Genomic DNA, 69,904 nt, shown 5'->3' with positions numbered 1-69,904 from the left:
TCTTCCATCCCCTCAAGGCTCTGTCTTTTTGGCCAATGAGTCAATGCTCCATTTCTCAAGAGTAGTGCTTTTATAAATTTGGTGGGGGTGGGGGGTGGGGTTTTCTATATGGATTTTGGGGTGGTGGGTTTGGATGGGTTGGGGGGTTCAGACACTGGTGGTTTTGCTTCTTCTCTTGCTTCAGATCCTGAAACAAAGCAGAAGTGGTACGGATCTGGGTTCCACAAGCAGGAGAGATCTGGTGCTTCTCAGAACGACTGGAGGAGTTCTAAACTGGCCAAGACTGATGATTTCTCAGGCTCCAAGGCAATGCTGCTCCAGCAGAAGAATGCTTTACTGAGATCCAATTGCACTCTCTTCTCTGATGGACAGCAACAGCAGCAAATGCTTAGCTTTTCTTCTCCCAAATCAGAATCTTTCTTACTGGAGAAGACCTCTCCAAATGTCACATTGCCTTACTTTCACAACACATTATCTGCTTATAATAGAAATACAGGTATAACATAATATCCTGTATATCCTGTTTAACGTTGAATTCTTGTGGAGTACGAGGCAGTTTTAGGAATAAATTGAAAGTGATGGACATCTGTGGTTATCATTTTCCGAGTGAATAGGCTTGTGGTTACTTGCATGGAAACTTTGGTTTCATGAGGTGGGGTTTTTGTTTTTGGTTGGTTTTTGCTTGTGGGAATAAATGATTAGACCAGTTTTGCTAGAAAAAAGATGATGGGTTTGTTATTGGTCTTTGCGTTTTGATTCCGCAGTACTGCTGGAGGGTCTTTTCGTAGCATTGAGTCTTGTCAAAAGAAAAAAAAATGAAAAAACAAAGAAATAACTATCATCCCATCCCTAAATCTCTGGCTTCCTGTTTTCGGGCGGTGGGTTTTTGGTAATACTTCAGTATTGTTGACTAGTGGCCACAAAAAGAAGCAAAATTTATGGAAGCATGCAATAAGATGGGATAAATAAGAGCAACCAAAGGACCTATTCTTTGATTGGTCTGAATCCCCAAGTTTTCTTTTCTACTTTTTTCTTTCGAGCTTTTTAATCCTCTGTTCTACCATAGACAAGATTGTTCATGATTGTTGTAGGCTCTTTAAATGTTGCAGACAAATAATATTTGGGTATTCTGTCACTCTTCCTTTTTGCACTTCTTTTCTTTACCTTCTTCACACAGAAATGACCTTTTTTTCATTTACGGATAGCTATGTAAAGGTCCGAAAGTATGGCTTTTTAGTTTATTTTTCTTATTTTTTTATGCCTTTATATTTGTTAACCGGTTACTTAATTGTCTCCTGACTTGTTTTTCATGTTTCAGGATATAGCTCCGGGAGCTTGAATGGTAGTAGCGTGCATGGGGCTATAACAGGGGCCAGAGGCCTATTCACTCCATCCCAATGGATGGAGCTTGAACACCAGGCCTTGATCTACAAATACATTACAGCAAATGTGCCTATACCATCTAATCTGCTCATCCCCATCAGAAAGGCACTTGAATCTGCTGGCTTCTCTGGCTATTCAGGTGGACTTCTGAGACCCAATACCTGTAAGTATTAAAGCAAAATTTTTCTTGTCCATGTCCTCTCTTCCATGGTTAGTTCCTGATGTTCCATTGATGCAGTGATTTGTCAAACGCCAAAGCTAATGTTTTGGTTGAGCTAACATTTGATCTAGTTTTGTAACCAAAACTTGATAATGTCTTAAGTTAATCTATCCATTCGATCCCAAAAGTGAAATTTTGTAACCAAAAATAAAAAAAAAAAAAAAAATTGGTTAATTTTCTTGGTTGTGGTGGCAAATGGTGAGATAATATATTGATAGAATTTGGTGGTATTGGATTTGTCAGTGGGATGGGGAGCTTTCCATCTGGGATTTTCCAACAACGCTGATCCTGAGCCAGGGAGGTGTCGTCGGACGGATGGTAAGAAATGGCGGTGCTCAAGAGATGCAGTTGCCGACCAGAAGTATTGCGAGCGGCACATGAACAGAGGCCGCCATCGTTCAAGAAAGCCTGTGGAAGGCCAAACCGGCCATTCCGCTGCCGGAGCAACCACCGCCACCACCACCTCAAAGCTCATGCCTACTGTTTCCTCATCCTCCTCATCGGTGGCCCTGTCCGGCGGCGCTGCATCCAACAGCCTAGCCATTGCAAATCAACAGCTTCACAGCTTACAACCTCAACCTCCCGCTGCTGCATCTAATTCTTCTTCTGCTGCCACTGCCATCCATGTCAACAGGTTGGTGAATCTAGTTTTACACTCAGTGGTCCCCGAATCGTCTATCTCCTTTAGCATCAATTCTCTTCATTCCTAACATATCTAGCTAGTGCGCTAGTGAAGCATGTCTTTTATGATCTTGTAATTTGCTGACATATTTGGTCTTTAATTTCTGAGATTCTTTCTGAAAGATTGTTGCTTTACCGTTTACCGTTTTCAAAAGCACCTTTGCTAATCGGGCTTTTTAGTCCCAGCTGAATTTCATTTTCTAAATGGGTTGTCTTTTTTCTTCTTGTTCGTAAATCCTGATTAGTTTGTTTACGCGGGCAAAATATCGCTTTGCAGGATGTTTGTGAAAGAGAATGCTGGTGAGAGAATGCAAAGCACACCTGGTCTGTCATTGCTGTCTAAAGAAAACCACTTCTTGTCTCAGAAACAACAGCAGAACCCATTTGAAGAATCCTCTAGAGAGTTCGGCCTCATAACCTCTGATTCCTTCCTCAACTCTTCAACGAAAACCTCTTCTTCATTGATTAGCTGCAGAAATTTCGATTCTTCATCCCACGAGCTCACTGACCGAGTAACCGATTCCCAGCATTCCCTTCGCCAATTCATCAACGAGTGGCCCAAAAATCAATCGGATCATCGCTCATCTGTTTCTTGGTCTGACCTTGACACCCAATCAGACAGAACCCAGTTGTCAATTTCCATTCCCATGGCTTCCTCGGACTTCACGCCGTCCTCTTCCTCTCCTAACAATGAAAAACTTGTTACTCTCTCGCCTCTCAGACTGTCTCGTGGACTTGAATCGGTACCAATGAGTTTAGGAGTTGGGGATGAACAGAGCAACAATAGGCAAGCAAATTGGATTCCAATTTCTTGGGAAAATTCCTTGGGAGGTCCACTGGGAGAGGTTCTGAATCACACTAATAATAACAATGGCGGAGGAGAGTGTAAGAATCCTTCAGTGCTAAACCTGATGACAGAAGGCTGGGACAGTAGTCCACCATTAGGATCATCTCCTACTGGGGTTTTGCAGAAGACTGCGTTTGTGTCTCTGTCTAATAGCAGTGCAGGAAGCAGCCCACGAGCTGAGAACAACAAGACCCATGAAGGTGCTAGCCTATGCAATGATCTTCTTGGGTCCAATCTGGTGGCTTCTTCTTCGTTGCCTGCTTTGTAATCCGTTTTGAGTTTTTCTATGTGTACTGACAAAAATAGTCATAGAGTTTGGGAGCTTTAATTGGTATGTTATTTCTTTAATTTCATAAACAAACCCGAACACAAAAGTGGATTTGTGGGTGCATCTTTACTACTTTTGTGTTTCATTTTCTATGTGCATCCGTTGTCAAAATACGTTGTTGTAAGCTACAAAATTATGGTGGGGCAAAGTATGGTGTTCAAATTATCCAATGGTGGATGTTCTAGCAAAATTCTTTTTTTTTTTTCTTTACCGAAAGGAATTTTATTGATAGTTGTATCGAGATGGTTGGAGAGCTGGAAGGCTAGAAGTGGTTGCTCTTTAATGAAAGATTAAGGAGCTTATATGGTTACTCCGCACAATTGATCGTTTTTAGCTTTTTAGGTGTGCATAGCTGATTTTTTTTATGACGTTGGTTTCCAAACTGGGGACTTGGTTGTGCCGTAGAAGGAGACCCGGGAGATTGATACCCAGGGCTGAATCAATCAGGACCCCTGGGGTTAACTCGTAATGAAAGTCGGCTAGACCTGGGCTTGATCAAGTTCAAGCTCGGCCCATAAGTCTCCCTTTTAAATTTTTCCTAGAAAATTATTGTGGTTGATAGTTTAGCTTTTAAAAAAGATGGGCTGATACGTTGGACTTGGTGTTTTAAATCATGTGGGAAATCAGAATGAAACATAGTTTCATAATTAAAACGAGTACAGCTTCATGACTTTTGGATTATGGCGTTTGTGAGTCTCACATATCCTGGATTAGTGGATTTTCTCTTTTCTTTGAATAAGTACACACGCATAACATGAGAAATTTTTTTACCAAAATATAACGCGGATAGGAAATAAATGGGGCATTATCAGTATGCAGCAAAGTGCTGGAATATTTTGCTTCAAAGGTTTCTATGTGTGGATTAAACTATGTTAGGTCAAACGCCAGTAGGTTCATTGGTCTTGCAGTTTTTACAATGGTAAAGTAGATTATCGATTTCTTTTGGCATGATTTCCAAATAATCCAAGTTTTCCATGAAAAAATGCACGCGGCAGGAGCTAGGGGAAGTCTTAATTCTTCCGTGCAGAAAAAGCACAGCTTTTCTTACTCTCACCAAACCTACAACCAGGGATGACTCGGAAGATGGAAAAGGGATTTGATGTTTATTGATCGTCATTAATAAACTTGTGTGCAGTTTCATCATCAAATCAAATGAGGTTATACCCAACATTGGCTATGGCATTCATCAAACAATACCCCTTAATCAGTCAATTTTGTCCATCCGAATTCAAATGTCCATCCCTTCATAACTCATTTCACAACCTCATACTAACAAAGAAGCAGCATTTAATTACCCTTCCAACAGCCAGTTATAATACCAGTCCACTTGCAATTTTAATCTGTAAACATTGCATAACCAGATCACAACGTCATGAACAAATTTCCTACTAACATCTCAAACAAAATTGTTTTTCCTCAATCAAACATATGAGAAAACATGAAAATATTGGATTATGAACTGAAGCTTTACCCAGACAGGTTTGAAATGATATGGAGGTGTGCGTAACCCAAACCCACAGAAGCGTTTGTTCTATCGGATTTGGGCTTTAAACACCACATAAGTCACTTTAAGGAGTTGTCCAAGCACAAAGCACTATAGTAAAATGCTTCATGAATCATAAAATCAACTCCTATAAAATCTTACAAAATACACAAACCTCAGAACCACACAAAAGTTTGGCTCAAAAACAGAAAATCTCCATTCAAAGTTTTCTATTTTCTAGGAGTTAGGTAGTGAGCTAATAGCGTCAAAATTTTTCATCACATTCCTAAATTTTAGAGTAATTGAATCAATTACGTTGTTTCATTTCTATTTCACAGGAAGCATCATTATTCAACCAGCTTCAATTTTACATTCTTTGGCTTTAAAATCTTCAAACTCAATTGCCATTATAAATGAAAGAAACCAAATATTTCCTGAGAAACGATGGGATCTAACTAAATATGCATATATGTATGAATAATCAAGTTTTCACCAATCAAAAAACAAAAGCCATTGTTAAGCGAACTAAAAATAAACACATATTTCAGAAGTAAAAGAAAAGAAAAAAAAAAAAAGAGAGAAAAAAAAGAAAAAGAAAAAGAGAGATAAAAAGGAAAAAGAGAAATGAATGAAATATAAATGGGCGGTGCTCATATTCTATGGGTGTAAATGTGTCTGTCATGCCATGGCAATAGCATTCAGAACGAGGAATTTGTATAATCATCGCATCCGACACCATTCTACAGAGACCAGATATGTAAAGCAATACAAGGCAAATCCACAATAACTAATTCAATTTAACAGTGAATGATTCATGAAGCCCTCCAAAATTCAAAAACCCCCTGAGCTTTGGAGCAATACATGGAACGCCTTCATTTTCCCTTCCCCTTTCGGCCGCCGCCCAGATTTTTCTTGTGACCCAACTTCGCTGTCCACTACCATATATAACAAGCGAAGGAAGAATTCTAAACCCTACCCGCTAAATCACACACGAGGAACTTAGGGTCATAATCGTCAAAGCACCATTGACACGACGGATAAATCATTTGTCGTCTGGCTGAAAAATTTGACTGTCGCATGAAAGAAAATATCTTGGCTTGGCTTAGTTACCGCTTTTCAAATCCACTTGTCCGTAACCGTTGAGTGGCAACGGAGTGAACCCCTTTCTCCTTAATGAAAAAAAAAGGCACCTTTGTATTTCATATTCCATTTAAATTTTTATTTTTCTTGTTATATTTATAATTAATAAAGATATTTAATCAACATAGGGTTAAAAAAAAGAAGATATTTAATCAACATTAATTAATATAAATAAACCTTTAAAATAAAAAAAATTATACATAATTTTGTAAAGAAACAAAAAAAAAAAATTGTTATAAAACAAGGCTAAGTATAAAAAAAGAAATAAAAAATAAAAAATACTTGCAAAAATATCTTTTTTTTTTTAAGGGAATGTTTTCTAAATATATTAGATTGATTCCTCAAAATAATTATTTGATTAATGGTCTGACTGTTCCATACTTGATCGCTATGATTATTAGCACATCTTGAATCCGATTTATCATGTTATTCATTTAAAAAAAATTGTTTTTCTTATTCAAACTTTGAATTAGGCAACGTTTTAACAAATTTCCTATTAGATTTTCACAACAAATTTTATTTTCTATATTCCTACTTTGCAGTTTGCGCCATTTTTTTCCCCCAAATTGTTGAAAATCATAACGATGCGAGGATATGAAAATCGGCAACCTAACAATGGGTCCAATTTTCAAGGGTTTGAAAATCATAGCAGAAGTATCCGTATGTTTATTTTACAATTGTTTAGGTTTCTTTTTAAATATTTAAGTTTGTGTTTTTCATTACCAATATGTTTGACGAATGTTGAAGATATGCTACACGAGTTAGCTTCTATCAATCTCTTAAAATAAAAAACATATAAGGTGACGTAAAACCATATCTACTCAACTAATTTCCTTAAGCGTATATCTAATAACCTAGATAATTAATTTTCCATTAGCATCCATATATTTCTTACTTGAGTTTTTTTTTTTCTTATATATATATATTTGTAAGAGAGTTATTGAAACAATTGAAATATAAAGTTTACTATAAAATCTCATATTCTTACAAAACATGACACAAATCAAACAAAATCTTAAGAAATTATCAAAATGTTCATATGGTTATAACCTATAAGTTAAAATCAAATTAGATGAGTTGCAACTTGCAAAAGGCTTTTGAATTTAAAATCTTCTTATTTTAATTAACATATACGTTGGGATTGACATATAAGGGACATCATCTATGCATTCATATGGATTTTTCTTTTCTTTTTTATTTTATTTTATGGAATATTCATATGTAATTGAACATATAATATTGAACCAGATTCAAATTCAAAATACTTTTCAGAAAGTGACTGGCGGCCTTGTCACCAACGGCAGGAAGACTAAAACGCCCCAAAAAGCACGTATTTAATTGAATTATTTGAATTTACTTAATAATAAACTAAATAATAGAAGAACTGAAAATTTGAATAATATTCATCGGTCTATTTAGTACAAATTTGCATATTGAAAATTTTATAGAGCTCAAATATTTAAATCTGCATTGTATGTGTTTGTAAATATATACATGGACATAAACTCAGCTGGTTATATATTTTTCTAACCTCTGAAGCATCAAGGAAACTTGATAAATAATTTCCCAAAAAAAAAAAAAAAAAAAAAAAAAAAAAAACTTGATAAATGCTTTGGAGTGATGACCACCAAATTTTATAATCTTTTTCGGGAAGAGTTATTGCCACGGCTGAGAAAATTCCTGCCATGCGCATTTAATGTCTATTTGATTATAATTTCAGTTTCATCCTTAAGGTTAAAAGGTTAGATTTTAATGTGTTTTATTATTTTTTCTTTGTATCATATTCATTTTTCCTTATTAGATAGGATTTTTAGTCTAAAATTTTTTAATACCTACTTACTTTTTATTTTATGCATAATTACCTTTTTTTCCTTTAAACCAAATATATTTAATGAACAAATGTTCCCTAAAATAAACAAGAAATATCAAAATTAAAACAAAACATACCAAGAATTTGAGAAAAAAAAATACAGCAACAAATGTATCAACTATCAAGTAGTTTATTCCAAAAAAAAAAAAATGTATCAAGTAATTACGTTTTTATTAATTATTTTATGATAATCATCATTAAAAATAAATAGATAAATATGATAAACCATATAACATACTATATTTATGAGAATTCTCACATAAACTTAGAAGTAAATAAAAATAGCTATGTGCTCTAATCTAAAATGGGTTAATTAAAATTTTGATTGTTTTTAAATTAGATATAGTATAAATATATATAAAAAACAATAAAGTATATATTATGCATAGGTTAAAGACAAAAATGTAATACACATACATATTATGTTGTTAGTTAAAAGAAAAATTTTCTTCTAAGTAAATATTAAATTTTTCATAATCTAAAAAAATGTTAACTAACGAAACCGAAAAGTTTAGCTAAAAAAGATTCATAAACTATTAATAAGAAAATATAATACAAATATGTTATTCTTTTGTTTAATTATTTATTTTTGCTATTATTGTTATTATTATTTTGTAAAGGAAAGTTTCTTTAAAAATATTAGGTTTATCTAAAAATTTAAAAAAAAAAATTTTGAAAGGAAAAATTAATAATATAATATAGAAAAATATAAAATTGGAAAGTCAAGGGCTAATATATAAAATACTGTAAATTTTATAGTTTGGAAAGCCAGGGGACAAAACTGGAAATCAAATAAAATGAGGGTTTAAATACCCGTGGCAGGAGCCTTCTTACCCGTGGCAATTACACTTCCCATCTTTTCCGATAACCCAAACTAAACGGATTGGATGAAGATTAAAATGAGAAAGGTGGGCTTTTCCACTTTGACAGCCCTGGCTATCTTTAATAATTTAATTAATTAATTTATATTGGTTCGTGCCAATACACATCGGTTCTCTAATGCAGCCAATTTTAATTATTACCCTGCTTCCTTAATTTTATTCAATAGTATCGTTTGCATGCCAAGTCTCTAGATACAGAAAACAATAATCCAAATAAAAGTGGTTAAAATATTAATTGATGGAAATATTATTGTCAATGAAAAACGCTGCCTTTAACTGAAAGCAACGTTCATTTTGTATTATCTGGGAAAAGAGCAAGATTAGTATACTTATTACTTAAATGTATGGGAAAAAAAAAGAAAAAAAAAGAAAAATATGTGTATGTATATGTATGATATATGTGTAGAAGAATGTATAATGTATTTTAACTAGCTAGATATGATAGAGTATCACTTTTATTTTACTTTTTATATGGTTAGAATAATGATCTAACATTCTACACTACATTTCTAACCCAGCACGTTGCATCAGCCTATTGGGAAGGTTAGTGGTTAGGAGAGACGCATCACTACCTCCTTGACTTTCCTTTTTACTAAACAAAAAAGAAATATAAAAAAAAAAAATAAAGGATCTTGGCATGGAATTATATAAGACATATACAAATACGCAAATGATGGGGACATAACAACTTAAAACTATAACATCCATATGTTATTTATATTAATTTTTTCTGTTAATTACTTTCTATAAAAGTCTAGTTAAAAGAGAGTGATAAAAAATGTAAAGAAAAGCAGCAAGAAATAATTGTGTAATATAGCAACACACACCAGGTGAATTTTTGATAAACTTCCACCAAATATGTAATGTCGTTTATACTAAAATTAAGTTGATGATGCATATATTAGCCTTAATTATTAGGATAAACGTTTTCATCAAATGGTGATCAAAATATATAAGCTCACATCCTCCGTACAAGCAATCATGAGCTAACAAAATTAGAGAGTTTTGAGGGGGTCATTAAATTTAAATCGTTTCAAAAGCCCTTGAACTCTACCTACCAACCATAGAAAAAGAAGGGGGAAAAAAGGAAAATGAAGACAAGAGGAGTAAATATTATGTAAAAATCATAATAATAATAAAATTATAAGTTTGTTAGTTAGATGGCCCTTTGAACTTCATTGTGTATATTTTTGTTAGTTAGATGGCCCTTTGAACTTCATTGTGTACGTTTCCAATGACGTGAAACTGATAAGTAATTAGCAACATACCGATCTTTTCCTATTCAATATTTGTTTTGATGAATGAATTTATTAGTTTAGAAGGTGGCAACTAGGCTTTATATAGAGTTTTAAGTCTTTCAGAGCACATGATCCATCGGTAGCTATTTTCGAGTCCCAAAAGATGCACCGCAGGAGTCACAGTGAAGTGAGTAGCGTACCCTTTTCGTGGGAGTACAGACCCGGGGTATCCAAGCACAACTCACGTAATGGGCCGGGCCATCTGGATCATAAATATGAAATGGATCATTTCAACTTCCAGCTTCCTCCTCCTCCTCCTTATTCATCAGAGACTAGTGCGGAGAAGGATATTGATCATAATAATAATAAGCAAGCCAAGCTTTCGATGCGCTTATTATTTCAACTGCTTTCATTCAGATTGGGAAATTTTTTGAAGTTGGGTTGTACGGTCATCAAGGTGGAGGATGATCCGTTTGTAGCTGCCTACTTGAATTGCACGCAGAGTCCCTTCATAGCTGACTTTCCCAGCTGCAGTAATGGAAAAAGTAATTCTGGTTCCAGTAGTACGGGTGTAAAGAAGACCATGTTCACTCTCTCTTGTAAATACTCTTGTACTGTCGGACAAAACGACGTAGTAAAAATTTCTCAGCTTCCCAAATAGAGTGCCGGTATGTATAAAACCACTGAGACAGAAACTGGCTAGGATCGTCTTCTTGTCCTTATTTGCATGTTTGGTTTGTATGGTACTTTGTAAAATTCATTTTACTCGCAGTATATATCTACCAAAAAGAGGAATACATGTATATATGCATATATATATATATAGTTTAATCATGGTCAATTTAGTCGATATCAAATATACTGTTTATGTTGAATAATTAGTAAAAATTAATATTGGTTTCTCCAGTATCCCTGAAGCGGCCGGCAAGAGCAAAAGTCAAAGTCGCCAAAAAGCAGTGGAAATTAGTCCTTCTAGGACATAGTAGTCAATTAAGCACATCCACCACCTAAACTTTTGCCTACCCATAGAAATTTAGAATTATCTACTATTTTGGAATTCCAACCCCTTGATCAATAATAAAACATAATTAAATAGTAAGAAAAAATAATATTAGAATTACCAATATAATATTATTTGAAATGTTAATATACTATTGATTTATATTTAATTATATTAATTTTTTAATGGATTTATTTATTTATATCAACCTTTTAGTCGATAAAATAAAAACATGTTATCTCCTTACGTCATAATTGTAAGCATATTGACAAATTAGTTAGAAATTTTTTAGTTACATATAACAATAATACTAGGATAATCAAAATATTCATCAAATTTGATTACAAAATAATATAGCCCATAATGTAGTGATATATAATCTGTTTATATTTATTTAAAAAATTTAATTCATATTTACACGATCTTAATTTTTATCAATTATATTTTAATATATATTATTTAATAAATATTTTTTATTGATTAAATGGTTAACTAGCTAATTAGATAAACAATACTTCTACAAACGTGTTTATTTAATTTTTTTTTTTTTTGAATCTTTCTGGTTATAATATATAATTAGTTGAGATGTGGGTGTGTATACAACCTCAAATTCCTTTTTCAGTAAGGAATTTTCTAGTCATAGGGGAAGAATTGATGCTGTTCTTTTATAAAAGAATTAATTAATGCCACTTAATCGACATATTTTCTTATATATATATAATATCAAAATATGTGTCGAAGAACATAAATAGACGACAGCGGCATATAATGGTTTGACTGCTGGGTTTGCGCGATCCTATTCATATATGCGTGCGGTTTTAGTGGGTTATGACGTAAACTCTCACTTACTTTTTACTTTAATTTTTCACCAAGTATTTTTGCGTTGCAAGAAATATAGTAGGTTACCCTTGGGGCACTATCAGTGAAACAAATTGTGATATGCAACTTGCTTAGCCTCTTGCTTTCCATTAGATATTAAATTGTCCCTTCACTATTAGAAAATAATTTTAACCTTTTTTTTTTATTGGTAGTTTGTATCAAACCAAATCTCTACAACGCCTATTAGATATTACATGTAAAATCTAAAAAAAGAAATTCGTTAAACGATCCATCCTAGTCATGTGTTACGCGCATGTATCAATTTAAAATATTACATGTAGAATTTACTTATAGTAAGGCTACTCTTCAAAATACAACTGGTACACTGATTAAAATAATAATACAATTGGTACACGGAGTCTCTCATATTCTCATATATGTCTAATTGCGACTCATTCAAACTTCCACATTTGTCTTATCCCTTTGAAATACTTTCCCTTGTTACACTCCTATGACGTACAGTGGACCACTATTACCCAGTCTACCTTTCCCAACTTCATTGTCTTTTCCTAATCCCGTTAAAAGAAATCTAAAACCCACTTTCCCCTTCACGTTTTATTTGCTTGTTCCCATGGAATTTTCTCTGCCGATAAATATTAAAACTCATCATCAATCATATATGTATACGTATGTATGTATGAAAGAGCACCTATATATATATATATATATATAGCCTAATAAGTTACATATACTCTTTGAGCTTATTCTCATATTCTTTCTTTGTCCCCAGAACATAGAAAAGTATGATGAGCCAGAAAAACAAAGTTGGTACGCCAGGAAACATACCCTTCTCATGGGAAAACAAACCAGGGATTTCCAAGGTTCAGACACACAGATCAGAGCGCGTAGTGGAAGAAGATTTGATGGTAAAGCTACCACCCCCACCTTGCCCTTCGGGTGGTGGTGGGATTTGCGTCCATGATTTCCAAATCCCTCTTCCTCCTGTTACTTTTCAGCCACCTCTTCCAAGGAGTTCTTCAGCAAGAGGTCTTAGAAAGTATGAAGACCCTTTTCTTGCAGCTTATGAGGAGTGCACAAAAAGCACTAGGACTAGGAAGGTTAAGTCTCATAGATTGAGATTTGATATTAATATTAGGTCCAGGCTCAGGAGTTTGTTTGTCGTCTCTTGTAAGAGCCGTGCCAGTGTTCTGGATGATAGTTTGGTCAGGGTATCTGAACTTCCCTACGACCGAGAGAGAAATAATTAACAGGCTCAATTAATCCAAAATTGATTAATTGGGCCACTTTTTTTTTTAGTTGTGTCATTATGAGGCGATCTCGATGGATGGTAATAATTTCAGGATCTCTCCTACTTTTCTACTTATAATTAGGTTTCTGTTTATTCGATGTATACTCTATACCATGGATTTATAAAACAAGAAGAAGCTTGATCCTTTTTTGAGTATAAACATTTAGAATTTATGGGATTTTTGTATGGTTTATTCTTGTGCAAAGTGCTACACACCCTGTTCCCTCCATGATCATTGTACTGTAGCAGGTCAACGAGAGGCTCACCATCAAGCAGCTAGATATTTTGGTCCAATCGAGTGAATATTGTGTAAATATAAAGTGTATAGAACTGTCAAATATTGTATAATGTATAGCAGGGTAGATGGGTAGCAGTCCATATTACTTTTGCACTGGTATTGCTGCTAGCTGTATATGGTTTGAGCTTTGAACTGAATCTATTGCAGTTTTGGATTATCTTTTTAGCATTAGGAGCGATTCAAGCAAAGTTGTTTATGAAATTTTAAGCTTGATTTCCATTCAATCAGTGTGAATGATCTCCCAGCCAGATGACCCAGGACCACACAGGTGATAGGAACTGATCATGAATACTCAAAAACGCGTACGCCTGGATTAAGCGATATGAATTTATTAAAAGTGGAACTTTGAATAAGCAGCATTATCAGGATAATCATGGGTTTTCTGAATCAGTTTCCACCGCTGAAATGCTTTCTACTTAGGTTATTATGTTTAGATTAAAAACAATTAAAAATGGTGGAAAAGCATGGCCGTCCCACAAACTTCAAACGCCAAATGCTCTAGTGGTGCACATATGCCTTGACCATTTATATATATATATATATATATATGCATTGTTAATGAAATCCACTATCTTCAACGGTAATTCCAGAAAATAGGGTGTCAACGCCTTCATCCATACGTATGGGCACTTTCTCGAACCATAGGTCTGCATTTGCATATCCGTTTCACAAATTCATATAAAAGGTTTAGTCACTTTGTCATATAAACAGAGTCGTGCTTTTATTACCTCCCAAAAAAAAAACAGAGTGTGTATATTTTTGTTATTTTTTTTGTTAATATTAGAATATAGTTAAAAATGAAAACTATTGTAAACAATAGATTCCAATGATTATTGTCCACAGTTATCTTTTATGTTTGTATTCGCAAGTTTAATTTTACAGTGTGGACGTAGAAAACTCCTTTTTTTATTATTTTTATTTTGATATTTGCTATTGTGATTCTTTAAAAAACTTATTTCGTATATCTTTATTTCTCAATTTACAGTAAGCATCTCTTGTAAACTTTTTTTTTTTTTTTTTTTTTTGGGTAATAACATCTCTGGTAAACTTGAACGATTAAAAACGGTGCTTAATTAACAATTTCAAACCTCTACTTTATTTTTCATAAAATTAATTTGATAGTCATAGCATTAATTTGTAGGACCCAACTTGCAAAATCTACTCAGCAGGCATGAACTTATTTATCATAAGCATGTAACAAAAAAACCTAATCCTCTATCTATTCTATTTAATTTTACATAGTAAAATTTTTATTAGATACATAAACTTTAATTGATTGAGCTGATATAAACATGGTGTTACATTTCAATTACTTATTGACATGTGATTTATTTATTATTAAAATCTTACACAGAAAATGAACCATCCTATCCCGTATATTGATAAATGAAAAGGTGTGACCATATGACCATAAAATGCTTCTGAGCCTTAATTTAGCTTTGATGCAAAATGTTTCTTATAGTTTGTATTTTTTATTGAGATGTCTAGAGAGATATTTAACTTTTTGCAATGGTTTTGTTTATTTTACAAAGTTATCTTCTTTTATTATTATTTTTTCTTTATTATTGAACATAAGAGCACTTGCATGTGAAACTTTGAAAACGATTTTGTTTTTTATTACAAACATAAATCAACAACGCATAGTAACAAATCATAAAGTTTTTATTTTATTAGAAAAAAAGGTAAAGTTTTGATAATGTTTTTTTTTCTAAAATATTAAGGTACTAGAATTTTTCTAGACTGCTATATTAAACCCTAAGAAAATAATGAAAAATGAGAGCGAAGAAGTATTGTGTCCATGATTTTTAATCCAAACTCTTTCACTTCCATTCCTACACAATTTTTATGCTACATACATGAATCAAGAACACATAAATAAGATGAGATATAAACAAGAAGGAGATCAAATTAAATGTTTTTTTTTTCCCCCTTCATTTTGATGAATACAAATTAAATTCAAGTCGGTAAGTATACGTTGGACCGTATGACATAATATTTTTCTGATACATATGTATATATAATTCTTTTTATATGTTTCTCTCATGCTAGATGTTTTTGGTTGTCTTTTAATGGAGTTCGAAGTGTTTGGCCCATTTTTGATACTTTTAATAGAGTCTAAAGTGTTTTATCAAAATAAATATATATATATATATATAGAGTGAGATATATATAAAGTTCAAAGTGAGCTCATAAGGAAAACAAATGCCAGCTGAAATGATGCTAGATTTGAATTGTAGCATAAGTCGTTATTGTTGTCGGATATTATCAAAAATTAATTTTTATTTTTCTTAAAGCTTTATTATTGTGGAATGTTCCAATTAAAGCTTAATTTGCTAAGGCTTTGATTCTACAATAATCTACTAACAGCCATACTAAAGAAATAATCAGCTTCTATCATACGGAAGAAAAACTGTTTTGTAATTTATGTTTAACTTATATTAATAAAAATGTGATAAAGTGTAAAAGTTTCAGCAACTTATTAAATTAAATTATTATAAATTTTACAATTATTAAAATGGACAATGCTGTATATAAGTTGTTTTTTTTAAAAAATTAATAATTTATATATAGTTATATTATGATACTTTAAAAAATAAAAAACAATAAACAAATCTTTTTTTAAAATGCTTGTGCTTAAAATATATTTGGTCTCAATTTCAATTTTAAAAATAAAATACTTAACAACCAAAAAATTATTTGTTAATACATATATTACATTAAAGTAATTAATTCATATTATAATTTTTATTTTGGGGAATGGTTTTTTTAAGGAAAAGAGATAAATATAATTTGGTATTATATTGATTAATTAGGAGTACTTTAAAAATTTAAATTTATCTGTCTTAATTATAAAAAAATTGGTTTTTAAAAGTTATTTTAAAATTTAATTTTAAAAATTGCTTTGTAGCTGATAAACTTCTCAAACAATCAACCTCAGAAGAGTTTTATCAAATACTTAAATGGTTTCAAATTCTATTCAAATTGATTCTAGACTCATTACCAGATAAAGTCTAAGTTATTACCAAAATAAGAAAGACAAAAAAAAGTTCCAAATAAGTTGTCAATTTTGTTCCTTTTGGTTTTTTGGTTTTGATAGGACTGCTCAAGTAATTGCTTCGTTTTCAATCCGTGCCATTGGGAGTCAAGTTTGATTTAGTTTAGCAAACGTTACTTGTCAATAATCCTAGACAATAAATAAATAAATATATATATAAAAGAAACAGAAATTTATTTATTTATTTTTGGAATTAACTAGATGGTACCTTGTATGATATAAACTGCTAAAATTTTGCACGCTGCATCACTTTGTATGGAGCATTTTTTTACCCCTCTCCAAACACTTATTTTACGGTAGTTTTTGCTGATTCACCATTTTGTTGAATGTGGCCCTTTTTTTTTTTTTTTTTTTTTTTCTTTTAATTATTTTCAAACTTGATTGACATGAAAATAAAGTAATTTTGTACTGAAATGAACTCCAACAAAATATTTATTGTCAAAAATATATCAAAGATATCATAATATGAAACATGAACTCTTGGTCCCAACACCCCAAAAAAAAAAAAAAAAAAAAATCCTCCCCCCTCTAGTTTCTCATTTTCTCTTCAATTTTCCCTGCTGCTCCTCCTCCCTCCTCAACATTTGCTCCCCCACTTTCTACGGACCTCTCCCTCTCTATTCCTCTCTGCTTCTTCCACTTTCCTCTCCCTACCTTCTCTACATATTCACTCCCTATTTCCTCTCCTTAATTTCTTTTTCTCACTTGCCTCTATTCTCTTCCCTCTACTTATTTTGCTTAATTTCTCTTTCTCCATTTTCTGTCTGCTCTCTTCTCTCTGCTCTTTCTCTACTACACTCTCCTGCTAATCACTCTTGTTAACTCCTCTAATTGCAAAATTCTAATTGTCCTTTGACACTATTGTCATAGGTAAAAATAGTTTGTTCAGCTAACTATCGATATCAATATCCTTTATGTAATTTAATAGTAGTTTAATTTAATTTGCTTGGATAAAATCTTGTATGTTTAAAAGTGTAAAAGTTTAAAAACTTGTTTAAAAAGTTTACGATTTCTTATCTAACAAATAAAATTCTAAAAGTTAATTAATTATTTTAAGAATAATTTTATGATAAAATAAATAAAAATTATCAGAGAATTTTTGGTAGATATAAAATTACTTGTAATTTCTTGTTTTTTCATACAAAAAAATTCATGTTGTTAAAATGCAGCAATATTTTTTGATATATTCTAGTGGAATTTTTGTCCCCAAAAAAAAAAAAAGATTCTTTTTACTAAGAAAACATTCTGTTTTTCTATCCCCCCAAAAAAAAAAAAAAAATAACTTTAAAATAAAAACTATACTTTTTAAAAGAATAATAAAATTTATTTATTTATTTATTTATTTTTAAAGAAGGAAAACGTTTCGTATAATAGGGATGGAAGGGTCATTTTCTTTTTTAAAGTTCATTTTTTGTTTTTTCTTTTCAGTGAAAGAACAAAAAAATCAGTTTCCTTATATTTATTTTTTTTAAAAGTATTTATTCCAATAAAAAGAAATTTTTTTTTTTCAAATAAAGAATGAAGAAAATGAAATCCTTTTTCTTTTTTTTTTTTTCTTTTTTTTAATTTTCAGGACATAAATAAAATTTCGCAAAATGTAAAATTGAAAGTCCATGGAACAACCCATTTTACCACATAACAATAAGGTCAATAAGAATTGCAACTAGAAAGTGCAAAGAGAAATTAATTTGAAAAATTAGAAAGAAACGTAATAAGAAAAAAATGAAAAGATAAAGAGTATAAGAAAGCAAAGAGGAAAAACTAAACAAGGACAGTAGAGGTAAATAGGTAGAGCAAAATAGAACAAAGAAATTAAAGAAAGTAAAAGAGATAAATAAAAGAGAAAGAAAGTGAAGAGATCAAGGCAAGAGGAAAAAAAAAAAAAAAACACAGAGAAAAAGTCAAGAGGGAAAAGTAATAGAGAAAGAGAAAGTAGAGAGAAATGGAGAGGAAAAAAAAGCAAGTAGAGAGAAAGAGAGTGAGAGAGAGGGGAGCACACACCACACACCACACACCACACCCACAGCAGAGGGAGGACGACCTGGCAATCCCAGCGGTCTTCTTCCTCCCAAACCAACAACAAATCTATATCTTTTATTATTAACAATTATCCAAGTGACAATATCTGTCATGCTCTCAAATTCTCTCTTGTGGTGCTTAAGTTTCTCAACCCCATCAAGATAACAAATGACTGCTTTCTCTAATACTGTTGAGAAACTATAACACAGCAAAGCAGGCTAGCTTCACAAGGTTGTTTTTTGTCTCAGAGTCATCGAAGAAATTATGGTACTAACTGTACAAAAGCATCTCCAGCCTGCAATAGAAATGGAAAAAATGACAAGAATGTCAGTTGCAAATAGGAAGAAGACATTAGAGAGATTATGCATAATATATCAATAGAAAAAAAATGCAGACAATAGAGCAAGCCAACAAGCTAATCACATGCTGAGAGTAATGCATGGACCAAGTATCAGATAGCACAAACTATATTTATTTAATTTTTCTTTCTGGTCAAAAATACGAAAGCCTTAATCCCACTAAATTAACGGACATAGTAATATGCTATCTGCAAACATCATTATAGGATATAGCTCTTAATAACATAGGATCATCTTTGATAACTGGATTATACAAATATATATATATATATATATATATACATTGCCATTTCTTGTTTTTTCAAACTTGTGGGGCAATCTCATATGATATTGAATCTTCTATTATTATGTGACGTGTAGTTTTCATCAAACGGTTACATATGTTCCTAGTCCCTATACTTGCAAAGAACAAACCATGTGTTATTATTTAGAGGCCAGCATATAAGGAATTACACATGGTAAATTGTACAAGAACTAACGAGCATAGGATTGCTAATAGCAGGAACAAGAAACGAAATTAACCAATTCATAAGAAGCAACATAACCAAAAATATCAAACCCAAAAGAAACCCAAAAGAAACCTAATGAGAAACCATGTAACTTTCTAACACATTAAAGATGCTAAAAGCCACGAATATGTACAACAGAAATACACTATTGATCATCACTCAAGCATCCAGAATGGGAAAAGGCATAGCGTTTATAAACACGGTCAGAGAATTAATGATCGTCCTAATTATATATATTTACATAAATATTTTCATATATATACAGAAGAAACCCTTGAAATTAATGGATTTAGTGAAATCATGAACACCACCACAACCGTAACCCTAAAACGCATTGCATTTATCTGTGCGATCACAGTGCAAAATTAAAGAATTCAGAGACTATTAATTAAAGAAAACAAGCAATTTGAGCGAAAAGTAAATGAAATTTCTTCTAGATTAACAGATTATTAGTTAGGGAGCTCGTATTTTGGGTTACCATGAAAGAGTGAAAAACGAAGGGGGCGACATTCCTCATCTGGGTTCGCCGGTCGTGGAACCAGAACTTGATATGCCGTGGTTTGAGACCTTGGCTGAGTTTCAGTCTTTCCTTGTCTTTTGATCTGGGTGTACAAAATACAAAGAGAAAACCAAGTTAAATTTGATGCGTATATCAGAAACCTGATCAGTTTCTGTATTTATGTGAAAAAAACAAGAGAAAAGAAAAAGACAGAAAGAGAATTATGATTCAATAGCGTTTCATTTTAGGAAAATGTTTGTTCAAAGACATTTCTTCAAACAGTTTGGGTGTGGAAAATACAAAGAGAAAACCGTGTTAAATTTAATGGGTATATCAGAAACCGATCAGTTTCTGTATGTATATCAAAACAACAGAGAAAAAAAGACAGAGAGAAAGAAAATTACGATTCAACATCGTTTCTACAAAGGAAACAGTTTGTTCACAGACATTTCTTCAAACAGTTTATCTTCAGAGACCCCCTCCCCATCTCCTCCTTTCCTCGCCCGATTTCTTTTCCTTCTGGTTTTTTCTTGTACCATTTTCAGTCTAATATCCAAAAGCCAGGAATGTTAAAAAGTCGATAAAAAAAGAAGGAAAATTAACAAAAGCAAGAGAGAAACTTACAGTAATGATGGAAGGAAGAGAAGGAAAAATTAACATAATAGGAAGGAAAATCTCCACAGCGAAAAAACCACTCCGACCCATCCGTATATTTTTTGAGCAAGAGCTACAGTTGTCTATTATGTATTAGAGTTAAAAGTTGACCGTTGTCATCAAACTAGCCGTTGGGAAGAGCTGCTCTATTACGTTTGAAATTTAAAATTTGACCGTTGCTCATCAAACCAAATGAAGGCCAAATATTCAGAAGCCAAGCAATGGGGTTAAATACAATTACTATTGGGCCTTTTTTGGACACCTGTGGCCTTGTTTTATCCTTAGGATGGAGTACAATAAAATTAATATTGGGCCACTTGTTTCGGTCTGTTTTCGGCTCGATTTTGGAGCTTAAACTCGTCGGGGCCCGTTTACTACCTTCAAATCTCAGCAGGTTGGGCTTGAATTGGATATAGAGAGTCGTTTTACAGGTTGATCCTATCAAATTACAGTTTCGCATCGATCAATCTTGCTGTTTACCATTCCCATTGCCTTTTTTGACTTCTTCCATAAACCATTCTTCAAGCTAATTTCCTGAAGAATATATATGCATATATATATATATATATATGTGTGTGTGTGTGTGTGTGTGTGTGTGTCTTGCAAATCGTCAAAGTGTTGTTTTTTTATTTTTATTTTTTATTTTTTTTTTGGGGTAAAAATGATCATCAAAGGTTATATACTAATATGTGGTATTGGGCAAGTAGTACTAAGTTCATGCATACTTGCTCACATAAAAAAATAATAAATAAAAAAATAAAAACACACACACACACACACACAAAAAACAAAAACTTTATTCGGTTGCATTACATTATAGTTCTAGAGTTAATATTTTGGCTACCAATCTGTACATTCGGTCAAGTTAGGGAATATTTGTAATATTGATCCTTTTTTTTTTTTTTTGTAATTTAAAACATTGGTTTAATTAACTCTGACTTCTACCCTACATTGTTTAGGTTAAGTTGGAACTTTTATTCCATTTTTTTCTCATATTAAATTATGTGATTTTTAACGGTATGTATATTTTAAACTACTGTTAGCTAAACTTGCTTAACAAGGAAGCTTCTTTTATTGTAATGGTTTAGTTTATTTTAGAAAATTCCTCTGTTTCTTTTTTTATAATAGTATCCAAAAAATGTGACCAAACTATAAGGCTGTGTTTGGTACGTCGGATTGACCAAGATTGGCCAGGACACAGTCCCAATCTGATGTTTGGTTTATCATTTAGAGATCGGGACAAGCTTAACCTAAACAGTAAAATTATCCCAATCGATCGGGACACATCTAACCAGTCTCTCCCCCCCCCTCCCCCTCGGGTCATTTTTGTCCCAAACTCAAAAAAGCCCTAGTCTGTTCTCTTGCTGAAGCGTATCGTTGCCTCGCATGGAAAATCGAAAGAAAAATCACATCTGCAACTCTCAGAGAAAGAAACACGATCGGTGAGTATGTTTTCTTCTCTGAATCTCTGTATCTGTTTTCTTCTTCCTGTGTTGTGACCTTTCTTCTTATCTTTTGAAATGAAAGGCTATCTTACTCGACCTGGAAAGGGCTTTGATTTGCAAGTAAACCTCGGACCCAGGTTAGTGTCATCTTCCTCTCAGTTTTATGTTGTCGTGGTAGGTGTGGATTTGAAACCCAATGTCATATCTGGCCGACATATCTTAGAAAAAAAAAATTACTTAAAATTTTTACCCAAAAATCGTTATTTTTTCCTCTGAGTTTGGGAAATTTTTTTTTTCTCAATTTGTGTTTTCTTTCCGGTTGGGAAAGGGCTTCCATTTGCAATTACCCCAAATTTGCAAGGACCCAGGCAATTGCCTTCCTCTTTGTATGTCGTCGTGGGTGTGGATTTAAAACCCACTTTTCATCCCTCGCTGACATTTCTAAAGAGGAAAAAAAATCCTTATAATTTTTAACAAAATTTGTTTTTTTTTTTCCTCTGCGTTTTGGGAAATTTTTTTTTTGCAAATTGTATTTTCTTTCGGGTTGGGTTTATATTCATTTGGCTTGGGCATTGTTCTTCTTCTTATTTCATTGCAGAAGATCGAAGGAGCTCGCCGGACACCTGCATCACTCAGACAAATAAACATGGTTGGTGAGTATGGTTCTTACCCTCCATCTCTACAGCTCTGTATATAATGTTTTCTTCTTCTTCCTTCTATGTCGTGATTTTTTTTCATGTTCCAATCTTACTCGATCTAGTATTAGGCAATGAAAACTAGCAAGTAAATTCCATATTTGAAACCCAATTTTCTTGTTAGAGTAATAGGTTTTAGTTTAATGGATTGCATATATATATATATATTTTATTTGGTCTTGTGTGTTTGGTATGGGAAATGGTTCTAGCTTAGATGTGGTCTTCTTTATGCTATCTTGATTTGGGTCGGTTTGATTGATTGTTCTCATTTGGTGTTGATTTCACCCGTGGTTAGTGTGGTATCTTGGGATTGATTTGAATTTGGAGTGTTCGATGTTGGTTCTGTGTTTTGATATTGGAATGTCATTGCACTTTTTATTTTTTTATTTTTTTATTTTTATTTTTTATTTTTTAATGATGATGAGGATATGCATCTGCAGAAGTAATGCTACCTTTCAGCAGATTTTTCATGTACATATTGAGGTTAAATTTAATTATATTGCTTATCATCACTTTAGACTTTATATTTTATATATTTTGCTGAAAGCAATTATTGATTAGCTTAGCAATTTAAAAATGAAGTTTTTGTACCAACGAATATCTTGCCAGCAAAACGGACATATAAATATGTAAAGTGGTTTTTGGGTCTCTGTCTGTGTGGATCTCATGTGCCACCGATGATAATTAATGATGCATTTGCTAATTGCCCATAACACATGTGCTACCAATATATTCAGACTTTGTTTTTAACCGTTCAGTTTTATGTAGGTAGTGTTTGGTATAACTTACTATAGTGTTTGGTATAAATTACTATTATTCAGTTTTATGTAGGTAGTTTTCCCATTATCATGGCAATCAGTTACGCACAAAATCGGTTGGCTGATCATTGTTCTCCTGTTGCATTTTTAATTGCATTGGATTATTCATTTTTGTGAAATGTTTGTGCAAGTATGTCAGTATAAATGTATCATTGCCACTAGCATATCAATTGGTTTTTAAGTATCTGTTGGAATTAATAATTGGGGTATATTGTTTTCACCTAGTATCTAGATTTGCTATATCTTCCTAAAAGCTCTTTTACTACGTCATGTTTGCCTTTCCTTTAGATTTTATTCTTAAATACTCTGAATATTTGTTACAACAAAATCTACAAAAAGGACTGGAATCGTGAAATGATATCAATGTATTATGCAAATTTTTTTCATTATATTTAGATGATATCAATTTAACCCCCCCCCCCCCCCCCTTGCGCCCTCTCTTTTTGTTTTTTGTTCTGTTTTTTTTTTTTTTTTTTTTTTTTTGGTGATCAATGCATGAGTTTTTTCACAATAGCAGAATTCTTTGCTATGTCATGGCTGCCAATCTGGTTGATGTTTATTATACAAGTACTAGTTATGTCAACATGCATAGAGCATATAATGCGGTTGGTGTTGCTTGCCTTTGCATTTGACCTTCTGTTCTTGGTTGCTCCCTGTCGTGGTAAAATATTTGTGAATACAATGGTTATAATAAGATTTGTGGTTGTTTTACATGAAATCAATATCCTTGAATGCACCTCTCCATATTTTGGTGAGTTTGACTGAATTGAATTGTGATTGCTTATGCAGTATTTCCATATAGTTTGCTCTCATTGTGATGTATTTATCAAGAAATGGATGCAAGCTGTTTAACTTTAGAAATGTCTTCTTGAAGATTTTTAATTGTAACTTGTATCCTGAAAGTTCATGTACTATTATGTGAGTTTGATTTTGTATTGGTTACGTTGTATTTTATTTTCAATCTCTACATTTGATATCCCAAATGTACATGCATAATACCTTTATTTTTTGTGTAGTTTGGAGCTTATCTTTTATGCATAATGCCTTTCTTTTGTGTAATTCAGAGATTATTTTGTGATTTGGATCGGTCAGATAAAGAGGCAGTGCAATTTCTGATTGAGAAACTTCAATCCCTGACAACCAAAAAAGCTTGGTTAGACGAACAGTGCTTCTTAATAGTAGTGTTGATCAAATGTTTTAGATTTTCTTTGTTGGTTTTCCTGCTAAGTCTTTTTTCTTTGTATTTCCTTGAAGAAAATCTCTGAACTATTCTTAAAATCCATTTTGAAGCTTTTTATTGATGATGTTTGGAAATATCTCATGTTTGCTCATTTGGTGTTTTCCATTGGCATGCCAATAAATATCCGTTCCAAAACCAATAAGAAAATCAACTTTATATTAAGTACCCTTTATTGAATATAATTTTTTGCTTAAGATTGAAAAATTGAAAGATTTAATTTATAAGGATTATTTGTAAATGTCATTACCAATTATTGCAACCTGTCTAATCAATCGAATTTATATGGCCTCTAAACTAAATAAAAAATAGATAATTCTTAAAATTTACCATTAAGTGTTTTATACATAAAATTTATTAAGTTATAATTTCTTAAACACGGTATGTGCTTTGGTTGATGACAAATGGAATGAGAATTGCTTTAGAAGTTGACAAATGCTTGACACGAACATGAATTAATGGATTAGTCAGCTTGTTAAATGACATATGTTATTAAGAATATGCTTGCTCATACTTGAAAAATGGTAAATGAAAATCCTGGTTTGCTTCATGGTTGATATATGACAAGTGGAATTAAATATTGATTAGTCATACTCATTCTATGGCAAATGGAAGGAATTGATTTGCGTTGTTTCATATAAGTAGATGTATCTTGGACAATCTATTGATATTCATGCATTTTCATTCTTGGATTTTAAGCACATAAATATAAATAAATATAAACATGAAATATTAAATTGTTAATATTTAATTATAACTCATTGCCATAATCTATTAAACAAAAAAATATTTTATTAATACTTCTTTATCTTTTATTCCCGGAGATGATTTTTTCTATTTCGTCCAAAGTAATTTATGTCTCTCAAATTTAATATGCTTTTTATTTATTTGTTTTTTTTATTGTTTTTTTTTTGTAGTACTTATGGATCGAAGAAAAGTCGCCGCATTCTTTTTGTTTCCAAATGATTCGCAATTAGAGTTTTTTTGTACGGCTGTTATGTTGCTTTTGCTTATGTATATGTACTGGGCATATATAAAGCGAAATGTTAGAGGTTACTGGAATCAATTACCTAGGAATATAGAATTGCGTATGTCTTTTCTAAATAGTCTATTAGACAGTGATGCTAATTGTATTAGTTAGCTTAGGATGGATATGAGAACATTTGATACTTTGTGTCAATTATTAGACGAGGATGGATATGTTAAAAGTGATGGCATTGCTACATTGCAAGAGCAAATGTGTATATTTCTGCACATAATTGCTCACCATACAAAGAACCGTACAATTATCACTAGATTTTTTAGATCGGGAGAGACGATAAGTCGATATTTCAATTCTGTGTTGCATGGAGTACTGCGCTTACATAAGATTCTGTTGAGCCATCCAGAACCTGTATTAGATAATTGTTTGGATGATAGATGGAAAGTATTTAAGGTATGTTTGTGGAATAGCTTGGTTATTAATATTATAGTTCAATTAGTTGGAACATTATCTGATGTTAGTAACTTTGTTAATGACGTAGAATTGCTTAGGAGCATTAGATGGAACTTATATTAAGGTGAATGTACCAAAAATCGATAAGCCAAGATATCGAACAAGAAAATGTGAGATAGCCACAAATGTTTTAGGTGTATGTAATCTGAATATGGAATTTGTATTTGTATTACCTGGTTGGGAATGTTTCGCTTCGGATTCAAGAGTACTCCGAGATGCATTGAGTAGGCCAAATGGGTTAAGAGTACTAACCGGTAAGACTAATTCTCAAAATTTACATTGTAGTAGCCAACATTGCATACACTAATAGGAAATATGTTTTTGCTTTTTAGGTTGTTATTACTTAGTGGATACTGGTTACACTAATGATGAAAGATTTTTTGCACCATATAGAGGAACAAGATATCACCTTTCTGAGTGGAGAGATGGTTGTGCACCCATAAATCACGAAGAGTATTTCAACATGAAGCATGCATCTGCTAGGAATGTCATAGAAAGAAGCTTTGGGGTTCTTAAAAAGCGGTGGGCAATTTTAAGAAGTCTATCTTTCTATCCTATTGCAACACAAATCAAGATCATTACCGCATGTTGTCTTATACATAATCTTATTAGAAGAGAAATGATAATTGATGCTGGGGAAGTTGAGTTTGATAGGAGTAAAGATGTTGATGTTAGTACTGACGATGACATTATGGGATCGATTTCTTTCTCGGACCAATAGACTAACTAGAGAGATGATTTAGCTAAGCAAATGTTTGATGAGTGGAGATGTCGTCATGGACATTAGTGGTCGAGTGTTGTCGTTAATGCTCCTGTAATTGTTTTAGTTTATACTGTTTGTTAAACATCTTGGATCATTTGTATGAAAACCAATTTATATTATGTGCCATTGTTGTCATCTGTGAATGATTTTTTCTTATTTGCTTGCTATTATTGTATTGTTGAAATCATAAAAATTTGTATTTCGATAGAAATGGAAGTTGGAGGTAGTAGTCACGATATCCGGGGGGTTGAATATAGACGTACATGGAGTAAAGGGGAGGAATATGCTTTGTTACTTATTTTAGATGAGGTTGTAGCTAGTGGGTAGCAGTGTGACACAGGATCATTCAAGCCTGGCATAATTACTATGATTAAGAGGCGATTGACTGAGATATGTCCTCATTCGGGCTTGTGAGCAAATCCACGCATTGAGTCAAAGCTGAAAAAGTGGAAGAAGCAATACAGTATAATATACGATATGCTAAACAAAAGTGGCTTCGGATGGAATGACTCTCTTAAATGTTTGGAAGTTGATAGTGACGGAGTTTGGAAAACATATGTGCAGGTTGTGAAACTTTGGACATCTTCTTTCATTGAATTTTTTCACTTGATATATGAAGTTATGTTTTTCTATTGTTTACAATTAAAAGTTTGTGTTTTTATTTTAGAGTAACCCCAGTGCAAAGGCATGGAGAGGTAAACCGTTTCCGCTATATGAGAGGCTTGCTAATATTTTTGGAAAGGATCTGGCAACGGGACATGGAGCACAAACTCCAATTGATATGGTCAATGATTTGAATTTGGAGAGTGGAAATGAACAATTTAATAATGTGTGTTCTCCAATGTCTGTGAATGAAATCCATAGTGAACCGTCCACCCGACCCAAATCAAGAGGTAAGAGAAAATCTAGATTGAAGGATGATGACATTATGAGTAGGTTTGGCAATATAGCAGAAAAATTGTTTGATAAATTGGCTGCAAAGTTAGATAAATCTGAAGCCAATTATCCACAATACTTAGCTATGGAGCTTGATAGGTTAAGCTTCTCTGTTGATGACAATCTCGAAATCTCTAAGGCAATGAGATTGGATCCATCGAACGCTGAAATTTTTAAGATTATTAGAACGGATGCGGGCAAGATTGAATTTGCTAGAAAATTTTTAAATTACTAAGTATCGTTGTGTATCATATATTTAAGACTATATATGAGGGGATGATAACTATGAACACTTGGATTTGAACTTTATGAACATACGTTGTATGGTTGTTTATGGACATATGTGGTATGATAATGGATGTTGGTATCTTATTATGCATGTAAAGACACTTATATGAAGCATGTGTTATGTTTTAGTGTATTAATATGTACCTTATTGAATTAGTTAATTGTTTTGTTTAATTATATTATTATTTTATTAAATTGTGTTATAATTTATTATAATATGCAGAAACATTGAATGGTAAGGAGAAGAGTTTATGTTGTGTTTAAAGGTAAACAACCAGGGATATATAATTCTTGGCTTGAATGTTATCAACAAGTGCAAGGATTTAAGAATAATTTATATCAAACCTATAATACAACTGAAGAAGCTGAAATAGCATATGCTGAGTATGTAGAACAAATGATGAGAAATCTAAATGAGGCAAATCCAATACAACATATCACCGCACATACACATGCCAACTTGAACAATGAGTGGCATAGTGGTTTTATAATCGGTTGTTTGTTTGGATTGCTATCAATGCGTGTATTTACTTATTTGGCATATAAGTAGATTATTTGTGTAAAATCAAATATATACATTTGTATGGAGACAAGTATGTGAAATCGTACTTATCAACAAATTTTTAATTAAATATGATGTTAACTTTATTTATTTGTACATATGATTTAACATATTATAATATCATTTTAATTTGTTTTGAAAACCATATATTAACGTAATTTGTGGGTGTAAAAAAAATTACAATTTAATTACAATGTAAAAACAAAATTACAATTACAAAATTTCATTAATTAACTTTATTTCTCATTAATTTTTATTTATAAAATATTATGTTATAATTTAATTTTTATTTATTTTTAAAATTATAAATTAATATAGTTTGTGGATGTAATAAAAATTTAAATTTTATATGTAAATACAAATATATGAATTTCCAATATTAATTAAGTACATTATTTTTATTATAATTATAAATAGAATTTTATAATTTTTCTTTTAAACTAATTAAAAAATTAGTCAAATTCAGTCTAATTCTGCACAAAACATGGAACAGCTAGTTCATCATTTAGTCTAAAACTATATCAAATATAAAACTATACTATTTTATCCTGTTCGATCTGAACCTATCCTGCATATCAAACGTGTCCCAAAATTTAATATCAAAATGCATAGGATTTTATATTGGGGCTTCAATTTTTAATGTTTGAAAAGTCTTTAAGCTGTTCAAATCTTAGAATAGATTGAGTCCTCTCGTCTGATGATATTTATTGCATTGTAATTTATTACACTAACAACTATTTATAGATTGAAGTATCGAGGTATTTTAATGTTTAAAAATGGGGAGATTTCCCAAATTTCATATTAAGAAAATTTTTTTCCTGCTTTTATAAATTAAATTCTATAAAAAAAAGACGCTGAGTTTTTCATATTTGTGTCAAATTAGGATGCTATCTAGTTTCTTTTATCCATATTTTGTTGAGCAATAATATTTAAAGTTTGAGTGGGCGCACTACCGTACATGTTTTTGTTAGTGGTCTAATTTTTTTTTAATAAATAAGTAGTTGAGGCATCAAAAACTTTACCAATTTGTTGGAAATTAAACTAGAAGGATAATTAGCAAGAATTTAAGAATAGATGTAGTTGTGCATAACCAATATTGGATAAAGAATATGTATAAATGAGAATAATAAAGCATTTACAAGTAAAGTATTTATTTGTTACTTGCATACAAAACTCCAAGGACAATTTCATTTTACTTTTTTGTTATAAACATTAATCAACAACACAATATAACAAACAAGTAAGTTTTGATAACTTCTGAAACATTGAGCTATTAGCCTATTAGAACCTCTCCAATAAGAATGCTTTATTAAACACCCTAAGAAAATAATAAAAAATGAAAATGAAAAAGTATTTAGACGTAGCCCATGACTATTATTCAAACTCTTGCTTTTACTTCAATTCCAATACAATTTTTAAACTACAATTACAAACATGAATCAAGAACACATAGTAGCATAATGATAAAAATATATAGATGAAATATAAACAAGTAGACCAAATTGAATATTTTTATTTTATTTTTCCTTTTTGGTGAATCCAAATTGAATCAAGTTGGTTCAATAAGTTTGGCCCATATAGCATATACAGCCTATAGGCAACAAAATGCCAAAAACAAATAAATTGATTTGTGCAAAATCTAATTTCAAAAACTAAAGTAATATGACATCAAAAAACAAATTTACTGTTGGTATTTAATACACAAAAGAAAGTTTTTTGATGGTGATGGAACATGTAATATTGCTGCCAGTTTCGTTATCAAGAAAGTGAGCTAAACTTTTCGAGATTTTTAGGCAATTCAATATTATAATCTTCCTGGCCAATTTACATTATTTAAAACTAAATAGTTTTATTTTTTTATTTTTTTTATTTTAAGTAAAACCAATTATTTTATATTATAAACTGTTGCCTTAATAAAGTTTATAAATTCTTAAGATCTTTTTTGCCTTGGAATACAAGTTACATTAATCTAATCAACAATAGTTAATTCCAAAATAAAAGAAGTTTACCTTTTAGGTGGTGTTTGGTTGTGAGAATAGAGGGGGGAATGGAATGGATAGGAGAGTGGAATGGAATGATAGGTTGAATGAGATGAAGGATGGAATTGTTTGGTTGTCTATTATGCCTCAAGGCTCATATAAATTTTAACTTCGGTTAAAATCTGAATGTTTGATTTTGCAGCCCCAGCAGTTGATTGAAAATACACGCAAGTATTTCCAGCAGGAAATTAAAGTTAATTGTTTGAATGGTATACATGTAGATGAGAAGATACTGAACACCTTGATTACTTTGTCTTTTTGAAAACTTTGCTCCTCTGGTTGAAAACAGACAACGACAGAGCAATGAAATTGCATAATCAAGAGCAAGGGACACCAAGTTGTTGTTTCCCTTGGAGATGTTGCAAGTTTAGGAATTAGTTTCTGCTATGTGATTGAGATTGCTTTTTGCCTGTATTATATATAGTAATTAGCTAAATGACATTTGGTAGACAAAAAAACCAATTCACTAGAAAAACTGAATCTTCAGCACTAAACCAAAATGGTGAAAATGATAAAGGATAGATCATACATTTGATCAATCACCAGCAAAACATAGAGCGAGTACCTAATATTGGAAATCAGGATATGCTTTCCACCAGTGCATATTGTGACCTGTGGACTAATTTAATTTTAGCGTACAGTTTTGCTCATATAAAAAACACAAACTTTTTCATTGCATTAGCTAAGAATCTGGACATTCGGTTAAGGTATCGGCTTTTGAATTCAAAACATTGGTATAAAATCAGCTCTGGTTTTGTAGCCTTTCTGTTTTCGTCATTTGGTATTTTTATGACTTTTCTTCTTACCTTAGATAATGTAATTTTTTGAAACAATTAAGCTCTTGAAAAAAATATATGTATACCGGAATTGGACCTGTCCATACACAAGCCACTAAAAAATATGTAACAAGGATAAAGAGTATAGGGGCCTGTTGGAACCAAAAAAGTAACAATCTTTGATTCTTATTTGGCATTTGGCCTCATTTGATTTAATTTCCACCCAAAAAGAAAAAGAAAAAAAAAAAAAGGGTCTGAAAATGAAAGGTCATCGATTTCAAACTTATATGCCATCATTCATTGCTTATAAATAAATACATGTATCGAAGATGTCTATCAACAGGTTCTGGAACCATTTAATTGTGAATGGCAAAAACCCTTTGCAAAGATGAGAAAACGTTTCTATTATGACAATAACTAAGAGTCACCCTTTCCTTTAATGTATATTTTGTATTTAGAAATTAATATATATCTCTTGCTTACTCATATAAATAATGTAGGATTGGATGAACCGTATGCAAAAGTAGCAAATTGGTATTTACCACAAAATGAACATGTGGAGAACTACTTTAATGGAGAACTAGTACATTGTAAACAGCAGCATTAGCAATTGTGAAAGTATGGAGAAGTCTGATAAATCCATTAAGATATTATGCAGTTTCAATGATAGAGTTAGAATAGCCCCATTAGATGAAGAAGTTGAATACATTGGCGGTGAAACGCATCTTTTTTATGTTGAGAATGGAATTTCTTTTGAAGATTTTAAGTTGAAGCTCAAGTCTCTTTTAGATTTGACAAGAATAAACTACTTTCTTCCTGGTCATGGTTTGATTACTGTTTCTTCGGAAGAGGATCTGAAGAATATAATGCGGGAGTACAACGAAATGAAATTCAAAGGACAAGCTTTAAGGATCTTTTTGTTGGAGTGGTATTATACATTTTTTAGGTTGTGTTTTGAGGGTCTGATTTTGTCTCCTATTTTTTCATAATAATTTGTATGTTTTTGTTTTAGCGCTTAAGTCATTGCCTGGTGTCCAAGGTTGTTCTAATGTGCCTTTTTTTTAAAAAAAAAAAAATTTTATTTTTTTCTTTGTTTGTTTGTTTTATTTTCTCTTGGTTTTGTTAAACTATTTTTGATGGACAGAAAATGTGCTTCTGGTTTCAGCAATGACAACCTTTTTGTAGCTTGCTTATGATGGGGCTTAAAGTTTTATGTCTCAATGCTAGCTTTCATCCTTCCAAGTTATAGAAATCTTAAACATGATGGCACTGACCTATCAATATGGTAAGTGACAATTCTTTTTAAAAAAAAAAAAAGAAAAAGAATTTGCATATAAATAAATACAGTATGTGGATGTTGTGACAAATTAAATATGAACTTCCTAGTGAAGGCTAGATTAATGTTTCTGGTAGCAAACATTTGAATAATATGATAGAGGTGAGCCAAGAAATGAAACGGCAACAAGTACCAAAACTTGTTAGCATCCATTAGATTTTTATGATCTAAGTTCTTAATTCTAAATGTAATCTTCTCAATAGAAAAAGAGCTTCTCTATCTATTTGTCCACACCCCCAAGCAATCCAAACCGTCTTTGGATAAGAGAGTTGAGGTTCTGTTTCTAAACATTATGCATCAAACCTCAATCTTCTATTTGTTTTATTCAACTCTATAAAATCCTTTTTAGATACATAAACTTCAACTGATTGAGCTGATATAAATTTATTATTATATGTAAACATATTATTACATTTCAATCATTTATTGACGTGTGATTTATTTATTATTAAAAATCTACATAGAAAATGAACCATCCTATTCCATATATTGATAATTAAAAAATGTATTACTATATGACCTTAAAATGCTTTTGCCATCATTTCATATGCAAATTATTTTATGGTATTTTTTCGGTATTTTTATTTATTTATTTATATAATGTAATTTAGTTCATGGTTTGAAAATTTAAACCCCCTCTAAGTTGACAAAGGTATCAACCAAATATCTTCCGCCCATTTTACAGTATCTAGACGAACGACATTTTAAGAACGACATTTGTTTTTTTGGTGAAAGTATCTAGATGAATGACATGTTTAGCTCGCTGATGTGCAACTTTATTTGTTCTCTTGTTCACGCCCTAAAATTCTTATTTTTACTTGTACAATTTATAGACGAAAACAATTAGGACCAAGTTAAAAATATTTGTGTGGGCTTTTTAATTATCATTTGGGGTTGCAAAGATGGTAATAATCATCAACGAAAACTTCAAAATATTGGACTGAAAACTTGGTGACAATTTATCCGAAAAGGCTTTTAATTGTATTTTATTTAGGGATAATGATAAAGTTAATTACATTTTAATATATATACTTTGGTTAGAAGGTTCCACATGGGACTATCAATTTACAATTTTTTTCTTTTATCAAAAAAAAAAAATACAATTTTTTTCATATTACTTTAATTTTTAAATTGGCTTATAAAAGAGTTTAAAAATTTTTAAAAAAATTAATTTTTTCAATTTACAAATAAAATGAGAAAAAAATTAATTGATTAATGAGAAAGATTGATTTTTTGTCATCATAATTGTAAATTGAGGAGACAAGTCAATTTTTTCAAATTTTAAACTTTTATAAGTCAATTTAGAAATTATATTAATATGAAATAAATTGTTAATTGAAGGTTGAATGTGAAACAATTTAATTTCAAAAATTTTATATTCAATATAGCCAAATATATATTACTCAAGTGCAACTACCTTTCTCATTAGTATCCTAATTAACAGACTTTTTAATAATTGATTGAACCTATATATTTCATTCTTCAATTATAAAGTACATATAACAGTAAATTATATAAGTAAATTATGAATCATTGCTAAGCAAAGAATGTGATGTAAGTCATTTTTATTTTCCATTTTGGAGAAAAATATAATTGGATTCATTTAAAAATTAAAAAGAACTTGGAAAAAAAATAATAATAACGTTGTAAATTACATTTACGCAAAGGTTTGGCTTGGCATGGCCCATGGGTAGGAACTCGGATACTCGATATAAAGAGAAAATGCATCGGCAGAAGAAATTCGGATCGGGCACCATTTATTTTCGGACATAAGGGACCGGGGCAAGCTAGCAGTTATCAACTTGGACAGTCAGTAGTCACCGCCACATGTAATTTCTGGGATCGATTGGGTTATTTTTGGAAGCAGAAAATTTTAACGGCACGAAAATTTCCTCACAGAGTTTTGAGCCCTCCTCCTCCCCAATCTCCTTAAACCCTAGCACCTGAGAAGACAAGACACAGCGATCTTCGCTCTCTGGCTCTTCATTAGCCATCCTCGAACTATTTCTTCTGCTTCCTGACCTCTGTTCCAGCTGTAAGTGTAATTCAAATTTTCCCTCAAATCACAAAAAAAATAATAATAAAAAAATGAAAAAAAAATTTAAGATTGCGGATTTTAATGTTTATTTATTTTTCTTTCAAGACTTTCTCAGCAATATAAATTTTGTTGATCTTTTTGCTATATTAGGGCAATTCGCAGTTTTTGTTTGATTTATATGCATATATGAAGGCATTTAGGTTGCTTTTGAAGTAGTGTTTTTTTTTATATCTAATTGTTTACATACATGCATGCGAGTTTAGTGATAGTTGTTGCCATTGCCAAACTATTCACATTGATTCTTTTGGAGACTATGCGCATGTATTGATTTCATAGCTCTGTACCTTGCAATAGCCTATAAGCTTATGATGGTGCGTTCTTTGGTTTGTTATGTGTGGCAGCTGAAGAAGAGAACCTTTGCTTATGTGTTGAGATGGACGGTACTAGTTCTCAGTCATCATCTGCACAGGTAGCGAATTTCTTGGTTGTTACAATGTTGGGATTTTATATATAATTGATCTAATGTCTCCCACACGGTTACTTGGACTGGAGAAATCAAAGTCTGTTTTGATGAAATCAGTCTAAATGTCGTTCTCACTTTTGGCTTACATTTTTTATTTGCTCAATTAGTTCTGGATGTTTCCTTTTGAATGCTTGTATGTCTAGAGAACTTCCCAATGGTGTTATTCTTCTGCTTTTAGCTGGTCAATTAAGCATTTATTTTTAAAGGCTTTTAATATATGTATCTATTTAGATATTAAGTTTGTTCGAGTACATAAAATGTTACTTCCTTCCAACTATTTTTATTTTTTATTTTTTATGTTTCTCTCTTTCTCTCACTCTCATTTTATGTGTACTAGCCACTTCGGCCTCCTGCAGTTGCTTCCATGGGACCTCAGAGTTTTGGTCCATCCTTGTCTATGCAAGTAATTTCTTCTACTATCCATGCCTGTTGATTTTTCATCTTGTCATTTGAAATGGTTTTTATTTTTTGAATTGATGCGCAATCCCTTGCAGTTTCGACCAGTTGTTCCAAGTCAGCAAGGACAACCATTTTCCCAACAGTTTCAACCAAATATAGGGATGCCTTCTGGTCCTGGTCAACCGCTACAATTTTCTCAACCTATGCAGCAGTATCCTCCGAGGCCTAGTCAGCCTGGTCCTATGCCTTCGTCACAGGGTTTACCAATTTCATATATTCAGACAAGGCCTATTACATCTGGCCCACCACAGTCACAGCAACCTGCTCCCCCTTTTAGCAATCAGATGCCTGGCTTAGCTGGTGCTGGAGCACCTTTTTCTTCATCATATTCTGTAAGATATCACTAATATTGTCTGAGCATGCATGTTTTGGTTGATACTGTAAAATACGTCTGTCATGTACTTATGTGTTTGATGGTTCTGCATTATTCCAGTTTCCACCATCATCTTTTGCCCAGCCACAGAATAATGTCAGTTCAATGCCCCAGTTCCAGCCACAGTCTCAAATGCAAGCACCTGTAGTACCTGTTGGCGGGCAACCTTGGTTGTCCTCGGGAAGCCAAGGTGCAGCAGTTGTTACACCAGTACAGCAACCTCAACAGCCTTCTCCTGCTCCTTCTGCTGATAATGTGAGTCCTTGATTTACGTCATTTTTCTTATTTGATACCCTCTAAGTCTACTTTGTAAAGAATGATTGTTTTAATTACATTTTCTTTGCACCTGTATATATAACTATAGATGGCTGCTAATTTGAAAGTACATCTTAGTGTTTCAAATTGTGTTATGGGAAAGTTTTTGCTAATATCCTGCACACCTGCGATAAATTTTTGAGAAGCATTTTATGAATTATATTTATCGTGATTTAGGTGTCATGTTGTCAATATGGTCAACAGTATTGTGACACGATTATAGCCTTGCTTTTTAAAATTTACTTTTCTAAAATTTCAGACTACAAATGTTCCTAGCGGAACACAGCAATCCTCATCTGACTGGCAAGAACATACATCGGCTGATGGAAGAAGGTAATTTATTATCAGCTGCAATTGTTATTTCTTCTATGGGATAGTGTTGAAAAGTTGATTGGTTCAGGAACATTAACTTTATTCTCTTGGATTTCATTCCTATTTTTTTTTTTTTTCCCCCCAGATATTATTACAACAAAAGAACAAAGCAATCTAGTTGGGAGAAGCCTTTAGAATTGATGACGCCAATTGAGGTGTGTCAGAATGCTGACGAATTGCTGTTGCTTGTTTTTATATGTCATTGATGATCACCTGTATGATGCATTTGCATTGTTATAGTAGTCATAAACGTTATCTGCCCCTTTATGGATGTTGACAATTGTTGTGATGCTTACTTGATCAGAGTTGTTTTATGAGAATTCTCCTTTTATTTGCATGTGCTTTCACTGGTTTGTAGATGTCATGGCAAGTCTGGAGAATTTTTACGACTGCTCTATATGCTCAATTTGAAGACGGGGTTTCAGTTTCACAAGGCAGGCAATAATTGCTATTTACATCTTATTTATCATTAATTGGATGTGTTAATGATTGCTAAGTAGTAATAGTTGCCTACCCCCTTCCCTTCCCTGCAGTGGAGTTTTTAGAATAATGCTATGAGTCTCCATCTATAGAGGCCAGTTTTTGTCTTTCTCTTTTTTGGAAAACGTACTAATTTTAGGAGATAATGTTTTTCATTTTTTTTTCTTCTTTTTTTTTGGTTTTAGACAATAGTGGTTTTTGTTTATGTATGTTTTTCTCTGTCATTTTGTGTCTTTGAGATTGGCTTTTTTGTTTCTTAGTAGTAGATGATGAAGCCACACACTCACCATACAATCTGAAGCCACATACTCATACATGCATGGAATCACAATTGCACTAGCCATCATATGTGTTCCAATGTTCCTTTTTGTATTGTGGGTCATGTAATATTTTTTTAAAATTAACTTTGCAAGCATTCATTTGTTTTATATGACTTGTTTGATGTCTATGGCTTTTAAAAGGTTGTACAGGTATAATATTGCTACTGATTTTCAGAGGTAAATTGATGTCTATGGTACTCGCTGTTTAATCTGCAGAGATGTGATACTTTTAGCTGGTGCAGGACATGCACTTTTATTCTTATGGATGCAAGAATTTTAAGTAGATAAAAATTCTCTTTCTAAGTCTTCATCTTATATATTTTCTTTACAAATATTGATGTTGCTGTACACAAATTAAATGCAGAGTTGTTTTTTATTTATATTTCCTTCCTTTTTTTTTCTTTTTTCGTTTTTTTTTTTTCTTAAATACTGTTCTGGTTTAGCATTACATGCTCTACATATTTAGTTCCTTTTAGGCCTGTTCTGGCTCATCCATCATTTACTGGTTTTCAGAGGTAAATTGATGTCTATGGTACTCGCTGTTTAATCTGCAGAGATGTGATACTTTTAGCTGGTGCAGGACATGCACTTTTATTCTTATGGATGCAAGAATTTTAAGTAGATAAAAATTCTCTTTCTAAGTCTTCATCTTATATATTTTCTTTACAAATATTGATGTTGCTGTACACAAATTAAATGCAGAGTTGTTTTTTATTTATATTTCCTTCCTTTTTTTTTCTTTTTTCGTTTTTTTTTTTTCTTAAATACTGTTCTGGTTTAGCATTACATGCTCTACATATTTAGTTCCTTTTAGGCCTGTTCTGGCTCATCCATCATTTACTGGTTATTGAATTTATCTCTTCACCAAATAAAGTTTTTATTTCTTGTTTTCACTGAAACAGAGAGCTGATGCATCAACTGTTTGGAAGGAATATAGTTCTCCAGATGGAAGAAAGTGTGTTGAATCTTTCTCAATCTTATTTTCCTCTTCCCTTACCATCTCATAATGTGTTTGTTTCTGGTTTTTTTTGTATCTGTTTTAATTTTCTTTGTTGGTAAATATAGTGAATTTTGGGGACTAGTTGTTCATTTTTTTCAATTACTGGATGATTTTGCAGGTATTATTACAACAAAGTTACGCGGCAATCGAAGTGGACGATGCCTGAGGAATTAAAGGTTCTTATGATTGTCTACTATTAAGTATTTTTCTGCAATGTTTTATTTTTTTTTTTTATTTCTGCTCTCATGTGAAATGCTTGCTTATAGTTGGCTCGTGAACAAGCTCAGAAAGAAGCTAGCCAGGGAAATCAATCAGATACGGGTTTGACCTCTCACACCCCTGTTGCAGTTGCTTCAGCTGGAACATCCATTGTGGCTACTAATTCAGTGGGCACTAGCACTCCTACAGCACCAACTGGGGTAGCATTGAGCCCTGTTGCTGTTACACCTGTGGCTTCTTCAGCTAATCCTCCCCTGATAGGTTCTGGATCATCAGCGGCTCCTGGTGCACAGTCTTCCGTACCAGGTGCTGTGGGAGTTCAACCTCCCATGGTAACTGCAACTCCCCTGCCCCCTACTGTTTCAGGAACTACTGGAACTCCTGCCAACACAACTTCAATGTATGTTTTTGTTTTGTCTTTAGTCTGCACTTACTGCTGGTCTTTATATAACCAGACATGTTAAAGTTTGAAATTTTGAGTGGTGCCTCATGCAATCTAAAAAATTTCAGGAGTCGAGCATCTCAAGATATTACAAATTCAAAAGACGGAGCTTCTAAACAGGACATTGAGGTACTTAGCTTTGATAATGTAAAATATCATGATAAATCAGCATATTTTAGTAAAGTTACAAGATCATCCAGTTGCACTTTTACCATGAGGGAACAAGATGGAAAACTTTTTCTATTCAGCAGTGCATCCACACAATAATAAATTTGTAACAAGTTTTCCTTGTTCAGATTACTGTCTGAAACAAAGTCATTACATATATTTTTTTTCACATTGCAAATCACTGAAACCTACATCCAAGTATTTTCTCTTGCAGGAAGCAAGGAAGGGCATGGCAGTTGCTGGAAAAATCAATGTAACTCCTATAGAGGAAAAGTCACCAGATGAGGAGCCCTTGGTATATGTCAATAAGCTGGTACTGCTCTAAAATTACTTGGTCTTTTATCAATTTATTTCCAAGAACCATTTAACATCAGCACCACATTTTCCACACACAATTTATGATTATTATTTCTTTTCAGGAGGCAAAAAATGCATTCAAATCACTTCTGGAATCTGCAAATGTTCAATCTGATTGGACTTGGGAACAGGTAGATTGGCTACATAAATATGTTCTTGAACTTTTATCCTTTTAAAAAATTCCTATAAAGTTGTGTTGAAATGGTATCTCAGGCAATGAGAGAAATTATTAATGACAAAAGATATGGTGCGCTGAAAACATTAGGTGAGCGGAAGCAAGCTTTTAATGAGGTACGGTCTTTAAAACCATACATGATTTGTGTTCTTCAATTAATAGAGTTGTATCTAAATTGGGAATGATGCACCCATCAAGCATTAAAAATGTTTCTTGTCATGTTTTAGTACTTGGGTCAAAGGAAAAAATTGGAAGCTGAAGAGAGACGCATGAGGCAGAAAAAAGCTAGAGAAGAGTTTACAAAAATGCTGGAAGTATGTTGAGTATATCTTTCATATTTGTGAAACTTTTCCTCTTTGTCTGTAGAGTTTCTACAACTAAATTTTTGTACTCTGATCTCTTTGCAGGAGTCCAAAGAACTTACTTCATCCACCAGATGGAGGTACCTATCCCTCTCCGTATATTTGTTTGATATTGTATATTGTCACCTTATTTTAGCTTACAATCCTATGAAAAATGCAAAACTAAATATTGTAACTGAACTTTCTCCCATCAGCAAAGCTGTAACTATGTTTGAAAATGATGAACGTTACAAAGCCGTAGAGCGAGCTAGAGATCGAGAAGATCTTTTTGAAAGCTACATTGTGGAACTTGAGAGGAAGGTAACAACTGGCTGTTTTGCTATATTACATATATTATCTAGACTTAGATTTCTGACAAAGAGATTCAAAATGTAGAGAATTCGACAATGCCATGGATATGTGATTCTTATGGTGTTGTATATAAAAATGCAGGAAAAGGAAAAAGCTGCCGAAGAGCACAGGCGGAATATAGCTGAATACAGGAAATTCCTGGAAACTTGCGACTTTATTAAGGTACATCTTAGAAAATAAAGGTATTTGAATATTTTATTTTATTTTCTCTTGTATACAAGCCTTTTTGTCATAATTTGTTCTCATTTTGCAGGTGAACAGCCAGTGGCGTAAAGTTCAAGATCGATTGGAGGATGATGAGAGATGCTTGCGTCTTGAAAAGCTTGACCGCTTGCTCATTTATCAGGTTTATGTCATATTATGATTAATCTTCTATGCCATGCTCTGTCTAGAGGAAACACAGAAAAGTTGCAGAAAATATATTGTATCCTGAATCTATATGATGATATTGTTTTGTCAGGATTATATACGTGACCTGGAGAAGGAGGAAGAGGAGCAAAAGAAGATACAGAAGGTAGAATCCCTACATAAGACAATTTTGTTTTATGTGTTTCTCTAATTTTGGTTTGTTATTCAATTTTACATCAAATTTTAGGAACATTTGAGGCGGGTTGAGAGGAGGAATCGTGATGAGTTTCGCAAGCTTTTGGAAGACCATGTGGCTGCTGGTACTCTTACAGCTAAAACTCACTGGCGCGATTATTGTTTGAAGGTAATTAATCTTTCTTTTTCTGTTGTGGGGAAAATATGAAAATGCATTGCTTTAGCATTTTTAAAGAAGTGATGAAAGGGGATTGCTTCTGGATCACAAAATGGGTCTATTGTTGAGTGTTGTTATATTTGGGTTGTAGATCAAGGAGTTGCCTCAATATCAAGCTGTTGCATCAAATACTTCTGGTTCGACACCAAAAGATCTGTTTGAGGATGTTGCTGAAGAATTGGAGAAACAGGTAAAATTTCTTGTATCTTTTACCTGTCTTAATGGTCGTTATTCCTACTAATTTAGCTTTCTATCGAATAGATTGTTGGGAAAATTTTGAAAATGGTGAAAGAAGTTGGTTTTATTTCATGGATTTTCTTAGAAATGGAAAAGATAGAAATATACTTATTTTCTTTGTTTGTTTATCGCTAACTCTGTGTTTATGTTCATTTTTATTTGCTTGAAGTAGATGATCCTGCAAATGCTTTGATTGAATATATAACCTTTGTTTCTGTTTTCTCACAGTATCATGAAGATAAAACTCGTCTTAAAGATGCAATGAAGATTGGGAAGGTAGGTTTCTATGGATTTATAGCTTTGGGATAACTTTGGGATTTCCTAAAACATGTATGATATCCAGAGTTTTTTCGTCAGATTACCTTTGCATCCACTTGGACATTTGAAGATTTTAAGAATGCAGTTTCTGAAGAAACTGGTTCTCCCCCAGTATCAGATATCAACATAAAGGTATTTCCATTCATCAAAAACACTTTGTTTGTCATTGTTCTCTCTATCCATCCTGGACTCTTTGACCTTGATTTAGCTGATTAGTCTGGTTACCTGTTTGTCCGTTCAAATACCTTGATAAGGCTTCTTTAACACTCTTTACTTGCTTGAAGCTTGTATATGAGGAGTTATTGGAGAGAGCGAAGGAGAAAGAGGAGAAAGAAGCTAAGAAACGTCAACGCCTTGCCGATGACTTCAATAAGCTTTTATACACATTCAAGGTATGGTAGCACCCTTGTAAAGGAGAACACAGGCATACCTGTATATAAATGATCATTCCTGTCATTCCTGTGGAACTAACTTGTTTTTGTTGCACTGCCTTGTAGGAAATAACGGTATCTTCTAATTGGGAGGATTGCAAGCAACTTTTTGAAGATAGCCAAGAGTACAGGTTTTCTTAAGATAATTTGAAAAGTTTCGAAATCTTGCTGCTTGAAATATTTTATTTTATTTTTTTATGTTATTCCTTAGAGCAGTTATAATTATTTTATTCTATTCTATTTCATAATTATTTTATTTTATTCTATGTTTCTCTCCTTTTTATAGATCAATTGGTGAGGAGAGCTTGAGGAGGGAGATTTTTGAGGATCACATTGCGCATCTACAGGAGAAAGCTAAAGAGAAAGAACGCAAGCGTGAGGAGGAAAAGGTATGTGGATCTTTTCCATGTGTCCAAGTTAGGGTAACCGTTGATTTGGCTTTTAAAGTTTAGACTTTAATTTGTTTGATATATTGCCTTTATACTGGTTGCTTTTTATATTTAGCTGTTTGATATTAATTGTCATAATTTCTATACTAAATTTTGTCAACAGAATTATGGATCTAATGATTAAGTTACTTCAGATCAACATTAATTTTGGGGATGGTATAGGTGAATTTGATGCATTTAAAGTGGTTACACGTATTTGCTCTGTGAGACCTGTAATTCTTGAATATTATTGAAATTGGTCACATTATAAACTCTTCTTTTGGTAATAGACACATTTTAAACTTGATATGGGAATGGTCGATACATTTCTTAGTATGTTATATATTTTGAATGCGAAATTTTAATTTCTATAAATGTTAAGCAAGAAAAATATCCTCAAGTCTTCGCCAACATGTATTGGATTTCTGTGTTTTGGATTCATTTCAAATAGTTATTTTTTTTATTTGTATATGTTGGTAGCCTAGACAGGAAACTAACTTGATTTCACATGGGATCTAATTTCCAAATTTTGACGTTGGATACGTCAACTGTGAGGAATTTTGTTAAATGGATAACCAGGCTTGCTGTTTTACAGATTCTTAAGAACGAACAAATTCCAACCAAGAATTATAACATAACAAAATTGTGCTTCAAATGATTTTTATCTTTTGCAGGCCAGAAAAGATAAAGAGAGAGAGGAGAAAGACAAGCGGAAGGAGAAAGAGAAAGAGAAAAAAGAGAAGGAGAAGGAGAAGGAGAAGGAGAAGGAGAAGGAGCGTGAAAAAGAAAAGGGTAAGGAACGGTCGAAGAAGGATGAAACCGATAGTGAGAATGTAGATATGACTGATAGTCATAGTCATAAAGAGGATAAGAAAAAAGAAAAAGACAAGGAAAGGAAACATCGAAAGCGGCATCAAAGTGCCACAGATGACATGGGTTCTGATAAGGATGAGAAAGAGGAGTCTAAGAAGCGCAGACATGGCAGTGACCGCAAAAAATCGAGAAAAGTATGTCCATTTCATTCATAATGTCTTGTCAACTTTCTTTTCTATATATGCATTTTATGTGGTTTACTCATGGAAAAAGTTTGTTCTGTCATTTTGATTTTTCTAAAGTAGTTTTGTTGTGATGTTTCCTGGCAGCATGCATATTCACCTGAATCAGACAATGAAAGCCGGCATAGAAGACATAAAAGAGAGCATCGGGATGGTTCTCGTAGAAATGGCGGATACGAGGAACTTGAAGATGGGGAGTTGGGCGAAGATGGTGAAATCCAGTAGTCCTGTCTTCCTGTTGTTAAGTGTTTTGGTTCTGTTTTTGGGTTGGCTATCCAATGCCTGATTGGCTAAATAGACATGAATATTGTAATAACTTTTATTGATATATATATATATATATATATATTTATGACACTTCCATTCTGAAAATCCTATCCAATTAAAGGAAATCCGGCATCTTCAAAATATACGCAGTCGAGATACTCAGATTAGCCAACCATTTTTTTTTTTTTTTTTTCCATGTTTCATCGTAGCCGTTTCTACCATCTCAACCAAGAAGACATGCATGGGAGAATTTACATAAACTAATCTATTGAAGCTGAAATAACCAAAAAGAAAAAAGAAAAGCAAAAAATGTTTATTCTTATGTTGTTTTCCTTGCTAGAAGAAAACTTAGTAGGATATAATACAAGACAAAATAATATTCTGTGCAAGTTAATAGATATATATATATATATATAGAGAGAGAGAGAGAGAGAGAGAGAGAGAGAGTTTGCTCAACAATTTGTTGGTAGAGACAAATCACTTAGCTTCAGCAACAATTTCATTCATGATTTCATCTAAAATGGCGTCTCCAATTTCTAAACCAATCTCCCTCGTTTCTGGTTCAAAACCAGTCCATTCTTGAGTTGAATCAGACACATCCGAATGCAACAAATGGGTTATGTTTCTCTGATCTCCACCATGTCTAGACCATCCCTTCATTTTCTCTGAAAGTAGTTTCCCTAGTTCCTCTGGCCCCAAGAATTCTCTGCATCGATGCTTCTGTCCCTCCTTAGTTGCATGGCTTTCCACTAACTCTCTCACACAATCGAACAGAAGCTGCCTGGTCTGCTGCAGCATTCTTCTAGATTTCAACAGCTGAGGTGAAGGATTAGACCTGACAAGCTCAATTAGTTCTGAGACTCCATTGCCGATTATTGGCTTCTCTGAAGCAGAGTGCAAAAGCAATTCCCACAGTGAAGCTGACAGTATTGATTCTTCAGTGACTTTGGACGGCAGAATCAGACAACGAGGTGTTCCACTCCCTTGTGGTCTGAGTTGCGCTGCTTTTTCAAAAAATTGGAAGAAAATTTAGGAATATCAACTAATCCGATCGAACAATAACAAATATTGCAGAAAGCAAATTTAAAAGTTTTATGGAAGATATAGAAAAACCGACTGTTGTAAAGAGGTGAACTTTCATGAGATGAGATTGCTTCTAGTACTGAAACGGGACTATGTTGCTTATTGTCGTCTGTAAATCTCCGTTGGAACTTTCTATCTGCAGCAGCCTGTTAGCTTCGTTAGCAATCAAAAGCAATTTTTTCAAACCAAACCATTTTTTTGTTTTTCACAAAAAGAAGAAATCGGCAACAAGGATTATAATGTTTCTACCATTTTCTCTTTCATGCTGTAAAGTTTCAAAGCTCGGAGAGTCTCTGCTGTTAAAGAGGAATCATGCTGCTGCTTATGAAATGAAGTTGGTGTTTCATCTTTGTCACTCTCAGAGCATGAATTATAAACTGTTGTACTGCTTGCAGAGGAATAACTATCTGATTCTGAAACTAATTCGCCGTTCCTTGGCAATTCATGAACACCGAACTCTGTCTCTTTGTCATCAGAATTCTTGAGGCTCTGGCTTTTGTTCGTGCAAACAAGCTTGTTACATACAGCTCTCCATATTTTGGAAACTTTTCTGCTCTTGTTTAAGCCACTACTCGTTGGCCTGCTCAGAAACTTTCTTGAATTGCCATTGCTTTTGCAGCGGCCTAATTTTTCCTCTGTTTTTGAATTGAAGCTCTTCTTCACATACCCACTTTCTATTAAGTAAACTTCAAGGGCAAACGGTTCTTGTTGTTGTTGGAGAAGTTGTCCAAGTTTTGCTGGTTTGGACGTTGAGGAAGCCATGAGAAAATTGCTTGTAGAAGGCGATAAGAAGAGCTTAGAGCTTATGGTGAGGCTGAGCAAGTTTAAACAATTAGAATGGAATTGGAAATGATGATGGTGAAGATATAGGGATGAATTTAATGAAATGATGCATTCCTGTTGTGTCCAGTTTTGAGACTGAACAAAAGCAGAACAAAGAAGGAAGATTGAGTATTTATTTATTTTTATTAAAGGCTGAAATTCAATGAGAGAGAGAGAGAGCAATATGGACGATATCTCTAGGTGTTACGTATTTAACAGCAAGAGTGCCTGTATCCAAGGTGTGTATTTTATAAAATCCACTGCCTCGTTTTTTTCTTTTGGTAATAAAGCCTTGTTTTTGCTTGTTGAATCTTCATGCAGTTATCAAAACTCTCCCCTCTCTCATTTATATAGAAAAAGTTGATTGATGGTCCCAAACAAGTATTGTCGTCTTGTTAGTGAGACTGAGAGATACCCGTAACGGAGCTGATAGCAACTGAGGTAAATTGAATGTAGTTGTTTGTCGATTGAAATACGGTTAACCCTCATTACTATATCCCATTTATTGTTATTATTATTATTATTTAATTTTTTGGTAATGATTTTCATATTGTTATGTTAATGATATAATGCATACATCTATACATAATATAAAAACATAAAATAGTAACTTATAAAAAATAGTATTTTGACTGGACAGAAGTATGTACATGTCAACATGCTAGTTTACATGTTTCGTGGGGCAGATTTTCTGGCTCCTGTGCCCTATATGTAGGGACACCACCATCTTTCTTGTATTTGTTTAATGTCCCGCCCCAAACAAAAAGCCACAAAAAAAGAAAAAGCGATTCCTTTGTGGATTCCTACACTGTGGAGCGTGGCAAAGTTAATTTCAATCATAATCATGAAGATGGAAATATCAAGGATGAACAACAACAAACGGGAAAATAATAATAATAATCAATAGAAAATTTGAAATACTATTCATGGTAAAAATCCTTGATTACTTTACATGGGAAATCTGCTAGGGATTAGGAGTAAAAAGTGTAGAATCTAATTTTTTTATCAGATCGTATTCTTCTCCAAGTAATCAATTGGATGCTCACAAGGATCACAAAAATGGAAAAAGAGAAAAAATAAATTAATAAATAAATGAAGAAAAGAAAACTAAATTATTGATACTAAACTAAATTATTGATACTGCTCTTATCTACTTTTTTGTACTATTCGTTCTCAATGAAGACAATTATTTCCAAATCATTTTTATAACGTCTACATCTTTAAACATTAAATGGTCACGAAGCAACCCAAATATCATTCAAGAAAACATACGCTATAGAGTCCACGCCATCACACAGACAGAAAATTCATGCGATCAGAATTGTTGGATTTGATTAGAAACAGAGACAAAAATGATCAATCAGCAGAGACAATTATAAAAACACCTCAATATACATATACGTACCATCCAATCTTATAAACAATGAATCCGATTCTAACATTTGTCCCCGTGACTTTTCTAAAATCACGGTGTATAGATAAGCGACCAACTTGTTATTTATAACCAAGTCCAACAAACACATCCTAAATATTTAATGTGATGGATTCCTCTCACGATAATAATCTACTCCTGTGGGGCTTCCACTGTATGAATTTCTGCGACTCTTGATGAGATGCATTATGGGGCTCATTTTCCGTCACAATCTTATCAATAGGTGTATCTAATAAAAAGCATAAGCATTACTGTCCGTTCACTTTTTGGGCTAACAAGCCCTTTTTATTTATGAGATACTTTAATTATTCCTAATTAAACTCACATACGTATGGCAGTCTCTTGAACACGTGTACGGACTGCTTTATTGAGAAATAGTTGATGATGTATAGCAAAAGGAATTTCTACCCTGGTCAACTTTGTTTTAGTAGCCAGAGGGGCTGGACCTACAACATTGAGGTGGCAAATTCTGATAATCTATGGTGACACCATGATTTCTGGCCCCAGAAAAATTAAAGGAAAAGCAAATGGAGACAGAGAGATAAGCAAGGCTATGATGTTCTTGTCCTCGTGTTGTCTTTAACAAAACAGATAATAATGGAGCACGACATTTATATAAAATTTAGAAGTAGGGGCTTTTTCAACTTTAACAACGTTTTACGAAAGCGCAAAAAGAAAGTGAAGTGATTATGGGTCATGCAAGTAATGACCACTTGATCAGGCTGGTTCAGGTTTAAATATTTTTCTCTTCGTTTTTAACCAATAGAAAACCACACTCTACAAAAACTCATCTTCACCAGGACAATCAGCAAGACGATCCAGAAAGGTAACTATAAATATTTCCAAATGCTTCATGCAAACTAAACATTTCCAATGAAAGTATACATTGAGATAAATTACAAGTAATTCATTTGAGGGTGTGGAAGTTTAAATTCGAGTCTAACACTGTTAAATCCTAGACCAGCTTGTTTAGTTTAGTACCTTCAACATCCGTAACTACATGTAAACACTTTGACCATTAAAAATACAGAGTATGCTAACCTGATTCTTAAATAAATACCACATACAAGCATGAGTAATAAATAGCAGGCCCGAATACTAGTAATAATCTTTAACACTCCAGAGATTTGAGTGCTAAAACTCGATTTTGAGCTCTCAGTCTCTCAATTTTGGACTTAAATTCACCGTGAAAAGATGCAAGTGACATCTTACGACAGGCAAAAGCAACGCTAAATTGTTTTATCTTCTCTTCAAGACCTTTCCTCTTGTGAGATTCAGTGTTGAAATCCTTCATAACATTTTCCTTCTGGTCTGTAACCAGTGCAAGTTCCTTAGATGATTCAGAGACCATTTTGTGCAAAGAATCTCTTTCTTCTTTTAAAAGAAGAAACTCGGCTTCCAATGTATCATATCTTTGCTTACATGCCTCCAGTAGCTGATTATTACTCTGTAACTCCATCTCCAGGTCATGGTACCTTTCCTTTATTGTGTGGAGTTCATCGCTCAAATTTTCCTTCCAATAGCCAATTTCACCTCCCACAGCACAGCCCTTTATCAAAGAAACTAAATCTTAAAGGTTGATGTGAAAAGCAACCTAAACGACTACTATTAGCTAACATATCATGCCTATTCTCAAATATTCAATATGTGTAGCACGAGATATAACATTAGGCTTTTGGTCTCTATTATTTTCAAATGAGAATCAAATAATTAAGAAATTTACAGAATTCAATTATTGTAAAACAAGAATATTATTGCAAGAGACGGTCATTCCTTCCACAAATTAGAAGGAAATATGACATCTAGACCACTTAATGGCTAATCTCAAATTATATAAGAGATTGATGACACAGATAATTAAAGTAACAAATGAAGTATCCTAGCAGTATTGCAGAAAACAAAATTATAACTAGTGAATGATATCTGGATATTTTTGATGAGGCAGCTACCTTATATTCACCGCTGCATGGTAGATTAGTCACCTGCTCGTTCTGAATGCTTTGTGTTTCTGATGATACCAATGATTTGATTGTGCTATTAAACCTCTCAAAGAGAACTTTGCGATATTCTTTAAAATCATTCTCTGTGAAAGATCTGGGGCCATCCAGAGCCATTGAAAAATGACTTTCCAGAGTTGTAAAAAGGCTTGCACCAATTTCACTCATGCTTGAAAGTAGTTTCGCAGTAGAAGACCCATCAGATATAGAACTCTATTCAGATAACAAAAAATGGATGGTAAAAGGTCATATGGATGAAAATCAGCAAATAATGGTTGGAAGGAGGAAAAAATTGGCAAACGACTATGACCTGTGTCATTGACAAAACATCAACATAAATGTCTTTGCAATTTGCTGCACATTCACAAAGCCTTTGAGGGATTTCTTGAAATAGTTGTGCTTCTCGTTGGAGCTCAGATATCTCGCATGTTAAACGATCGTTTAATGTCAATTGTTCTGCGTGCTTCCTCTACAATGATTACCATCAATATATTAGGTCAAAATGTTTGCAGAAAATAAATCACTGAAAAACTTGATGATAGCAACCATAAAGACAAGGCAAGAGATGCACTAGGCCTAAAAAAAAGCTGGTAAAGAGGTATTGATGTGATGCTGAGGTAACTCAGTGAGGCATGGGGAAGAAAAATTAGTAAGCAAGGGGAGCTTTGGTAGTTTGATGTTCCAACTCTTGAAAGAGCAACACAATTGTTAAACAGGTTATGACACAATTCGAAACCAAAAGGTGCACTTAGAAATTTTGCAATATCAAAGAAAATATGTAATAACCTTAAGTTCATCTCTCTCTTCAATAGCAAGTTCCAGCTGTCTCTTGAGATTTTGGACCTCTTGATTGTAATTTTTGTTCGAACCATCCTGAAAAAATTAAAAGAGGCCAACCAAGAAAGTTCTCGTACGTTAGTAAAATTTCAGTGTTAAACTAATAACATTTATGACATCTTTCATCTAATATAGCTGAAAGATGTGAAGAAAAACTTCACATTTGAGTGTACCACCTATAGAATAAATAAAAATGTTTAAAATAGATAAGCAAATCGAAAAAGAAGAGTTAATAATCTGGATCAAACAAAACGAAACATAAACTTACAGGAGTAACATCGCTTGAAGGAAAAGATTGAACTTTTCTTGCAGGAGTCATTTGTATGGAATCAAGGTCAGCTATATAACCTCTGTTCATTTTCAACCAAGTATCTTCATCAGCCACATTGCTGAAAGTATCTGGAAGAGGGCTACAATCAGGCAAAGTTGAATACTGAGATCTCTTCGCAACAAAGGCATTGGGACCAGCTTTGAAACAAGGCGTTCTAAAGGGTTCTCCTTGAGATTTACTATTGCTGTCATTATAATCTTCCGTAATCCTATATCTCCCAGAATCTTGTTCCTACAAGTAGATTTAATTCAAGCAGTAATATAAATATAAAGACATTGCTAAAATGCACAAAAAATCATACAACTTAAGCATATATAGAATTTAGCACGAATATTGGCATGCAACATCCAAGTAAAACATCAAGTTTGATTTTGCAACAATCTAGTTTTTTTCATATTAGCCTGTTATATCCTTCGCTTCAAACCTCAGATGCATATTTCACTTCAGTTTTTAGGGTCTTAAAGTTTGCAAGCACACCATCCACAGTAAGTAAGTCCATCAGCATACAGTCCTAAGACGAGATATAGAAGGCAATATTCAGTTAAACGAAGCAATGTGATAGGAGTAAAAACGGATATATTCTTTGACTTCGAAGTACCCAAGGTCAAAGGCTAAAACAAGGAGAGAAATATGATGCAGAAGCGTAGGAAACATAATAAAGGTAATACGGTCTCCCAAAGCTCAAAACAGAAGACTTCGGTCTAAGAAAAGCTGCCTTGATTTTTTTTTTTTTTAAATTTTAATTTTTCTTAATTTTTAGGGGTCAGTCAACCTTATTCTAGCAAAGCTAGTAATTTCAAGGTTGCAACCTTCTTGTGGGGTATAATTTGGGTAGTTAGCTTTTATTGTAGGTAACTTAATTCATTAGGCATGAGACCCAAATAAATATAGCACTTAGGAGTCTGAAATATGTAGTATGAAAGTTTGTTTGTTCATTTTAATATATATGCATATATATATATATATATATATATTTAACTATGAAGGAATTTGTTGCAAGTTCTTTGTTCTCTTTTCTCCTGTTTTTTCCTTTTCCATCAGTTGTCAACATCTACTTCCTGGTTTCTTTTCAATGCAAAACTAAGATATATTGCAAAGATAAAACTCCTAAAGCAAGGCTGAGTCATAGATAAGTTATGTTATGAGAAAGTACTCTGAATGAATGATGGAAGAAAATCTCGACAGGATTAACACAGTAGCTAAGATGACAGAAAAGAAATAAAAATAAAAAGAAAGTATTTTCAGTGTAGTAAGAAGTATTTCAATGCTATAATTTTCAGTGAAGTAAGAGGTATTTCAATGCTATACTTTTGCTGGATTAACCTGACTAGAGTTGCCGTGAACGTCTGAACTAGTTACAAGACTACTGAGATTGTCAATTTTGATCTGTTGCTCCCTAATACGCTGTTCACGTTCTTTCTGCGATCTTCTCTCCTCTTTAAGTTCCATTTCCAGTTTCTCACGCTCTAGTTCATACTGAACAACAGAATGTAAAGGTGTAAATGTATAGAATAAATATAAATGGCTGATAGTCTAGATTTTGCAGATGAAAGGAAAAAGCCACCTTAAGCAAATCGTTCCTCAATTTCAAGATCTCTTGCTCAAGCACCTCGGATTGAGATCCCTAAATTATTATTTTAGTGTTGTTAGTCTGTATATGATCATCCTCTTCTGTAAATAACATAATGCAATCATCACCTGAAGCTTCTTACGCAGATCCTCTATTTCTTGTTTTTGCCTCTTCAATAAGGCTGCATCTGTCAAAATCTGCATCAAAATTTGGTCATAAAAGTTTATCAGATATTTGTCAAACAGGTTTCCTGTCACTATAAACCTAAAGGAATTTGTAAATTTGCAGAAAGACAGATATGTTTGTGATAGTATCATATTATAAAATTCATAAAATGCAAAGATGACAAATTAAATAGAAACTAAACATACCTCATTCACTTGAGCACAATTAGCAATTCGCTTGGCTCTGCTAGCAAATTGGAGGGTTCCCTTTGTTTCCTCAATGTGTACCTATATGTTCCACTAGCGCATTGTAACTAAAAGCCACAAGGTTGAATTTGACATATGTACTCCGACTAATAAATATAATACGACAGCAACAAGTAATATGCTACCTCTTCTGGTGCTATAGTGCATATAATTGAAGTTTTGGCATTCCCACCGAGGGCAGGTTGAAGTATGCGTGTTAGTTTACTGTCACGATAAGGTATATGACCCCTGCTTCAGAAGTTGCTTTCGTTAGAACATAGTTGTATTACATTCAAATAAGATGATTTACTAAAGGAGAAGAAAATACCTATTCTTTGCACCATCACTTAGTTTGTTAATCACATTACCAAGAATCATTAAGCTCTTGTTTATGTGCTTTCCTTCCTTGAGACGTACTCCATCAGCTCCAGTTTTGGCAATTCTTTCAGACCCAGCTAAATCAACCAAATTCTACACTTATGCAGCAAAAATATTTATGCAATACTTGTCATTATAATCTAAAGAGCAAAATTAGAATTATGATTACATAATTCATGCATCAACTAAGATAATTATTGTTTATCAACTCCAGTAGTACAAAGGAAACAATACTAACCAAGACAGAGACACGAATAGCATCAGAACTATAAAAGTGATTAACGGAATTGGTATCCTTCTCCTTGCTTTCAATTACCTGTGCGCAATAGACATGAACATAATTAAAAATCATTTAATTTTTAATAAGATTTTTTTCATAAAACAAGATACAGCAGGACGCACCATTCTGAATATTGTGTGGGATCTACTGCTCCGAACATTAATATTTGTTTCACCAAAGTGCCTATTGACTGTAAGAAACAATTTTGTGCATAAGCAGAATTTAGACAAAACTAACATATAAAAAGCCAAACATAATTTAAGTGTGCTTTCGAACCTTCTCCTGATTCAATGAGTTTCAACACCTGTTCAGCATTGTTGACAATTTCCTCCCTGAGACCAGCAACAAATACACCACGCTGAAGAGGAAAAACAAAGAAAGTAATTCAGCAAATATAAGAGCACTCTAAGCTTGTCAAAAAAAAAGTTTCAACTCCAACCTCCAAGCTCTCATGAATTTGTAATTTCTGGTTTTCAACGGCCAAAAGATCAATAATTTCCTCATTGTAAATTTCCATGTACGAAACTCGAATCAAAAACTCACGGTCCGATGTCTGGAGAGATTAAAAGAAGAAAATTTAATAAAATTATTATTCAATTCTCAAAGCATCAACTTCAAAGACAAACCCAGAAGTAATTTCTCAAATACCATTTGAATTCTGTCAAATATGTCTTTCACTGCCCGATGAATAATTCCTGGATCCTTTTCAGTACCATTCATGGTAAAAGTCTTTCCACTGCTGGTTTGTCCATACGCAAATGCGGTTCCTGGAAACATCAAGTAAAGGGCTTTAAAATCAATATTTTTAACTATCATAATAACAAAGGTATTTCACATTGAAAAGTTGAGCTCAACGCAAATTTATGTTGGGTATAGGCTTTACAATTTTCTCTTCTTCTTATAGTTATACGCTAAAATGCCTCCTTTGCGTCTATCATCATAACTTAGAATGTTACCTGATTTTTTTAAAACAATACTCAAATAGAGCCACAGACTCACATTCATCATATATGAGCTTCTTCAATCATGATGCAAAATCTGACTCCTTCAAGTAACTAGAATTCTAACACATTACTCCAAATCATCCAAACAACATTCAAAAGTTAGTAAGCGCTTCCCACTGTGTCTTCTACAAACAAAAATTTGGATGATCCAAAAAACAGACACATGAAGGACCTTTACTGAGCCTAATAAGACATGTACTCAAGATAGCAGAGAAGCTTTCATTTTCCTCAGTTTTCTACCAAATGAATAGAGGCGTCTGGCTCTAAAATCTAAAACATAAGCAGAAAACCTTATCTCTTCCTAATTCTACTCAAATCTATGCTCCAATACACAAATTCCAAGAGGAAGCTTAACAAGAATTCATTGGAAAAGTAGAATTAAAAATTCAAAAAAGGAAATTTTGGAAAAAAAAAAAAAAAAAAAAGAAACAACGTACCGTTAAAACCTTCCACTACAGCGCGAATAATATCCCTTGTAAGAAGCTCGTAAATCTTAGCATTCGAGCAACTTTCATCGAATATATGATCTGCAAAGACATAAAACAATAACTTTTTTCGATCTCAAAGATGGAAGAGCAAGATAGAAATGGAAGGGGCTCAGATTGTACCGAAAGCGTAAGAAGCCCCGGAGACAGGGGAGTCATGAAGCTTCTGAAGAGAAATACGATTGTCGTCGACCTTCCAATAGGCTCCGCTGGCCGATTCCTCCGTTACAGGAGGCCTCACTCGAACTGCAACACAGATCTTCTCCATCTTCTTCACTGCACTAACAGAAACTGCACCGTTTCTTCGTTTTCTCTCTGATCTGGGGGTCCTCTGGAGGCTGTTGGAATTTTAATGCACAGGCGGGCAACCACTGCTTCTTTTTGAAAATTGAGGCAATCTTTTGGCGATTTGAAAATCTTTCATTTACTAAAATACCCTCCAATAATCAGATATCTTGTCGGTAAGGCCCTGGATTTAGCGTCCCATAGTCCACACAATTATTGGGCCTTTGTCATGATATTCTGGGCTTAATTTTACTTGGTCTTACTAAATTGAACCTCTGGGTCCAATTGGGCGAGCTTGAAAGTTAAAATGTCATCGTAATTCGTAACTGCGAAGTCATTGTGAAAACGACAAAAAAAAAAAAAAAAAAAAAAACAGAAAAAAAGAAAAAAAAGGGAAAGGAGGAGCTGGCGGATAGTGTAAAAACTAGAAAGTGAGACCGTGCATACGTTCGCGATCCGATTGATAATCCTAAAAAATAAAAAAAAAAGATCGTTTAGACAAGAAAGTGATGTGAAATTGTATGAACATACATGGTGGAGGAGTTTTGCGTGATGATAATGACAATTGAAAGGATGCTTTAATTTGCTCAAGATTGAAGGAGTGCTAAACTTAATAACATTGGCAGGCACTAGCTAGCTATTTAATTGTCCTGGCCAATGTCAGATTATTAATATTAAACACCCGATTAACGAAACAATATGAATTGGTTTGAATAACTATTCATAATTAGCTAGTCAGGAATCATCTTCTCATATTAATTAATGTTATACACCAACGGATAAAGACGTATATATATCTCACGTAACCTACAAAGAATATTCTTCATAGCATGCTGTAATTAATTTATATGTCGGAGAGTTTAACTTCATCAAGACTCTCAAAAAAGATTCAATATTAATTGGGTTTAATTTGTTGCGTTTTTCAAAAAAGCTTCAATATTAATTGGTTTCAATTTATTGCATTTTTAGCTTTACCGTGACCAATTTCATTAGGGCGGCTGGCATCGCCCAAAATGGGTAATTAATTTTTCGTCTCGGAAATACCTACAGCTAAATGTGACGGTGACTAATTGTCGAATTAGATGGCGGACTTAACCAAGCTAATGTCATTTCTTATCCATTAGAATTAACAAATTGAAAGAGTATAAATTAATGAGAGGTAGAATCATATCCAATATGTTTGTCCTTGTTACACCTTTTGTTACAGTGATATTCACTTATTGGTTATCCTCCATGGATATTACTCCCGAGTCAAAAAGAAAATTTTCAACTTTCCATCACAACTTTTTTCTAATTTTCAACTTTCCATCACAACTTTTTCTAACATTTATAATTATCAATAATATATGCATATGTATATTTTTGTGGGGTTAACTTATAAGAACAATTTTATTTGGTAACTTCTAAGAACTTACAGATGCAGGAAAATAGAGAGGCAAGAACATGCGAAGCTGAGACAATGGTGTCTGTGTTCCTTTTGGTTAGGAGGCAGATACATTGGAACCCACCAAAAAATTACACGTAATTAATCATAAACATATTATATATATATATATATATATGGTCTAGAATTTATATAATAATGTGTGATTAATTTGTTGATTGTGGAGTGGTGGGTGAAGAAGAAGACTCTCTCTCCCTCTCTCTCAGTCGTCGATCTCCTTTTCTTTTCCTTTCAAGATTGTGGTTGAATAATCAACTCGTTTTTTCTTTTTGCTCTCTTTTATTCCAGAATGATACTTTTAGTGATCTGATGGGGGCTACATATCCAAATTGAAATCCATTCCTTGCATCTGGATCAATTAAAGTCCCATCCACTATGAGAATCTCCTGTCTGAATTCAGTACTCGTCCTAGCATTTAAAGTTTTGCATGTCCCTTTTCTTATTCATCAAGCATGCATGTACATTCATATAAAATATATGTTTTTATTTGAAAGCCACTTCTGTCAAAATTCCAAATGTTGGTAGCTGATGAAGATTCCTAACAGTTTGAAAACTACATTCTATCTTATTTGCCTGTGCAATACATAAAATAGCCATGGATTCACCAGCAAATTGAATTTGTGCAATTTCATCTGTGTAATTATACTTCAGGATTTTTTTTTTTAATTTAAAAAAAATAAAAGAGTCGCGGTCACATGTTAGCTACCTTTTTTAATAATTAATCACATGTTAGCTACCCTTTTTAATAATCTTTGAAAGTTAATAGTTTACCTATATTCTATATAATATTATTTAAATTAGTTTTCCACCTCCAAAAAAAATAAAAGATGTAAAATTTGCTTTTAAACAAAAAAGTACGGAAGGAAACTAGTCCATGCAACTTTGGAGTTGATGTAAATGTTTGAGGATTTGAGAATCTTCCATTGTTCATTATGATTACCAAAATCTTGATTGACTTGCATCTTTCATATATGTAGTTACTATCATAACAGATGGAAGCTCTTTATTTGGCGAGTCCATGTGCATGTTTTGAATAGTAGTCTTCATTGACCTGGCCGTTTAACTTTCTGTCCTGATATATATTGATATAGTCTGATAGCTATACTATACATATGCCTTCCTGCCTCCATACCATACTCATTATTAACATAATTTCATGTTAATTAAACCTGAAATTAATTACGCATGGATTTATATCTATAATTAAAGATTATCTCGCATTTTCATGCGCGGAAGTGAGAAAAGATCACTAGCTACTGTTCAATATATATTATGCATATATTTTAGGGCATATTTATGTAACTACACATAACACCCCACATGCATGGAAACTAAATTGCCATTTTTTCGGTGGCACATGGAAAACCTCATGTATTAAAAGAGTTGTACACTTGTACACAATTTAAACCTCATGAAAAGCTAGTGTTGAAAAAAACAAAAAAAAAAATAATAATACTGATAAGATGAGAATATATACCTATTACAAAAATAATGGTCAAAAAATAAGGGATCCAAAAAGCTTAAGCCGGAATTTTTTACATTGAAATTCTGCGAAAAACAACACATGCTCTTAACTCAAAACGAGAGATTTTCAAATGTTCAATGAAATTTTTCGAAAATTTCAAACCAAATTATAAATACGTACTAATGAATGAGATCCTATTCGATGATGTTTAACGTATGTGCGTTTTATTTATTTCAATGATTGATTCTAATTATGGGTGCCATATTACAAACGCATAATTTTGCTTAAAAAGGAAAGCCGAAAGCTCATTGCAAAGTGCCTACAGAAATACCCATAATGCCAAAATATAGTTTACTTCGTCCATTAAAATTATTTAATATTTTAGTACAAGAGATTATTTATATATTGTTTTTGTCACATAATACAATGAATCTTTTAGGTATAGGAATTGTTGATTAATGTGTGGGTCCTTTCCTTTTTCTTCGCACACTTAATTAATTAATAAAAGGGCCACTCCAAATTCAACATTTTTGAAAGTAATATAGTATGATATATAATTAATCGAAATAATAAAATAACCAAACTGTATTATTATTATTATTATCTTTTGGTAATAACATAGAGTATTCTTTACTTAATCGACTATAAGCTACTGGCCTGAATTATTAGGTCATGTCATATATATCCTTAAGCAAAACACATGGTTAATTAAAGTCGTAGAACCTTAAACCCGAAAAGTAGGCTAATAATTGACCCTCAAATCTTTAAATAGAGCAACAGCGTACGTGGGATTATTTGTGAAGCCAAACCCAAACGTGAATTATTTTCAAAGTGGTGACTAGTTATCAATAAAGAGATAGAGAGAGACAAACATATATATCTATATACATACATATATAAGCATATTCATTCATTGATTAGCCAAAAACAAAAATATTTACATGAGAAAGCACGGTTGGCTGCTGTTCCTTGCGTTCATATGCCCTTGGTCGAATTTAATTACCATCAAATTCATGAAAGAAACTGAGCCCTACAATATCTTTTAAGGTGGGCCTATATCTAACCTAGCTAGGCTAACTGGCCTTCAGCAGCAAAACACGTATACAAAGCTGCTGAAAAAGAAAGTCTCTCCAACATGACCAAAAAGCAAAATACCCTCTCTCAAATCTTTTACATGGCAACGTGGGGTTTTGCAAAGCCACCAAATTTTACCATCTCCATTGAAAAAAAAAAAAAAAAAAAAAGGGTCCTTTTGTTGGTGGGGTGTGTGAGCAACCAAATGAACCCTACCCACATGAAGCAAGAGAGGGAGCTAAAATTTGCACAGGTTAGAGAGCTAATTTATTGGATCATATATCTTATAATGATTTAAGTTAAAGTTGGTAACGTAGAAATATATATATATATATATATATTTATAGTGGAGATTATTGCATGGTTTGTAATATCCGGCATAGATCCGAAAGTCTGGAGCAAAGAGCAAAGGATTCGGATCTCAACCGGTCATTCTCTCTCCATGCTATGTGACAGTGGTGTGCAACTAAACCCAACCGGTTCTTAAGGTCCCGGTTTTCTAACCTCAACCGGTTCACCTGGTTCGTGAGGTTCTCTAAATGCCTCTTCTTTCTCCAACGGGATCTCCGGGCTGACTCACGGTTCGATTCCTTTCGCCTATACTTTCTCTCTTCAACTGTGTAAATGGCCCGGTGCGATGTCTCCTCGGATCCGGAGTTTGGACTGCCCGAGTTTCCTGGTTGGAACGTAGACAGTAGCTCCTCGAGTTCAGTAGCCGTGAACCCGGTCTCGAAAACCGGGCACTCAAAATGGACATCTTCGTCAGAAAAAAACATGGCTTAGCAGCTGAAAATATTTATTATTTTGCTTAAAAGAGTGAGGCGGAGAGAAAAAGGAGGGGAAAAGGGAAGGAACGAAGTGTAAGGAGGGGGTATTTATGGTTGAGCCCAAGGAACACTTGGGGTCCACCAATGCAAAAGATTTTGGAGGATGAGGGTATTTTGGTCAGAGAAAAGTACTTACAAGACACAAAAGTTTGTTTTTATGGATTTTATATTATTTGTTGAGTATTACGTGCCATTACTTTCAGTGTCGGGTTGGTGTGGTGGTGGGGTCTGCTACGAAATTTGCTTTTTTACTTTTTTTTTTCTTTTGGGAAGAGAGAGAGTAAAGATAGAAAAGTTAGACGCCAGGGTACTTTGAGAAGATTAGCTTAGCTTAATCGCGAAGAATCAAACAAGAACGAATAATAAACAAAAGTCACATTCTGAAAAGTTTTTCAGACAGCAGATAGCGCTCAGGTCATATGGAACACGCAGCTTGCCCCTGCATGTTGTTGTAATATTATACGTAATTCCCACCACAATTTTTTTTTTTTCAATATATATATATATATATATGCAGAGAGCAGAGAGCAGAAAGAGAAAGAGAGTGAAAGGTAGTAGTTATAATTAAGGCTACTATCTGGGAATCGCGGGATGTTCATTGGTGTACACCATGTGGTTGTCCTAAGCCAAAAGTTTGAATAACTCCAAAATCCTTATGCATATAAGTTCATGGTAGGCAAATAAGGTCGAACAAGCTTATATAGTTATATGAATCTTTATCAGAAAAATGTACAGGCCCAGCTAAAAAATAAATGGAGACGACAAAACGATTTGATATTCTTATATAATTTTTTATGATATTTACTCGCTTGAAAACCAATAACTGTGTTACGTACTTTGGTATTTTTCTCAAATTGACTGAATATATATATATATATATATATATATAGCTCACAATTAACCACCAATGACATGTGATTCGGGAAAAAATGAATTGACATATTGCTGTTAATTTGGAAAATCAGATGCTTAATAATTGGGACATACTAATTAATCATGAAGTTACACACACACACACACACACACACACACACAACTAAAGTAGATATTAATCAAAAATTGAGGAAGGAATATTCGTGGACAGTTTTCTTAGTTAGGAGTAAACGTAGGTAGTTTGGCAGTTAGTATTGGTTTGGTCAAGTCCAAATTAGAAATGATGAGTGGAGGATAACATGCATGCGCACTATTTAAACCTTAAAAACAGTGTGGGAGGGAAAGCAAAATATAGCATCCTGTCTTCCTTTTAGCGTGTCAGTTTTCCCACATCCAAAGTAGGCTTCATGTGCAGCCACTGATTTTAAAAACATGGGGAAGAAGGGTATACCTCCTTTTTCCAACTGCTTTGGTTCAATACGAATATGATATATATGCTCGGCAAATGCTTTGCTTTGTTTTCTTTTAGCCACCCCTCATGGCCTCAATCCTCTTCCTTCTTCTACCCCTCCCAGTCGGTCCCACTTCCCGTTTTAAATGCTATATTACTCTACTCACTTTCATGCAACTTTTCCGATTTTACTTTTAGTTCAATGACACACAGTGACTGACAATCTGTCTCGAACTATTCAAATCACTAGTCTTTCGTGCTCATTTGTGAGATATGAACCACACATATGCGTAAAAAAAATACCCAGAGTATTAATGAAAATTTTTACTGTAATTTTTGTTATTTTTAATAATGATTGCAGTATTAATTTGCGTTTAACGTGAAACTGTCTGTTCACATCCTGCAAGTCTGCAACTTCCACATTTTTCCACTAAAAACTACTAAAAAGAAATTAATAAAAGCACCGTCCACACAACTAATGGGGTTTGATTTACGAATTTAACCTTTACATGGTTTCACTTGCATTTATGGACTAGTGTCTCAGTGTTTAATTTCTCTATAGGCTTCTAATAATATAATAAAAATAAGCTATGAATAAAACTTTTAGATGTACTAATCAATTAATTTTATTTGTTAAACATATTATACTCGTATTAAATGGTCTGGATTCATATTCAATATTTCTTAATAGATCCATACTAAATACCTTTATATTAAAATATCCACATTCCGAACCCTTACATCTTGATATCTACAATAAATAGACAAAACAAATTTAAAAAGAAAAATTGTAATAACAAGGTTATATCTAATGCATCAGATTATTTTACTTGTGTTGTACATATATTGACTAATGTGATTATAAAAAAAAGAGAATATTTATTCACATTTATTTTGAAATAATAACAGTTTTTAATGGAAGATGAAATGCAATTAATCCCAATATTTATTAATTATATGCTTGGTTTCGGCATTGGGTAAGGAAACTAAAGCAAATAAGCCATTTGTTAATACGGTTGATTTTTGGTTTTTCCTATTTTTCTTTACCTAATTGTATGTAATTTTCTTATGCCAAGTGTTAGTTAAAGGTAATTAGAATTTCTTAAACAAATAAATTATTATCAAAAAAGAAAAAAAAATCGTTAAACATATAAGTTAAATCATAAAGTTGAAGAAGAAGAAACACATACACACACAAAATGGAACACAACTTCAAATTGTGTTGATCTTTTATTTTTTTCTTTCCTTCAAGTTTATATTGTTTAAAATGTCTAGCAAACTATAACCATCATTAGCTAAAACTTGATATAAGTAAATTATACATAATCAGGAAGAAAAAGATTTAAAAAAAAACAAAAACAAGGACCCACAAAAAAAAAAAAAAAACAAACAAACTAACCATGTTACTAAATGACACAAAAGATGACCCCATTGCGGTCTTATAATAGTCCAATGAATAGAATCTAAACAGGCAGACCTACCTACGAGCAAAGCAATAAAGGTTACAGCATATAACATGTTTTAAGTAAAAAAGCATTTGTTAGAATATGTTCCAGGTTGCACCAATTACAGGAAAAACTGAAGTAAAGCCATGAACAGAGGTGGCATGTCCAATTACAGGAAAAACTGAAGTAAAGCCATGAACAGAGGTGGCATGTGGATGTGTTACCTTAGCGTGCAACCGATAACCAAAGGGAACTTTAAATGCTACAAAAAGCAATTGAGATCAAATACAACTGAATCCTAGACCAGGCACAAAGTTAGGTCTATGAGAAAATCCTGATAAAGCACAAGGACTAGCTCAACGCAATAAAAGCAGGCTTAAGATTAACTCTTAACCAATGAAAAAATAATGCCAAGTCCTCTTTAAATGTTAAGCTTTGTGTTCTATGAACCTCGAAACTATATCCAAAATGAAGATATAGATGGCTTCTGTCACTAATTTTTACAAAAGATTTAACTTAAAGACGGAATGAGGGAAAAGAGATTTCCATATACAGATGAATAACAATCTTCAATGTTCTTGGAAGTGGCATTCAACACCCCTTATGATTCTCATACTTAAGCTTGCGGGTGGAGGCATTTGATTTCATTACCAACAGGAACATAGGATGCTTACAAGTTCACTGGAGGACTTCCCTGAGTTTTACAAATGGTAATTAAAAGTAAGTATTCCCAAAGAATTAAAGGAGTGTATAACAAAGTCTGCACCTCTAAGTTTTAACACAATAAATTTCATGGTATCTCAGTAGCTAACATCTTTCTTACCAGTCAGAATTTTCTTACCTACATTCATGTCATTTCTATCCAGGGAAATGAAAAAGTGAGTTCTCCTACCAGGAAATTTCATGGACTAGAAAGATATGGTTATAGAGAAACCACCATCTCACCTTAAACAAAAGATCATATGCAATTTGTTCCCAAGGCAATGATATTGACATTAAGGAGCATTTGAGAGGAACTATCTCCTCATCGAAACTTGTGCTAGAAGCAGCAGCTGCATAGGCTTGCTTTGCTGCCTCTGATGCAACAGCTGCTGCTTTGCGGACAATTGAGCCAATCCCAAACCCTTTTTTTGATATAACAGGCGAAAAAGGACCGGAATCTTGGTGGCTTTGATCTGTTATCATGGCATGATGAATCAGTAGTGGACATAAATTTCCACATCATATGATTAGCATTGAAAAAAGCAAAAGAGAAGACACCTAATTCAAGAGATAAAACCAAAAGCAAGAACCAAGAGGTTTTCTGTGAGACAGACATATGCGATATAGTTCCAAAGCAATGATATGATTTCCATATCTGAGTTACTGACTCAAAGATTAACCCATAATTGTAACCTAGAGTTACAATTTTCTATTAGCTCCTCCAATTCTACCATTACATGGAGTTGGTAATGTACCGATCTACTTTAAGCTGACATACACATATCGCCAATTAATGCCAATATATGTATTTTTATATCTAAGGAGAAAATTTAATTTTCTCAGGTCATAGTTACTTAGCATTCTTATTTTTCTGTCTCTCAAGACACAGATATCTAGAATAGACAACCAAAACACAAAAGTGAATTTTAAGAAAGGATTTTGTGAATCAACCAGGTCATACAGGAGGAGGAGGAAGAGGATGAAAAAATAGGTGAGGGGGGAAAGAAAACCCTTACCTGCAACACCAGAAACAGCTACTTCAACTTCCCCACGACCTCCAGGACCTTTCATGTAAAGTCTGTCTGTTTTGCCAGGGGAATTACCAAGTGATAGAAGACTTCCAAATCGAGACTTGCCAGCTGTATGTGTGTGTGTGTGAGAGAGAGAGAGAGAGAGAGAGAGAGAGAGAGAGAGCTAAATAAAGCAATATGCTGGTATATGACATGCAGTAGGCCAAAAAACTAAAAAAATGGAAACAAAATAATCTTTGAACAGAGTCCTTTAAATGGGAAGGCAGAAAATTGAAGGTCAGTAAGTTGTGCATGTTTAAGATGGAATCGAGCTCCAATTACATACACAAGCTACTTTCTTACAAGTAAATTTTTTCATGCACTAAAATGCAAACATGAAAAATAAATAAAATTAAAGGTGCTCATAGGAAGATATACCATCATATGCATCTCGAACCATTTGATAGCTAACAAATCCTGAGAAAAGTGTAAGCTGCAATCATAAACACCAGCAAGTCAGAAAGCTAAAATCTTATCTTTGAAGTACCAAGTCTGTCTGCGGGGGGGAAGTCCTCTGTTTGCTTTCTTTCTTTTTAAACATATACCAGGGGGCAACTTGCAACTATGGAATATTTCAAATTCAAGCTGTTAATAAAAACCCAATGAAAGTTTTGTTGGTAGAAACTTGTATCAAATTCAAGCTGTTAATAAAACCCAATGAAAGTTTTGTTGGTAGAAACTTGTGTTCTGCGGACATATGTTTACTCATTAAATGACAAACTTAAGAAAAAGTTCCCAACAATTTCCATCGAAAGCAACAAAAAGAACAGAAGCTTGAGTGTGCGTTTGAGAGAGAGAGAAGATGAGAAGAGGCTTCATACTTGGGTAAGCACCAACACCCTGATGTTGGTGACCATGTCCATTGCATCTTTGGTCATGTGCATAGAACTAATGCTATATTAAATTGTGAGTTCAAGCTTAGTTAAAGGAAACAAACAAACGCTTGAGTGAAAGAGAGTTAGGACCGGATGATAGAAGGATTTGTGGTGTCATAGTGTAAACCAAATGCCTCCGTGTAGGTAACTAATTTTCTTGCAGGACTAATTATTTGGGTCAATAATACATACTCTCTTCAGAAAGCGAGTAAGTTGTATGCTAACATGGATAAACATTGCAGAACCAAAACATCCACAAAGAGGAAAAGCACTGGAAGAACAAGTAGACTTTGGACAATTACAGAGTTAATATAAGTAAATTCTTACTTGTGAGAATATAATTGATACACACCTTGGTATTCTGAGTCTTTCCAGTGTTACTTTCAATCCTCATAGGAGAAATCTCACTGGTACTACAATTATGTTGCTCATTTTCACTAGGAAAAGCTGCCCCACCATGTGCATTGAGAAGAACACAATAGCAATGGTCAGTTTCTGTCAGGACCTGCAAAAAGTAAAAATATAAAAATAAAACAGGATGAAAAAATCATTTCTTATGGAGCTTGTTCAGTTCTAAATTCTTACCCCTCAGGAGCAACAGAAGCTCCAATACATGAGGCTTGAAATTCAAATTATAAGATGTGAACCAAATGTATCAAATGTATAGCCCATAGCATGTAGTACCAATTTCGAAAACACATATATATTATATGGGAAAAATGACCACTATGGAATTCTATTCAGGTAGAACATTCTGACCTATATTCAGTATAAGCATTATCCTCTGGCAAAATCAGCAGAGAATACTGGTAAGACATATTGTGCTCAAGACAAATATATCAAATTAATGAGCATTGAATTAAAGACAGGAAGCCAACACATATAATACAATAAACATTTACCACAGCATCAAAAGTGGAGTCGAAGTCATCAATTGCAAAACAAATATCTGGATAGGCCGGTGTTGTCTCCACTTCCTATATACATGTTCCAGCCAGTGTCAATCAAAATAAAGATACATGTTCCAGCTAGTGTCAATCAAAATAAAACATACATGTTCCAGCTAGTGTCAATCAAAATAAAACAGAGTTACCCACTTTGAATCCAAGATAAAGCATGTTTCCTTAAAGTAAACAAACTTACCTTTTTTGAATCCAACTGAAAATTAACCCGGCTTGGAGATGCATAAACAGTCTTTACAACCTGTAAATATTACATAGGCCATACAAAAAAATTAAATTAGTCTGTAAAAAGACATAAATACAAATTGGGAGGGGGAAAAAAAAGAAGTATGAAAAGATAGTTCAAGTTTTGCCATGTAGACATATAGCTGCAGTATCCATCAGGTTTTCAACTGAAGAATTCAAAATCTGAGTTTGTAGAACACACACCATCCATACTCTTACAAAGGCCCCAACCAACAGTGGCTGATCTTGGGAAAGAAACCACTATAAAGGGCTAAATCTACACATATTAGTTGCCCCAAATTAGGCCCTGCATACCTTATATATAGGAGACAATGGTGTTTCTCGTGCAACTTGATGATTCAGAAGTGCCTGGTGACTGGAAAGTCAAAACTTGTTTTAAATTCTACCATGAGTGAACTTAGACAATAAACAACTAGAAGCTCTAAACAATAGATCTAAGAAATTTCCATGTAAAAAGTACAACATGAAAGTGCTATTCAGTGCAATTACCACAGATGAATCAGAGGCTAAAATATATGTGAAGTAGGAAGTGGGACTACACTCCACTTCAAATGTAGATCCATTTAACCCATGGAAAAAAGAGGAAAAAAAAAAAAAAAAAAAGAAGGAAGAAGAGACCTCACACATGCATTACAATCAGCTACCGTAATGTGCGTCATTTGAGCAGAAGACTTTACAGACAGTACTAATACAATCGTAAGTTACCATACCTAAAGTCAAAATTTCCAAAGGTCCAAGATTTGTCCCAACAACAAAGATAAAGAAAATTTACCTACAAATAGCCACTGTTACAGTAAATGAAGTGTGAGCAATCAAGTTCAAGTAAAATGAGCGCCGCCAGTCGACTTCTTTCAAATTTTCACCTAATAAGTTATCCAACTGGTAGATTAAAAAGAAAATTAAAAAAAATTAAAGAAAAAAGACAAATATGTTGTTAGTAACATGTCTTTTGTTTAAAAAGTTTATGATAAAACACATGCATACATACACACATGGAGCCCAATCACCATTTGACATTGCCCAATCATTAGGAAATTATACAAAACCAAGCAAAAGTAAGGAAGATCAAAATCAAATTACCCATTACACAATCAATAACTATTTTTAAAAAGCATATGGTCAAATTAATGAGCACACATACTCTTAAATCGGCTAAAACATATATAAGTCCTATCTATTCAATTTAGCTAAGGTGCAAATGTCAAACAATAACGTAAACTTTTCACTAGTCAAGTCATAACATTATGATAGCTAATTGTGTCCCTTGTGTCTTTATTGTTTCAGTTTCATTTTGCCTTTGAACTCTGAAATTGTTCAACGAGGATCACAACAGTGGTTAATTGACTGGAAACATATATAAAATCCAAAGTGGCTCTCATGCTGTCTTTACCTTAGCTGCCCACCTGCGTACAAAGTAAGGAGGGAAGCCTTCCTTATCATCACCAGAGTCATCTCCTTGTGAGTTCTTCTGTAGCATAATTCAAAAAATGAGCTACATTTCACCAAAAGAAATATAAATAAAATGAAACACAGATAAACAAATAAATATGAAATAGAATGGGGAAAGATAGTTATGAAATTGTAAAAGGCATACCAATTTTCTCACAAAAAATACAAGATCGTCGTCTTGTCGCCTCCTTGATTCCTTACCACGAATAAAATACAAATCCAACACGCCATGCCAGAAGCTTTCATCCATTTCAATGTCCGTATCATCTTGCTTATCAAGTAGAGTCTTTTCTAATAAGCTCGAATTTTTCTTCACCATACTCAACAATTCAAACCTACGAAACAAACATTTCTAAAATTATCACTTATAACTCAATGCCTCCGTTCAGTCGAACTCCAAATATTCAATTCCAAAAAAACAAACGCAACTTACAAAACAAGGAGTTCTGAAAGTAACACTGCATTTAAACACCAATTTCTTTTTCTTTCCTTGCAAAACTTGAAACTACCATGAAATTCAAACTTGTTTCTCTCTAAACAAGTTGAAACATAACAGCTTTCACACCTTATAAACTACGATGAGAAAATGAATGCTACATCTCCTAGTCCCATAGCGTAAAAATTGAACTACAATTTGTGATACACAAAACTGTATCGAAAAGCGCGAACTCAAACCCTAATTGAAGAACATATGGGTTTAGGAGGCGTACCTGGAAGGAGTTTCGCCGCCATCTCCGAGCATTTCGTCGTCGTCGGTTTTTTTTTTCTTTTTTTTTTTTCTCCTTACTCCAAAAATTTTCTCGAAATTCGAAATTGGGAAAGTTGAATAGATGATCTGAATGACTTAGGGTTTTACAATTCCCCCAAAAAACAGATTCGAGGAGCAAGTGGCGCCAATAGTCTGAGATCTTGCAGCAGTTTCAGTAATTTGGTTGTTTGTTTTTCTCTCGGAAAAGAGTCGAGGTGTTTTAGAGTAATGTTTGAATATGATTTGGTGCACAAGTAAACACATGGGCTTACAGATATAGGAACGACACGTGTCCATCAGTGGGCGTTTTAGTATTTTTGATCGAATTTCTTAACCTTAACCTTTTGAAAAAAAAAAAAAAAAAAAAAAACACGCATTCACTGCGGCGCCGTTTGTTTATCATAAGGCCGCGTTGGTAAGGTTCTCTCGAGCGAAAGACTTTCGTCTGATTCCCCTGCTACAGCGTTATGAAATGAAGTCGGTCCTTATGAGGCAATGACCTCAACTTTTTATTAAAAATAAAAATAAAATAAAAAACCAACCCTCAGCTGGGCTAGCTCGTGGTGGACAACCGTTGGTCCACGCATTGCCAGTCCGTCAACTCTTTTTAGGTCTATTTACGTGAAAATGGATGGTTTGGAAACTTGAACCACCATCCAAACAAACACGTACTTATATGTCATGTTGGATTGAGGAAGCCACAAATACTCTCACCCTTAAGGTTATCCAACCGAATAAAAATCAAATCAAACATTTGAATTTTATAAATTATAGCTATATTTTAAATGAAAGATAAACATGTTTCTTTGGTAAGATTTAAATACGTCATTTTTAATTATTTCAGTACGTGTCGGATTTATAACGGGCAAAACTATGTGCCATACTTGGAGAAAGTTAAAAATCAGTTTCTCATAAAAGTAAGACACG

General features: G+C 33.2%; 7 protein-coding genes, 2 long non-coding RNA genes and 1 other non-coding gene across 26 annotated transcripts in view; 5 read left to right on the top strand and 5 right to left on the bottom strand.

Moving 5' to 3' along the window:
* Nucleotides 1-3,629, top strand: part of LOC107420632 (growth-regulating factor 1) — a 3,808-nt gene extending 179 nt beyond the window's left edge. Inside the window, exons 1-4 of the mRNA XM_048476515.2 lie at nt 1-496; nt 1,319-1,546; nt 1,847-2,237; nt 2,562-3,629. The exon at nt 1-496 is cut by the window's left edge and continues 179 nt beyond it. Coding sequence (XP_048332472.2) covers nt 109-496; nt 1,319-1,546; nt 1,847-2,237; nt 2,562-3,399 — 1,845 coding nt within the window. The 5' untranslated portion in view covers nt 1-108 and the 3' untranslated portion in view covers nt 3,400-3,629. The remainder of the gene's footprint in view (nt 497-1,318; nt 1,547-1,846; nt 2,238-2,561) is intronic.
* Nucleotides 3,630-5,587: 1,958 nt separating this feature from the next.
* Nucleotides 5,588-5,675, bottom strand: LOC112492150 (small nucleolar RNA snoR8a). Its single transcript, XR_003056491.1, has one exon. It is a non-coding gene; the product is annotated as a small nucleolar RNA snoR8a (small nucleolar RNA).
* A 4,506-nt stretch (nt 5,676-10,181) lies between these two features.
* LOC125422871 (uncharacterized) lies at nt 10,182-10,826 on the top strand. Its single transcript, XM_048475241.2, has one exon. It carries the CDS (start codon nt 10,235-10,237, stop codon nt 10,730-10,732), a length of 498 nt encoding a protein of 165 aa, XP_048331198.1. The 5' UTR covers nt 10,182-10,234; the 3' UTR covers nt 10,733-10,826.
* A 7,538-nt stretch (nt 10,827-18,364) lies between these two features.
* Nucleotides 18,365-20,787, bottom strand: LOC125420165 (uncharacterized). Its single transcript, XR_009638928.1, has 4 exons — nt 20,563-20,787; nt 20,343-20,484; nt 19,918-20,041; nt 18,365-18,866 (listed from the first exon to the last, which is right to left on the bottom strand). It is a non-coding gene; the product is annotated as an uncharacterized LOC125420165 (long non-coding RNA).
* Nucleotides 20,788-21,934: 1,147 nt separating this feature from the next.
* On the top strand, nt 21,935-24,737 carry LOC132803683 (uncharacterized). The gene is made up of 4 exons (XR_009638911.1): nt 21,935-22,038; nt 22,120-22,174; nt 22,636-22,690; nt 24,615-24,737. It is a non-coding gene; the product is annotated as an uncharacterized LOC132803683 (long non-coding RNA).
* Nucleotides 24,738-26,233: 1,496 nt separating this feature from the next.
* Nucleotides 26,234-28,236, top strand: LOC125423096 (uncharacterized). Its single transcript, XM_048476458.2, has 2 exons — nt 26,234-27,609; nt 27,713-28,236. Exons 1-2 carry the CDS (start codon nt 27,523-27,525, stop codon nt 28,214-28,216), a joined length of 591 nt encoding a protein of 196 aa, XP_048332415.2. The 5' UTR covers nt 26,234-27,522; the 3' UTR covers nt 28,217-28,236.
* Nucleotides 28,237-34,769: 6,533 nt separating this feature from the next.
* LOC107420614 (pre-mRNA-processing protein 40A) lies at nt 34,770-44,522 on the top strand. Of its 5 annotated transcripts, none has more exons than XM_060817775.1 (29): nt 34,770-35,017; nt 35,422-35,489; nt 35,881-35,946; nt 36,038-36,334; nt 36,436-36,630; nt 36,950-37,023; nt 37,148-37,217; nt 38,765-38,817; nt 38,981-39,038; nt 39,129-39,481; nt 39,592-39,652; nt 39,891-40,004; nt 40,111-40,179; nt 40,262-40,339; nt 40,451-40,537; nt 40,631-40,665; nt 40,780-40,885; nt 41,018-41,098; nt 41,190-41,282; nt 41,397-41,450; nt 41,532-41,648; nt 41,788-41,886; nt 42,162-42,209; nt 42,291-42,383; nt 42,506-42,643; nt 42,749-42,813; nt 42,969-43,071; nt 43,785-44,117; nt 44,253-44,522. In XM_060817775.1, the coding sequence occupies exons 2-29, from the start codon at nt 35,454-35,456 to the stop codon at nt 44,388-44,390; spliced, it is 3,114 nt and encodes a 1,037-aa protein (XP_060673758.1). In that variant the 5' UTR covers nt 34,770-35,017; nt 35,422-35,453; the 3' UTR covers nt 44,391-44,522. The 5 variants fall into 5 exon arrangements, with proteins under 5 accessions (XP_060673758.1, XP_048331222.2, XP_060673759.1 ...); XM_048475265.2 differs by having other exon boundaries at nt 34,771-35,017; nt 39,906-40,004; XM_060817776.1 differs by having other exon boundaries at nt 34,772-35,017; nt 42,536-42,643.
* Nucleotides 44,523-44,731: 209 nt separating this feature from the next.
* Nucleotides 44,732-46,667, bottom strand: LOC107420617 (uncharacterized). Of its 2 annotated transcripts, none has more exons than XM_025074558.3 (3): nt 45,765-46,667; nt 45,550-45,661; nt 44,732-45,436 (listed from the first exon to the last, which is right to left on the bottom strand). In XM_025074558.3, exons 1-3 carry the CDS (start codon nt 46,275-46,277, stop codon nt 44,910-44,912), a joined length of 1,152 nt encoding a protein of 383 aa, XP_024930326.3. In that variant the 5' UTR covers nt 46,278-46,667; the 3' UTR covers nt 44,732-44,909. The 2 variants fall into 2 exon arrangements, with proteins under 2 accessions (XP_024930326.3, XP_015885098.3); XM_016029612.4 differs by having other exon boundaries at nt 44,732-45,433; nt 45,765-46,666.
* Nucleotides 46,668-48,655: 1,988 nt separating this feature from the next.
* On the bottom strand, nt 48,656-55,467 carry LOC107420615 (kinesin-like protein KIN-7N). 4 transcript variants are annotated; one of them, XM_025074528.3, is made up of 19 exons: nt 55,185-55,467; nt 55,014-55,103; nt 54,221-54,339; nt 54,012-54,125; nt 53,849-53,930; nt 53,695-53,762; nt 53,531-53,608; nt 53,243-53,385; nt 53,061-53,163; nt 52,876-52,956; nt 52,633-52,701; nt 52,499-52,558; nt 52,243-52,410; nt 51,359-51,445; nt 50,872-51,165; nt 50,553-50,639; nt 50,077-50,235; nt 49,719-49,979; nt 48,656-49,318 (listed from the first exon to the last, which is right to left on the bottom strand). In XM_025074528.3, exons 1-19 carry the CDS (start codon nt 55,327-55,329, stop codon nt 48,881-48,883), a joined length of 2,646 nt encoding a protein of 881 aa, XP_024930296.3. In that variant the 5' UTR covers nt 55,330-55,467; the 3' UTR covers nt 48,656-48,880. The 4 variants fall into 4 exon arrangements, with proteins under 4 accessions (XP_024930296.3, XP_024930297.3, XP_024930298.3 ...); XM_025074529.3 differs by having other exon boundaries at nt 52,258-52,410; nt 55,185-55,466; XM_025074530.3 differs by lacking the exon at nt 51,359-51,445 and having other exon boundaries at nt 55,185-55,466.
* A 7,810-nt stretch (nt 55,468-63,277) lies between these two features.
* LOC107408927 (uncharacterized) lies at nt 63,278-69,253 on the bottom strand. Of its 9 annotated transcripts, none has more exons than XM_048475600.2 (12): nt 68,940-69,250; nt 68,375-68,564; nt 68,171-68,245; nt 67,553-67,659; nt 67,075-67,135; nt 66,716-66,775; nt 66,475-66,549; nt 65,925-66,077; nt 65,076-65,130; nt 64,644-64,766; nt 63,871-64,100; nt 63,278-63,619 (listed from the first exon to the last, which is right to left on the bottom strand). In XM_048475600.2, exons 1-12 carry the CDS (start codon nt 68,969-68,971, stop codon nt 63,596-63,598), a joined length of 1,185 nt encoding a protein of 394 aa, XP_048331557.1. In that variant the 5' UTR covers nt 68,972-69,250; the 3' UTR covers nt 63,278-63,595. The 9 variants fall into 9 exon arrangements, with proteins under 9 accessions (XP_048331557.1, XP_048331556.1, XP_048331562.1 ...); XM_048475599.2 differs by having other exon boundaries at nt 68,171-68,248; nt 68,940-69,234; XM_048475605.2 differs by lacking the exon at nt 67,553-67,659 and having other exon boundaries at nt 68,184-68,245; nt 68,940-69,253.
* Nucleotides 69,254-69,904: the final 651 nt, after the last annotated feature.

This window comes from Ziziphus jujuba, chromosome 5, assembly GCF_031755915.1.
Source record: "Ziziphus jujuba cultivar Dongzao chromosome 5, ASM3175591v1".
Lineage (NCBI taxonomy): Eukaryota > Viridiplantae > Streptophyta > Magnoliopsida > Rosales > Rhamnaceae > Ziziphus > Ziziphus jujuba.
The sequence above is the reverse complement of the archived record's forward strand: the minus strand, read 5'-3'. Positions and strand labels throughout refer to the sequence as shown.

Coding starts and splice junctions, on each gene's coding strand:
- LOC125422871 (XM_048475241.2), top strand. CDS start 10,235: ATGCACCGCAGGAGTCACAGTGAAGTGAGTAGCGTACCCTTTTCGTGG.
- LOC125423096 (XM_048476458.2), top strand. CDS start 27,523: ATGCTAAACAAAAGTGGCTTCGGATGGAATGACTCTCTTAAATGTTTG. Junction 27,610..27,712: donor TTTGGAAAACATATGTGCAG/GTTGTGAAACTT, acceptor TTTTTATTTTAG/AGTAACCCCAGTGCAAAGGC.
- LOC107420614 (XM_060817775.1), top strand. CDS start 35,454: ATGGACGGTACTAGTTCTCAGTCATCATCTGCACAG. Junction 36,335..36,435: donor CTTTTTCTTCATCATATTCT/GTAAGATATCAC, acceptor GCATTATTCCAG/TTTCCACCATCATCTTTTGC. Junction 42,384..42,505: donor TATCAGATATCAACATAAAG/GTATTTCCATTC, acceptor TACCTTGATAAG/GCTTCTTTAACACTCTTTAC.
- LOC107420617 (XM_025074558.3), bottom strand. CDS start 46,277: ATGGCTTCCTCAACGTCCAAACCAGCAAAACTTGGACAACTTCTCCAA. Junction 45,662..45,764: donor ACAGCATGAAAGAGAAAATG/GTAGAAACATTA, acceptor CGAAGCTAACAG/GCTGCTGCAGATAGAAAGTT. Junction 45,437..45,549: donor AAGTTCACCTCTTTACAACA/GTCGGTTTTTCT, acceptor TTTTTGAAAAAG/CAGCGCAACTCAGACCACAA.
- LOC107420615 (XM_025074528.3), bottom strand. CDS start 55,329: ATGGAGAAGATCTGTGTTGCAGTTCGAGTGAGGCCTCCTGTAACGGAG. Junction 53,609..53,694: donor CCCACACAATATTCAGAATG/GTGCGTCCTGCT, acceptor TATTGCGCACAG/GTAATTGAAAGCAAGGAGAA. Junction 50,236..50,552: donor AAGAGAGAGATGAACTTAAG/GTTATTACATAT, acceptor TAATCATTGTAG/AGGAAGCACGCAGAACAATT.
- LOC107408927 (XM_048475599.2), bottom strand. CDS start 68,971: ATGCTCGGAGATGGCGGCGAAACTCCTTCCAG. Junction 68,565..68,939: donor GGCGGCGAAACTCCTTCCAG/GTACGCCTCCTA, acceptor TTTGTTTCGTAG/GTTTGAATTGTTGAGTATGG. Junction 65,131..65,924: donor GAAAGACTCAGAATACCAAG/GTGTGTATCAAT, acceptor TTATGATTGCAG/CTTACACTTTTCTCAGGATT.